The sequence below is a fragment of the Melanostigma gelatinosum genome (assembly GCF_949748355.1).
Source record: "Melanostigma gelatinosum genome assembly, chromosome: 11".
In the NCBI taxonomy this organism is placed as follows: domain Eukaryota; kingdom Metazoa; phylum Chordata; class Actinopteri; order Perciformes; family Zoarcidae; genus Melanostigma; species Melanostigma gelatinosum.
The window spans coordinates 2333992-2392677 of NC_136644.1; the positions used below are offsets into that span (position 1 = coordinate 2333992).

Consider the following 58686-nt stretch of genomic DNA (forward strand, 5'->3'; position numbering starts at 1 on the left):
GGGGTAACTGCTGCTCTTCTTCTACTTCTTGGGAGGCTGTGCACCTGTTTTCCCTGCATGGGGATCATGTCGTGACATGTTCATTTGTTTGTGTTTGTGTTTGACTCAATTTGAATGTTTCTTTTTGTTCATGTTTGCAGGTTGTTGGAAGCATTGTGCGGTGAGTCAAGCCGTCCAATCAAAATACAGCAATATCTGTTAGATGGTAAGAGGCAGAGTGGAGGTGATCTTTCATTTTTAAAGGGTTAGTTCACCCAAAAGAAGAGAAAAATGCATTTCAGCAATGCATGTATGCAAGTATAATTTTAAGACACTGAACTTGAGTTTTTCCATTTCCTTCTGCTTTGAATCTACTCCTCTATATTTCACATGTTGTACTTATTACTCCCCTATAATTATTTGACGACTGTAGTTGTGAGATACTTTGCAGATTAAGATTCTTTAAGCACAACAAATGATTCGATTATAAAATATGAACCATTTTTATAGAAGAAATAACCCAAAAATCAGTTTAAACCAGCTCTACCTCAACATTAAAACACTTCTTCTATTTGAATGCAGTACTGAGCATTTTATACTTTGAGTCACTTTGATGAATAAACGTACACTCTTTTAGTTGAGGATATTTCTAATGCAAGACTTTTTACTTTACTGAAGTAAAAAGTCTCAGACTTCTGCTTCTTACTCAATACCGTGGACGTTAAAGACGTTTTGTTGGTGGTGCTCAAAATATTATAAATAATATTATAACAGCAACCTCCAACAACAGTCCCACATCCTGATCTCACATAGAATACAATTTAGAATAAAAGGGCGGTACACTGTATTTGTACTATATAGTTCTATTTAAACTGTGCATCTATGTTCATGCTACGTGAAGCAAAGAGCTCATTTTACCTCTAATGAAGCAAGCTAAGCAGTGGCCACTGTGCCAGCAGCAATGTTGTGATAATACGTTTTAAAATGTTGGAGCACACGAAGGGAAGAGTTATGAAATCTGCACACTGACTAAATGATATCACTGTAAAGCTATCCAGCTAACGTTAGCCACTAGCTGCTGGTACCAGACCAAATGAGGTCGTAGCAGCAAAGCCCCTGAGTGTATTCAGCTGAGCAAGGTTGTATGTTATTGCTTATGAGTTCAACTTTTAATTTCTAAGATGAAAAACGTGTTCTTTCAAAAGTCACATACCGCTAGTCTCTCTGTAAAGCCTTTGTGTTGCACTTAGTTCTTGCTGGGAGCCATTATTTTGTCATCACCGTATATGTTGTGTGTTCCAAACCATGTAATTATGGCCTTGATGGTTCTGAATCTCAAGTGTGGGGCGAATATTTGGGCGCATAAAACCCAGATTGCATGGCTAGATACCACCAGAGGTAAAGAGACCCTCGTGAAAGTCACAGCAAAGAGCTCCCAACCCTGGAGAAAACACTTTGCTGAGCGGCACAGTGCAGCAGGTGTATCACGGTGATAATGGTGCCGCTTACGATCCGCTGTTCCTGCAGCACTGGCACTGCGAGGCAGGAGAAGCCGGGCCGTCAGGGATTTGTCAGAGGCCTGTTATTACATCTCTAGTCACATAAAATATGGCCGCCTCTCCAGAGATCCCACTGCTAGATAAATCCTCTCTCCTCCAACCAGACCGGCCCTCGCGATGAAACCATCCAATTGTGTACCTCATCCACTGACCTCTGGTAATGACGTGTGATTTATACAGTTCATGTTTTAAACTGAGAGACACGTTCTAATCTCTTTCCCCCTCTCGCTCTCGCTCTTTCCCTCTCTCTCTCTCTCTCTCTCTCTCTCTCTCTCTCTCTCTCTGTTTCTATATCTGGTGTCATGTGAGATAACAGACAGGCCTTTGGGAGGTGGAAGACATGACACCCATCTTTGGGGTCTCATAAAATGGCTACAATGTGGATAGTTTCCCCTGCAGCTGTCTAATCGCAGTCTAAGCCTGCAGTGAATGCTGTGTCTCCTCCTGCATGCGGTCACATATCGCAGGGTGGCACTTTAAGCTAACAGACCGCAGTGTGGAAGGCCTAAATCAACACCTGCTTGGGAATAAAAAGGGGGCTTGTGTTCTGTAAATACATTTAAGTGGCAGATTACAGGAGTGTTGGGAAAATATTCTACACTACTGGATTATGATAACTAGAGGTTTTTGAGGGGTTTATTACAAATGCATCCGTCAAAGACGTCCACCACACCGCCGAACGCAAAGAAACAACACACCGGTCGGCGTTAGTACACGAGTGAATACGAGATAGAGTCGTTTTCTAGACAGTCAGTCTCTCCTGCACAGTCTAGTAGTTTAAGAGATTAAGTTCTGTGTCTAAAGGAGAGCTGAGAGGCAGGCCGTGTCGTTGACCTTGGCAAGCCAGACACCGAGATGATGACCCAGCACAACAAATATCTGTCTTTAATAAACAGCCACCGAGCACCAGGACCCAACAGCTCTGCTGGCTGCAAACGCAGACATTTTACGTGACAATGTCTTTTAATTCGACATTGTATGCTCAGTGGATCGACCCGTGTGCCTTTCAATGCATTTATAGTTTGAATCATTAAGATGAATGGCAAAGTGTAATATGATATTATAATGTCAATAAGCCTTCATTTGTTGTTGTAATACGTATGTGTGTGTTAAACACACCGCTACAATCAAGGTTTTTTTTCCCCTATTAACTGCTACTTTATGCATTAATTAAACTCGAATTCAAACAGATCCAAGTTTTAATCTGGGTCCTTAATAAATTGGACAGCTATATGTTTTTTTATTTTTGTTATATTTTTCTATTTAAACTTGTTTTTTTTCAATGGTTTTGTGAGAATAATTGGGAACCTTTAAGAAACTCCTGAGAAATGTTCGAGAAACGTGTTCAAAGGCTGATCGTATTTAAAAACAACATTTAGAAGAACAGTTTCCTCTGAACGCAGATCGCACCAGCAGCAAATATAAACTGCCTTCATAACCTGATAAAGTGCAACTGGACACATAACTTCAGAAGCCCTTTGCAAACTGACAGCCAAAGATCTCCTTCTAAAATGAAAATTTGGTCAAAATAATGTCTGCTGTTTAAACAGAAATGTGATATGTGGGGGGAAAGTTTATGGCAGAGCAAAATAAAACGTCTAAGAAACGAAACTGTGTGTATAATGTTCGGCTACATGGCTTTAGTAGCAAGCTAAGTGACACCATTGAACAAGACTTGTCTGATTCAATATAGCCATAATGTTTTAATAAAATAATACATAATATAAACATATAAATAACCTAATAAATATTAAAATGCGACCATGCATTCATCCGGTATCATCACGATCACTCTGTTGGTATTTTATTTTTACGTGAAGCTATACATACATTGCAATGTTGACATCCTGAACAGACGTGTTCCAGGTAAATAAGTGTGATATCTTACAATGACAGCATAAACGAAAACAATGTGGAATTAATAATAACAAGAACGATAATAATAATAATAATAATAAATGAGTACAGACTTGCCTTCATTTGTTTTTCTGCAGTAAATGTTTCGGCAATTGTGTTCATTTAAAGTTGTAATTAAAACTGAAATGTCATGAGATGAAAAACTATAATTTTCTTTCTTCTGATCGGCATTTAAATGGTTTTAGCTTTGATGGGAGAAAGAAAAAACATATATTTTGTCCTGCTGCGTAAATTTGTTTTCTTATGCAAATAGTATGTCGCCCATTCTTCAGAGCAGCACCGAAATAAACTCATCATGTCAAACCTGGAAGACGCGGGGAAATTTGAGAGGAGATGAAATATTTCTCGGATGATATAAAACGAGCCCTTTCGCCTGAGTTACGGCCTGGATTTGGCGTTGCTGAGAGGGATGCATGCTGCTCCTTCTCTCCTGCCCCAGAGGAGGTATCATCAGAGCTGATATATGGCCCAGCTCTACATTACCTTTACAAAACAAAGGATCATCCACGCTTTGGGTCGAGGAAAAAAATCCTTCTGACTATCTGCGACAGCTAAGATAACGCCGGAGTCGACTTGTAGCATCAGGATGATACGAAATAAAAGCCTAGAAACTCCTGCTGAACTAAAAACAAAGTTTTACGCATAAAATCGTTTAAAAACGCTGCAGATTGTCATCTCTCCCCCTATCTTTCTCGCTCTCCCTCTCCCTCTGCTTCCTCTCATTTACCCCATAAACCTATTCTGGTATCTCGCCACACGACTAAATTAGACCAAAGATGATAAGAGCACAAAGCATTATAATAATTCCGCCGGGCTCCTCCTCCTTCCAGCCATGCGTCCTAATTAATGGGACACCCCCAGTCGCAAAAAGCCCCGCACTGGACTGCAACATAGTCAAAGAGTGAAAGGGAAGAGGGCGAAAGTGCCACTGGAGATAATTGATTACCTACCAATCAATGATAACTTGTTAGTAATCGTCAACTCTTTGGACCTCGCCATTTTCAGGGAGGCATCTCACTCCTGCGGACTTGCTGCTCCCGAGGATCGACACTCTAAAGACATCCCGTTTTGGAATAAGATTTTCTTTTCTTCATTCTCTCCTCAGTGATTTGGGGGTTTTTTTTACCTCCCAAACTGTTATGTGACTTTTTTCCTCAATACCATCGTTCGTTTTTAACCGACAAATATTTCAACGAAGTCCTTTACAAACTCTGCGCACAACCAATGATGACATCCAAAGAAGTGGCCAAATGTGATGCAGTGGAGAACAGGAGGCGAAGTCCGCTGGACCACTTGCCGCCTCCTGCCAACTCCAACAAGCCGCTGACCCCCTTCAGCATCGAGGATATCCTGAACAAACCGTCTGTGAAACGAAGTTATACAATTTGCGGAACAGCTCATCTAATTTCGTCCTCGGAGAAGCACCGTCCGTCCAGCATCCCCCTGTCCAGCCGGGCTCTCCTCAACCAAACCTCCCCGCTCTGCGCGTTAGAGGAGCTGGCCAGCAAGACCTTCAAGGGGCTGGAAGTTAGCGTTTTACAGGCTGCGGAAGGTAAATCTCCATCCAAAAAAACACAGTTCAAATTCACCGTTTTAATTGTGGGCGTTTCTCTGTTTTTTCATTCTTCAATGGCCTGCACGAGACAAAATAACCATTTGGTAACACCTTGTATTTCGAACCCTGTCGTGCAATTCATTCGTTAAATGTGCTTGTTTAATAGCCAGAGCAAATATTTTCACCAATGCATATTTTTCCTATAAAATGTCTGATCGAACAAAGGCGTGTTCATTTTATGGGCATGGCTGGACGATATAAATCGCCACCGCTTTTCTTTAATAATAAGGGTCTCGTGTGTCTAGTGCTAAACATGTCCCAGTGGTGTCTGTGTAATATTCTTGCAATAACCCGTTCCCACAAGCGCTAAAGGCTTTGCTGTTTCATATATAAGATAACATTCATTGCTATTTTTGCGTTAAGGTCACTTTTACGCGCACACTGCAGCGGTGCAGAGGAAGCCCTGCACCTGAAGGATTCAATGATTTTCACTCGGCCTCTGTCTCTCCCTCACAGGCCGGGACGGCATGACTCTGTTCGGTCAGAGAAGCACTCCGAAGAAGCGTCGGAAGTCTCGGACGGCGTTCACCAATCACCAAATCTACGAGCTAGAGAAGCGCTTCCTGTACCAGAAGTACCTGTCGCCGGCCGACCGGGACCAGATCGCGCAGCAGCTGGGCCTGACGAACGCGCAGGTCATCACGTGGTTTCAGAACCGGAGGGCCAAGCTAAAACGGGACCTGGAGGAGATGAAGGCCGACGTGGAGTCGGCCAAGGCCATCGGCCAGGTCCCCTTGGAGAAGCTCGCCAAGCTGGCAGACCTGGAGAAATGCGCCAACGGTACGCTGGGCCACCCGCGAGCTAATTCACCCGCGCGGGGCGGCAAGCAGCAGCGCGAGCTCGTTCAGAAACTGCGGAACTCGCCGCTGTCCCCATTCTCAGACCACACAACTAGTAAAGAGTGCTCAGAGGACGAGGACGTGGAGATTGATGTGGATGACTGATGGCGCAGCGTGGGGCTCGAAGGTCGAGAAACACAAAAAGACGATCGAAAAAATCCTACCGAGGACTTGTAACTTACTGCTTATATTGTATACCATATCTCAGAACATGTACCAAAATGTAATGACTTTTATATCGACACAGATAGACCTATTCATAGTGAAGCATGAACCCAGAACAAGAAATATGCAGTGGTATTTTACAATGTATTCATTAGAAAACTGTTACTTCTTGCAATCAAAGCAATATGGTATATAATGACATGAGTAAAAACTTATTATTTTTTTTACACTATAGGCCAACACACACACACGCACATACACTTGCACGCACACACGCCCGCGTACACACACACACACACACACACACACACACACACCTGTTCTATCGCTTTTGCTATAAGGCCTATACCCTCACACACCACAATGGAAGTGCTCTAGTTTGTCATATTCTTTGCATGTAAATGCATGATTTGATTTGTGGTCATTATCTATTTATTTTTACTTTATTTTTTAATTTTTTATTTAATTGTTTTTTGTTTTCTGTGAGCCACATCGCAATTGAGTCACCTTTTCACTGCCGGCTCTTCTTCTCCTCCTGCTCCTCGTCATCTCACTGGACCCGTTGACTTCACTTCTTATTTGGCGTCCCGATGCTGCAGTGCATGATGATAATGATGATAATCGGAAAGGCAAACTTGGACATTCACAGTTATACGTGTTATGGGAATGCTCACGCGACGGCGAGAAACAAAAAATAATATTGCGGTGATTTTGACAAGCTATAGGCTACTTTTTAGATTTATTGTTTGTATACAATAGATTTACAGTTATAATTTTGTTTTGTACACCTGTAAGTGCCTTTCTAAAATCAGGACATTATTTGAAAAACCAATGCACAGACTGTAATGTATATAGGCTATACTATGGGAATAAAATGGCTTTTCTGAATATATATTTTATGTTGTAATTCTTGAATTAATAATTAGTTTTTTTTTTATTATGGATATAATAGCCTGGATTTTATTTTTCTATGGCGAGGACAAAAAAAAGACATTTAAGAAACACGCTCTCGCTGCCAAATCTGGGCGTGTAAGCCCATCAAAGCGGCCTATTTAGAGTTATTATACTGAACTATTTTGTCCCTTTGTGTTCTTTTCTACTTGGATGCTCTAAACATTTTGTGGCCTGGAATCCCACATCTCCTTTCACATCCTAAATGCGTATCATGGCTTCTTGACCCTTAGACGTGTTTCCCCATTCGTTGCAAAAATTTATGTGAGAAACACAAATCTGGTGCCGGGGGAAAAAAAGACGAGGATGCCACAAAAACACAACGTTTTGGGCCAGTTTCTCCAGGCTTTTATAGACCTTTTTTGTTCTGCGGGACTGGGCCGTAATTTTGAGCGTAAAGCATGAAAAGTGGGGACAAATGAGCAGCGTCCCCTGATGGGACGAGCCACAAAGGAGCAGGGCCGGTCCCCCGCAGGCAGCAATACTGAGACAAGTGTGTCCCACCGCACAAAAAGGACGCAAACGTTTGGAGGCCATATGGTTTTGGAAATTTCCTCACAATTTCAGACAATTTGATGGATTGAGTTAACCCTCCTTTTAAACAGTTTAACTGGGTGCGAACAAAGGCCATAATGCCTACATAGAGTCCCCCTTCATGAGGGCATCTGCAGCTATTAATGTCTAGCCCTTTTCTTTGCCTGGCGTTTTGAACAAGTCAATGAATTACAATGAAACTGCCCCTTTTTGTGAGCCGCTTGTCTTTCTCCGCTTTTTAGCTCTGGAATAATATGTTTGACTTCTGTCCAAGAACGTTTTCTAAACAAGAAATGGATTTTGTTGGAAGTGTTTTTAATGTTAAGTAGGGAGCCATAAAGAGTTTAGACTGTGACATTTATGCCAAAGTCTGGTTAGGCAGTCCTTTGTTTGTTTTCTTCTCATCTCTTTTTTTTCTTTCTGCTTCTTTATTTCTTTTGTCTTTAAGGAGTTTAATGAAGCTGAAAACATGATGTGAGAAAGAGAGACTGGTCAAAGAGGAACTCAAAGGGCTACCTCCCGTTTAACTCACTTTGTTCACAGAAATGATAAGTAGGGCTGTCTTCTTGTGACTTGTTTTATAGTGTTGCCTTTTTCTTTATTTTATTTTTTTAACTTTTATTTCAGGACAACCTGAATACATGTATAGACTTGCTTACTATGGGCTGAAGCTATTGTCAATTCTCTGTAGGCAAATTAGTCCGATGAAAATGTATAAAACAGCAACACTTTAATTAATGTATTTGTCAACAACTAAGCCTCCATGTGGACTCCAATAATGAAGGATGGTGAATAAGCAGATAAATATTGACAATATAGTAAAACATAGTTGTAATAATGTAAAATCTGTTTTCAAAAGAGAAGTTAGAGTTGTTAACAAATACTGCCCATCAATAAACATCTTAGATATCTGCATACAACTGCATTACAGTGTGCTACAACCCGGTTACCAGATTAAGTTGATGCTTATTAATGCTAAATAAGGGGCAAAGTGTTGCCTTTGATTTATATTTATTCATGTTTAGTTCATCAAAGGGAAGAAAAATTAAATTAGATTATTTTGTAAATTGAACATGTCAATTTAAAACTTATTTCTAAAAACCAATCCTTTGTTTTGATGCGTATATTACAACACTGTGTGTGGTTGTATGAGTGTGTGTGTGTGTGCGTGTGGTTGTGTGCGTGTGTGTGTGTGTGTGTGTGTGTCAGCCTATTCTGAATCAAGCATATTTATGAAGGGAGAGAGTGTTAAGGCAAGCTAAGTTTATGGATTTCACTTGCTTATTTTATGAGGGCTTGTCAGGAGGCCCTGCGATAAGTAATACTACAGTCTGTGGGACCACTTCGTGGTAATTAATCTGGAGGTCTTAAGTGTATTTCAGTATTTCACTTCAAGATGGAAAAAATCACTACTTCAATCGTCCGGAAAATTGAAGTTTGATGCATGAGTCCCTACTGAAACAATAGAACAGCCCTCTCTCTTTTCATCTCTTCCCCTCCCATTTTTTAACACAACCTCTCTCTCTCTCTCTCCCTCTCTCTGTCTCTCTACTTTATTATTATTTGCACCTTGTGGAAAAGAGTCTCAGGTGCAAAGTGTGAATTAATATTTGAGACACTGATCAAGTGACAGCATTAAAGACGAGCTTTTAAATGCATTAATTACTTTGTCTTCTCAAAAATAGTAGAAAAGGATTACAAACAACCATAACCAAGTCTTATTATGATGCTGGTTATTATTATGGTTGTTATTATTATGGTTGTTATTATTATTAAATAAGTATTAAACAGAAGATCTGTAAATTACTTTATATTTGGCTGGATTGCCTGAATTGTAGAGTTGTAATCATAGCCTTCCTGTGGAGCCAGTTAATACTTCAAACTTCAATTTTACGGGCGATTGAACTAAGCATGTTCCTGACAGAATTGATGTATGTATTAATTTCCTTTAACTGTTGATTAATTAGGCTGAAGGCTCAAATGGAACAGTTTGTTTGGAAATTTGCATATTAATCAAATTCTAGTTGATCATTCAAATAATCCAGGCTATGTGATCTTTGGGGATGTAGCTTGAAAACATATACCATGAAATCAGTAAATATATACTGTACTGCTGCTGCAGCTGCATGTCCTGTTCATGCTGCAACAAATGCTCTGATAGATCATTCCAACCACAACAAACCTTTATGCTTGTTTGTCTTATAAAGAAAGAGGCCAGAGAGAGAGATGCCGATTGGCTGATGTATTTAGAACATGTTTATGTAAAAAGAAAGATAAAATGAAATAAAGAAAGCATTTCACACACTGCCACCTTGATTTGGAAGTGTATCTGCCTCACAGTCATGTAGTTTGAGGGATGATATATGGAATGATAAAAAAAGAATGGATGTATACATGTTAAAACAGACACTGTGAGTCAGGAAGAAGAGTTTACAGTAAACTGCAGTTATGAACGAAGACCATTGTGTCTCTTTTGCATTGCTGGTTGATAATAAACACATCGTCCTTTGCAAGAATATGGTCAAAATTGCATCAACATTAAGAGCTTCATATTTTTTAGCAATGATGCAAATCAAGAAAGTTGCATAAACAAAAAACATCATTAGCAGCACATGAATATAAGTTAATAGAAAATACTTTCGATAAATATGGGTGTAGATCGTAGAAAAGAAATGAAGACGGCAAATAATGTTATAAATATGAGCTCAGGTGGAAAAGTTACAAGATATAAGCGATGACGATTTCAATTTCTTATTTGAGCAAAAACACCAAAATAAACAGATAAAGTCAAACGAATCAGTGGTGTCTATGATGGTAGTCAGATCTGGATTCACCATTTAAAGTATGTGTCAAACCGCAGCATGCTGGTTATGAAAAGAAGTTCATTGTCAGACTGTAACATAAAACTCTGAACAATACAGACAAAAACAAACGGGTATAAGTGGAAAAGACAATGCAGATGATGACAAGAGTCAAACGGCCACCGAGGAGACAGAAAAGCAGAGACACCTGCTGGTGTTCACAGGACAGTGTCCACTGAGCAGTTAACCAGCCATGGTGTGTGTGTGTGTGTGTGTGTGCGTGTGTGTGTGTGTGTGTGTGAGAGTGTGTGTGTGTGTGTGTGTTAAAAGTATATCTAAATAAAATGTGTATTTACATAAAAATAAATACTGCAAGGTAATACTGATTTTCCTCTCTCTCTCTCTCTCTCTCTCTCTCTCTCTAAAAATAAAAGTTAAACCTGTTATAAATAGGTTATAGATTGTGCAAGATTTACTACATAATAATTAGAGGAAATGTAATGTATACGTGGTTAACACATTAGAATGAAAGAAAAACAAATCACTGCAATGTGATAAGATGAGATATTTTGCAATTGAATGGGAATGATGGAGATAAGAAGGCATCTAAATCAATCGAAATGGTAAAGTCTGTGTTTCCCAAAGCAAATTAAAATGAATTGAATTTTGTTTTGATCTGAAAATCTGTTACATTCTTGGTAATTGAGTTTGATTTGGGGAAGAACTTGCTTCTTGATGCAGGCTTATTATCAGTATTAATATCATATTAGACTTATTCGAGAGCCATGTACCATGTTCAGGATAATAATAGTGCTCTGTTGTCAGTTTCTGTCTTACTGTACAATACTGGGCTACTGACCAACACATTTGGACACATAGAGACACCAACTGGACCTGCACCGGACCCTGACAAGCTCCCTGTACTGAACACACACTGTTTTACAGGTTGAGTGTAATTAAATGGGGGGAAAAGCAGCATAGTTGTATTAAATTCTAGCCTGTGTAACCTAATATTAAGCAGTGGTGGAAAAGGACCGACTGAGTTTTGATATTTTAATCAGCCAGAGGTAGAAGTACAAGTCGTCTGGCATTTTAAACCTTTCTTAAGTGAACCTGCAGAAGTATTATCTTCAGAATGTAACTAAAGTATATAAAGTAAAATACTAAATGGCCCCTTTGTGTTACAATGTTGAAGTATTATTACTAATGCATCAACTAAATGAGAATACGCTTTTGTATGAAAACTAGCTGTCACATTATTGTAAAGGCAGTGTAGTAAAAAGAGCAATGTATCCTCCTCTGAAATGTCAGTTGAAGTAGAGTAGCTTTAAAAGAAAATACTCAAGTAAAGCACCAGTACCTCAAGGTTATACTTAAGTAGGTTACAGTTGGTTTGAATATTTATTTAACTTTTATTATTTAAGCCACCTAGAATTAGCCTACTTTGCTTTGGCTTTGTTTTTTCTGTCGAAGAGAGAAAACAATAAACCCCTCAGTGCTGAAGAACTGTGTTAATTGTTGCGGGGTTTCTGCGTTATGCTTCCAGCAGTCACAGATTAATCATCAGAAGCAACCGTTTTCTTCTCACTTACCCGTTTTCCCTGGAAAAAAATAGTCTAATCTGCATATCTGCGGGTCGCAGTTCTGAACATGCGCAGTCCAGCGCAGCGTCGACGCTCCTCAGCACTCCGCTCTGTCGCAGACCCTACGTCATCAGTATTGGCGGTATTTTGAAAAAGGAGCGTCTGTTGTTGTTGGTTTCCGTGTTGTGGAGAAAAAAATCGCTAATTATGGTAAGACTGGATTTCCTCTGACTAATTCGTGTAGCTGAAATATGTACACAGCGATGTAAAGCGAGACGTGTTCACATTAGTTGCCGAGAACATCGGTCCTGTTAATGTGAACGAGCACGAATCCTCACCCGTGAACTGGGGCAAATGTGTCCGTGCTGTGCTAAGTATTCATAAACATATCCAAATGCAAATCGACACTGTTTGTTGCATTTTATTATTGCCGTGTTCAGGCTGAGGTGAAGCTCGGCGGCCAGGCAGCAGCGGAGCTGTCCGAGGCCGCTCAGCGTGAGCTGATGGACCAGTGCGAGGAGCAGTTCGCTCAGCTGGAAAAGGTAAAGTGATGTTTAGCCAGGCTGGCCTCTCCAACCAGCCACTGGATGTGCAGAGAAGGTTCAAACTGTAGACTGTGTGTGTGTGTGTGTGTGTGTGTGTGTGTGTGTGTGTGTGTGTGTGTGTGTGTGTGTGTGTGTGTGTGTCCCTTTGTGTTGCAGCTTCAGAATGAGATTATTCTGTGTGAACCAGAGTCCTGTGAGAATCCTCGGGAGCAGGTGAGATTGTACATGTTTATTGCTGTACTCTGTTTATACATCATCTTTTCTCAATGTTACTGATGACAACATGGAAAACACTGACGTTGGTGTTGCTTTAAATTACTTATAACATCTTCAAAACTTCATATTCATACAGCCCTTTGTTGTACGCATAACGTACATCAAAGGTCTTCACAGAGGCGATCAAAGTAGCCTGTTGACGAATCAACAATCAATGAGGCAACGCAATGATGGAGCACAGGGAAGGGCAGACGACAGAAGTTCTTCATGTAACTTTAAACGCTCTTTGGTTTAACGGAAACTCAATTTAGACAAATGAGAGAGCTGTCAAAGAGGCTGCTTCTCAACGGTGCCCCAGATGGAAATAACAAGCCATAAGTATGTTATAAATGTTTACGAATAATTTAGCATTTTAAAGTTGGTTAAAATCCTCGTGTTTTTTTTGCATCACATATCCCTAAAGGTATGACATCATAGAAAAACAAGATGATATATCCATTCGAGAGCTTTACACTGAACCATTGTTTAGTTTGAATTTATCGTGTCATATTTTACTGAATATTGTCGGCTTATTTGTTTTACATTCATTAGGTGTGATATTGGTGAACGTAAATAACTTAAGAACTAATTAATAGCCTTCATTAATGTGTTTAATGTGTGAATATCTTTCATCAGGCAGTAAATCGACTGATGGCAACAGAAGCTGAACTGAAGCAGTGGCTGACCATGGAGCCAGAATGTACGTCCTCTATTCACACTGAAGCTGTAACAGAAATGAAATATAAGTGTTTACAACTGAAATATCTGAAATCAGCACCAAAGTCGTGTTTAAACTGGTTTGAAATCGACAAACATTTCTCTTAAAATCAAGATTTCTTCTCAGACTTTGTAACTTTATTTAAATTGTGATTCCAGGCTTTCTCATGAATTTAAATAGTTATACCTGCTGTACGTATCTAATGTTTGCAATGTTATCATTTTAGAAATGTATTCATAGTAATTGTTTATCTGTTTTTGCTCTATCCAGTGCTGATATCAAATTCAGAAGTTTTACTTCAGGCTGGAAAAGAGGAGGTATGTCTGTGTGTGAAATGTAACATTGAAGAATGTTTCTTATTTAAATTCCGTTCTAGTGATGCGATCCGTTTCCCCACCTTGTTTTCCACAGATGCTCAAGCTGTGCTCTGAACTTGAGATGGTTGTTGCTTGCCATGAAGCAAAGAGAGACAAACTAAGAGAAACTAAAGAGCTGTGCGTACATCTTTTAGTTGTAGTGCAGACTTACAGTCTTTTCTCAGAGCACAGACATGTTCCTCAGACGTGAATGGAAGATTTGTATTTGTTTTGCTCAGTGTATTGTTCTGAAAGTCGATGTATTCTAGTGAACAGAAGTGGCTGGAGGAGAAGAAACAGGTGCTGATAGCCGCCAATGACCATGCTGAACGACTTCAAACGGAGAAGGGGAAATTATCCGAGCAAAGGTGAGCGTCGTGGCGGTCACACTGAACCAGGAGTTCAAGCTCTGAGGTGTATCGCCACTGGAGGGCAGCAAAACACATTTTCTTTATTAAAGAAGGGACAATGCACATTTACTAACACACACACACACACACACACACACACACACACACACTTGAGTCCATCATGTAAATGTGCCAGATTTAAGAACACAGACTCATTGTCACAGCCTGGTATGAAACATACAAGAGCACTGAAGCACACACAAGTTTAACTTTGAGAACTGTATGTATGAACTCCAATCGGTGTGCGTGTGTTTGTGTTGACATGTGCATTCCGCAGTATACTGCAGGACACCAAGGCGAAAATCCAGAAAATGAAGGTCTACCAGGAGAGGTTGATGGAGTCTCTGGGCGACGTACTGGAGAAGCACGTTCCTCTCCCGCAGAATGAATCTGCTACCAAGAGGAAGAAGAAGGTGCAGCGGCCTGTTCTGTGTTAACACGCCAACCCCGTGCTGTTACGACACCAGATAACCATCTTTCGTTTGTATTTTCAGAACATTACCCAGGAGTTAGACGAAGACTTGATTTCACTTAATGAAATTCTTGAGGTGGGTTTTGATGCTCTACACATAATCAGCTTTGATGTCTAATTATGTTTCCTTGCTTAAAGAGAAAGGAGTCAGTTTCAAATATGATAATACAGGTTTATACAGAGGTACTTTTGTCTCGTCATCTCTTCCCTTGTGTCTCTTTCCAGTGTGTATTGTCAAATAGAGAAAGAAATCAAAAACTATTGAACTCTCTCTTTGTAAATGCCTGCTTGCATACTTTATAGGTTCGTATCACCCTTACTTAACATCGATCTCCCTCCGTACCCCCACAGCTCCTCATGAACAAGGTCCTGAATACACCACACGACCCCTACGTGACAGTGGACGGCACCTTCTGGCCCCCGTACACAGAGATGCTGCTCCGCTACGGCATTGCAGTGAGGCACCAGGAGAACAACTTCAAGATCCGCCTGGAAACCTTCTGTTAAGGCAGCGGTGCATCAGGCATCTGCAGCAGCACTTATCTGCTAGTGTTGATAATTTGAGTCTGATTGTATGGTGCCGTCATTATGTATATTTACGTGAGCTCATATGAAGACTAACTGCTGGGAAAGATATGAGGTTAGCCATATGATGAAGTTTGATTGTTAAATTAGGTTTCACGAGTATTTTTTAACCATGAGTCCTTTTAAACATCTGAGAACACCTACATTAAAGTCTCAATTTCGTGTAAACTCATATCATTAGTGTTGATATTTTCTCTTCAGTACACATTTCCTTTGATCCTAATTCATAGCTGTTTTTAATGGCACGATGTACTCATCAATGAGAAATGTAGGTGTATTTATGACAAATTTGTGTATATATTTTCATGTTCAATAAACTTGTGAACTGCAGATGTTGAGTTTTGTTAAGATCATTGATTGTCTTCTCACTGTTGATGGAGGCAACCAGTAGCCATCTTTCCAGTCCAAATTATAATGGCATTCATTCATTTTGATGAAAATGCAAAACTTATTTCGTCAGAACTGTCGTCCAATCAGATGCATCCGCCGCGTCAGCTTTAGCGCTCCTGTGGGCGGAGACGGGATTCCGGTTCCGGGTGTTTTCACATCTCGCTCTGAGGCGCTCGTCGCTCTGATTATGGTCTTTTATGAGAAACTTAACTCGATTCACGACTGATTAAAGGAGTTATTTTTTTATTAAAGGAGTCCAACTAAAGCCGTACTTATGGCGACCCGCTCGGAGAGAGAGAAGTCCCAGAAACTCAACGAGCAGCACCAGGCCATCCTGTCCAAAATGCTGAGAGAGGAAGACAACAAGTACTGCGCCGACTGCGAGGCTAAAGGTACGACAGTCACACTATCGACTTTAAAAAATTTTTTTACTTCACATAGTCAACGTTTTCACTCCGAATCCGTCGCTCGCGCGCTCTTAACTATGTAGCATCTGGGTTGGTTAGCTTAGCTGAGCTAACTCGCTAGTGGGTAACTGGCTCAAGCTAGTCAGCTGACATCCCCTGAAGCTAAACTAAGTGGCTAACTAGCAAGCTAACTTCTCTAAAGCTACATGAGCAACACCTCTCTATTAACGCCGCCTGCAGCTCTTCTGTCGGGTTTTACAAGTGTCTCCACAGGAACTTGACTCTTGTTTTCATGTTGGGTCATTGGTAAAGAATGCAGAGCTTGCTTTTGGCACTTAAAGTCACTACAAGATCTTGCATGTTTATGTTTATCTTCATATCGCTCCATAATCAAATCACAATCCTTTTTTTGTTGTTGTGTGTATCAGGTCCACGATGGGCATCCTGGAATCTGGGAGTATTCATGTGCATCCGGTGTGCTGGCATCCACAGGAACCTGGGAGTGCACATATCCAGAGTCAAATCAGTCAACCTGGACCAATGGACTTCAGAACAAATGCAGGTATTGTTTTGTTCTCTATGGACTTTGGTTCAATTACAGAAGACTATGCTTTTTATTTCCCCGACTACTAAATCAGTTTAAATCGTTTTGCGAGACATTATTGCAAAATCTTTGTTGCATGGGACTTATTATTAAGGAGATTGATTTCAGCATCCTTCTACTTGTGCATATCTGTCCTCTATTGACAACCCGCCTTTCCTCTTCCAATCCTCAGACCTGTGACAGGACTGCACATTTATTATAAAGGGGGTACTCTCAACAAATTAGCACTGCGCCTCAGTAAACTTGGTAGATGGTGAGAGATCTTAACTTTTAGTCCCTAACGTGAGTCAAGCTTCAAACATACCAGATCCTAAAACTCCCATAGTGTAAACTGATGGGGTCTGTCACTACGCTGATCAGAAGATTACCGATAGCATGAGCATACAAGTTATAAGTATGACTAGGACACACTCCAACATATTCTACTCGGCACTTTTTAATACTTTGTAATGCCTGAAAAGTTTGATAAATATGTGTCTTACATGAGTTGTGGTCTAAGGTATTTAAATCTGAGTTTTCCCACCAGCCTTCCTCTCAGCCTGCCTGGCATACGACCATCTGTCAACCTCCACGCCCCTAGTTTATATCACAAGCATCAGAGAACACATTATACTCTCCTTGATGAGCAAACTAATCATCATGCGCAAATTGAATTGTGTACCCCTGAAGTATTTAAACATGCATATATGAACAGCCTCTGATTTCTATAAACCTCTCTGTCCTTCCCGTTATTGTTTTTTAGAGTATACAGGATATGGGTAACACCAATGGCAGGCGGCTTTATGAGGCAAACCTTCCAGAAAGCTTCAGAAGACCTCAAACAGACCAGTATCCTTCACTATCCGCAGGCACACTTAAGAGAACTTCAAAGTGCCGCACTGTATCTCCTGAAGCTGTTCCTGTTTCACTCGTTTGTTGCCCCTTTTTCTCTTAACTCTGACCTAAGAGCTGTGGAATTCTTCATCAGGGATAAATATGAGAAGAAGAAATACTACAGCAAGAATGTGACCAATGGCAGCAGTGTATGTATCCAGTGTTTTTACTACTAAATATAAATATTGTACATGCTTTTAAAAGTAGTGTACACACTTTTACACTTTTATTCAGTTTCTTCAGTTTCTTTTGTTTGTTTGTCTTTTAGCCAAAAGACGGTAAGAAAGAGAGGGAGCCAGACAGAGGCAGCAAGGTGTCGTCCTACAGCAAGGTAAGTGTCTCACACAGTAGATCTGTTGTATGAACTCAGCATTAGTTTTCCTTATTTTTAAAATTTTATTTTAACTATCTTTTTCTTCTTCTTTTTTTTAGAGTGACGAGTCCAGGCCAGCTCCCAAAGTCAGCCCCGCGAAGACTTCAGAACCCTCTGTGAACCTCCTCGGCCTTGGTGAGGATCTCGGTGTCTTATGAATGTGCTGCCTGAGATATTTATGGAATCCGACTCAATAAGTTTTCAGCTTGTAATTGTTTGAGCGGATGACGATAAACTCATTGAGCCGGGAGTTTGGAGGTTTCATGGGCTAACGGTGCTGTGTAATTTCAGATTTGTATTTACTTTGACTGTATGTGTGATGAGTTGCCTGTAACTCTTTCTTGGTGTAGCATGCTGTGGCATGATATGGCTGTGATTGTATACCTTTTCAATGAAGGGGAGAACTCCACTGAGACTTGGTAGTCCTGTGAGGCGGAGGGCCAAACCATGGCTGCCTCCGTCTGTAGCTTGTGTTGTCGTCACTGTAAACTTGTCGGCTCAATGTGTAATAATCAAGCAGTGAGCTTGAGCGTGATGTCAAAAGACACCGTGTTCCCCTTTCAGTTGGTTCCCTGTGTAACACATCAGTTACTGTGACTGTACATTCCTGTTACTCTCATCTGACGAGAGGCAGACAAACCATTCTGATCCGCTATCTTGTCTTATCGGTACGAGAACTTTAATGAAGTCTGTTGTTCCTTTAAGTTGCTGTTGAGCCAGTGAACCACTGCAGGTTTGTTTTTGTGAGTTTGTCAGAGGAAGAGTTAAAGCTGCTGACTCAGTCACCGTGTATGCGACTGACTTGTAACTTCTTGTTTTTTACATTTATGTTTAGACCTTTTTTCTTTGGAGGACCAGTCTTAAACATTATATGGGATAAAATGGCGACAGTTTGCCACATCATGAATGGAGGCAACACCTTCTCTCAGTGGCTCACAGCATATTTATGACAACCGTATGGAAGCATGTTGCTCCTGGGTGGATTGCTGGCTCACTTGCAGCAGGTCTTCCAGTGTATAAGTAGCCGTTTTGTGGATATTTCTGCATTGATGTATAGAAAATGAGTTGTTCCTCGTGGTCAAATGGCGAGCTAGAACAACAGGTTATTGTTTGTCTATTGATTTGTGTACTCTGAATATGCGTGTTTCACTTCATTACAGTGATTTAATTTACAGTTTAAAGTAAGAGGACATATTTATGCTACTGAGGAGCTTTGCACTGTTTGGCTGTTTTGTCATCGATGCGCTAATGAGGGCAAATTGATAAATGTTCGACTGTAATAACCATTATGCTTCCTGTGAAAGCTGTTCTGCAGCTGTGGGAGGTGTTTGCAGTCAAACGAGTAGAAAGATGACGCGTGTTCTCACATTAGCAAACATAAGCTCTGTTTGTTTTACACACCTTTTACAGCAATTACAATTCATAAATTATTGTGAAGTGAATTCAGGTAGAATGTCAGTGGGGAGTGGTTAGTGAGTTGTGTTGTGTCAAAATAACCCAGCACCTGTTTTCTCTACCTGTAAAACCAGTTCTTTAAACCTCTCTGTCACAGATGTACCGGCAGCCGCGTCGGCTAACAATGGAAGCTCGAGCACAAACCAGAACAACAATGACCTGGATATATTCGGCCCGATGGTATCCAACCCCCTCCCTTCAGCTTCATCTGCAGCTCAGTTTTCTCAGGTAAAATCCAGCAAGAATTCCCCCGTCGATTAGATTTAGTACTAATCTCTGAATGATGCTCAGGAGGGCTTCACAGTAATGGTTGTCTAGTTGTACAACTGAAATTAAGTGTGCAGTAGAAAATAAAAAGTCAAATGATAACTACCAGCGTCAATAGCCCACAGGACAGAAACGGTGTGTGTGTGTGTGTGTGTGTGTGTGTGTGTGTGGCGATATCACTTTGTTATTGCTGTGTCACAGTACAAGTAGTACTGGTAAAGCGACTTGTTGTTGTGTCTGGGGGATTTGATTACCCTGTTGGCTGTTGAAGCTACTAACAGTCGACTAACGATATGGGGATTATCATGCAGGACGGTATATTTACTCCATTTATACATGAAGAAGAACACGGAAGCCATTCTGTCTAATAGCTGATGGCCGTATGGCAACGAGGTCGTAAACGTCAATTAAATGTAATTTGATTTAATGGTGGAACCTTTATTGGTAACTTGTTGATTCATCTGAAACATGTTCTCTCTGGACAGGTGTCCTATTGAGCCACTGATGTTTTAAACTCAAGTCACTGTTATTCGATACCGTCATCCAAAACATTTCCTCTGTCAGGTGAGCTCCAGTAACGCAGCCGGCACTCCGACACAAGCTCGAGCAGCAGGAGGCGGAGCCGGCTCGGGCTCGGTGCAGGGAGACCTGGACTTGTTCAGTGACACCAGCAGCGCCACGAAGACTGAAGACACGGCCAAGAAGCCGCTGTCCAAGGACTCCATCTTGTCCCTGTATGGAACCAACAGCATGTCCCAACAGGCCCCCGCTGGTGAGGAAATATACACAAGAAATAATGTGAACTACAACCCAAGTCATTTTCTTTTATTGTGACGTCATTGGCATTACGTTTCTTGATACCTAAAGCGTTGTATACGTTTCCTGCAAAACCCTGTAATCATTAAACGGAAGACGTTTGCCTGAAGTTGGCCTACTTTTTTTTAAATTTAAATCCGGAAATGTTTGCCTCAAATAATAAGCAAGATATTTAATTCCAGCTTTTGGTACTTTACTCTGCCAACCCCCCATAAACCTGCCAAGAAATAAAGATGTTTCCTATAACTTCAGACTTATCCTGTTGTAATAGGAAAATAAAAAGGGGATCCAGTTGTCGCTCATAGTTCCCAAACATGGGGCTGCAGGTGTCTTGATTTAGTCCTCGGGGAGGCCCACCGTGCCAGACTTTGAAAGCCCCTGGGCTAGATCAGCATTACCTTGGTTTTCCTCACCACGGTAACGGAATCCATAAGGAGCGAGTGCATGCATGCTTGTATGTCCCAACACAGTCCCACAGACCTGCCGAAGCCTCCCGTCCTGATTAACAGGCTCCTTAGACAAACACACAGCCAAATATATAACTAGTTTTGGAAAACACCCCACTTATCACAGTACAGGCTTGAAAGACGTATCTGTATGCGTAACTTCTTCCCTCTGTTTCGCATGTCTTCTTTCCTCCTCAGCTGGCATGTTCATGGGCCCCTCCCAGATGCAGTTTCCTGTCCAGGCCGCTGGTGGTTATCATACTTTCCCTGGCATGGGCACGGCCATGCCGCCTACAACCGTCATGGGTGCCATGATGGCTCAGAGCGGAGCAGCCATGATGGGGCCCAGTCCGGGCATGATGGTTGGGATGACGATGCCTAATGGCTTCATGGGGAATGCACCAGCCACCGGTGTGATGGGCATGGCACCGAGGATGATGGGACCACCGGGTGGTGCGTTGCCTGCAGGCATGGTGCCTGCTCAGGGCATGTACGCCATCCAGCCTGGCCAGCAGGCTCAGTGGAACATGGGTCAGGTATGGAGAGCCCTGAAGCTATGTTAATCATAATCACAATTGTTTTGGTGAATACTGAGATCACAATTTTTTTAAATAAATTGCAGAGCCTTATGTTCAAATGTGTCTGTCAGGTGTGGTTAGTTTTACACGTGACCACACCCAGCTGTGATGATGCATTGCACATAGTGCACAGTGCATTGTGAAGGTACTACACAGGATGTGGACAGAGCATCCAGTGGAGCAGCAATGATTGATGCCTGACCTCTAGAGGTCAGAAAGGAGACACCAAAGCAGCCAGTAAGAAGTCTAGTGAAGAGGTTGTGCAGGAGGAGCTTTGATTTAAGTTCAACTTTGACTGCTATTTTTTTTTAGAAGCATGCTTTTTCCTCATGTCTCAACCCGACAACAGAGATCAGACTAGTTTCAGGACATAGTTGGGTTCAGAATCATAATATTACAGGTTTCAATCCATGATGTTGTGCCCTAGTGTTGACATTGGTCTCTAACTCCCTCAGGTGAATCAGCAGATGTCGGGGTTGACTCTGAACGGTGCAGGTGGCCAGATGGCCTTCGGTCAGCCTCCGTCAGCTATGGGTGGATGGGCCGCCGCAGGATCTGGCCAGACTCTGAGCACACAGCTATGGAAGTGAGCCATCGAGCAGTTTGATGGTTGGGCAGAGTAAGAGTCGAGGTTGCAGAGAGTGCAAAATATATCTTGTGCTGCTTTGCGCCTCCCTATGAACTCATGCCCATTTCCATCGCGGACCAGCCTTCAGAACATAACAATTGTATCTCCTTTTTTTCCTTCTCCCTTTCTCTGTCTCTCTTTCTCTCTATTGTGTGAGTGAATTGGGAGTCGTACAGGATTACAGCCTGGCAGTTTCTGCCTGTCATATGGTTTTTGATCATAACTTTTATTTTCCTTTTTTGGAAAACAATTACAAGGAAATAACAGTCCCAACAAAAATGATATTGACATATCAGAACAGCTGCAGGACCAGTTACACGAGCTTTTATTGTACCACTATTATTATAAGAATATAGAACATTTAAATGCATAGTATTTAACGGGAGAAGATATGACTATCGAGTCTGTCAGTACTGCTCCAAAATGTACAGCGCTGTATAACCTTTTAAAGTACGTGTGGTTCCCCTATCAAATTAAAGTGTTGATAAATGGCTCCGATGTGTCTTCTATGATTCATACTGTATAGAAATATACCTGCAGGAACACGGTCACTTTTATCTGCTATACTTGCCTAAATTCTGATCCAGAATCTCACTTGGTCTCCAAAGACGCAGGTAGGACATGTGAATGGAAACATAAGGCACCTTCAACGGCATCAGCCAGATGTGCTGATCAGCGGGAAGAGGACAAAATGCACCAGAGCCGAACTCCTCGTCCCTGCTGTTGATTCTAAAATACTCGTATGTCAGAAATGTGAGGAAAGTCAGTTTAGTACGTTAAACAAAGTCTAGATGAAGTCATATAGTAAGTCAAAAAAATCATTAAAAAGTCAGTCGTGTTGTAAAGTCATGGATAAACTTATAGTATGTGAAAAAACTCATAGCATGTCGAGAAAAGTATTGTATGTCAAAAAACTTTATAGTATGACGAAAAGCCATAGTACAGTTTGACAAAAAAAAGTAATGGTATCGTATGTTGCATTTAAAAAAAATAAACAATCTATAGTATGTCGAAACAATTCATAGTATACCTTTAAAAAGGCATAGTATAGTAGCACAAAAAAAAGTAATATGATCTATCTGTCATAACGTTATATTTCGGAAAAAGTGACAGTGAAGCACATCGAACAATGATATGGTATACGATGAAAAAAGTCATAGTATAATACAATAATGATGCAGTATTTGTGCATATCGAACTTTGATGATATTTGAAGGAAACAAAACTATTTCATACCGTCAAATGTATTTAACAAATAGAAATACAAAGCATCAAATCCTAAATCATCACTTTCCTAGCTCAAGCTGTAAATTGTTGGCACACACGATTGTTTTCCTTCCACGCGCATCAGCAATCCTAAACTCGATCATTACACAACACGTGGATTGTGATAAGTACATCAGATAACAACCAACCAACAAACTGCTGTTCTGTGCTAAATAACTCGTAGACAACATTCATTAATCTGCTCAACGTCAGTTTAGCGACATATCGTGGTAATGTTTACTTCCTGTATTCCCCAAGCACCGCCCCCTTGACCTCTCACCCTCCCATCCAGGCTCAGCATGTGCAGCGCAGACACGGGGAAACCACGCCCCCTGCTGTCCAAAGTCAATCAAGGCAGGACTGCAGCTGATATGTGGGCTGGGCCTGGTTAAGCATACTTTGTTACATATTGATATGAACAAATGCATTTTACTCTTCACGTTACACAGTTGGCTTTACTGCACCACCTCAATTGTTTTTGTACAAAGTGTATTAATCAATGTGATGGCCTGAACTGTGCCAACATACCATAATATATGATCTGAAGTTTATTTTAAAAAGGTGTCAACTTTGTATTGTATTTGTATTAAAAGCTTTAGGCTCTAGTTTGATCATAGATACATATTTTGATATTCATATTGTTGAGGTGCAGGGCAGACATCAGGGCACTATTAGTGCAAATCCAAGCGATAGGTGAAACATTACATGAGATTAAGTCTAGAGTGGCTTTATTCTGCACTTTTTCCCCAATGGGGCTTGTCAATATATTGTTCATTTTCATCACTTTTTTCTGTATTTTGATGTAAAAAAGATTTTTTTGTTACGACCATCTTTAAAATTATTTTTAAAAAGCTTGTGTTTTGTTCTACCTTGGGTAGAGGTATATGAAAAAACGACAGACTATTTTTAAGGATTTGTGCACCTACCGCCTCTGGTTTCCATCAAACTGACACATTAGCAAATTCTCTACGAATTGCCAAAATATTGAGAAAGTGTAATCTGCTGAATTATGATGTTCATTTTGGAAAGCACCTGCATATATTGAGTTGATTTGAGACTTTAACAAGGTGCAGCAATTGTCTTTTTCTGTGAGTTTGATAAGAAGTGTAATCTTTCTAATACAAGTCTCTTGTTGACCATAACAAACTCATTCTTGTACGTACAGGAAAGCAGCACTTGGTGGCAGTAGCGCTTCATCTTTTAAAAGTAAAGGGAGTTGCCCAGTTCAGTCATAGCCAAAATGAACTAAAGCTCAATATGCTGACTGTTCTTTGCCAATATCTACCTATTGTATCGTCAATGTTTTGTTTCAGTATATTTTGTAGTTGCCCTTATTATGTTTATTCACGTATACATTGAGCTTGTTGTTGAGCTTTCTCCCCTTCCTAACGTTGGTTATGAAGTGCTAAATACAGAGCATCAAGTTTATAATTACTCCTGCCATTTTAAGGCACTTTAGTTATATTTCATCGTGAGGCTTTTGGGCACTTTCACACAAGCTTTCAGAGTTTGGAAAACCAGAGTCATACAGTCGGTGTTTACAGTCAGTAGCAGTCAGGAAAATGTGCCTCACTCTGCCTCTGAGCAGTTTTCATGAGTGGTTCTTTCATTGGGTATGTCTCTCTGGGCTTTACGTATCTTCATAGGGATTTCAACAGAATGCCTTTTTTTTAAAACACATATGTATGTATATACCCATTGCATGCTGGGATATGCTCCAGTGCACAGCTTTAAAAGCAAATAGTTGCTTTTAAAGTCAAACAGAAAAATGCAACAGATTTAGACTTCTTTGTAAGAAATCCCTCTTTCACGACAGCATGCATTGTATTTAGAATGCTACTGAGCCCTGCCCGAGTAAGGCCTTCCTGTCTTCAGGGTCTTGTGTATGTCGGGTGTGGTTCGTCAAACCGGCCCTGCCTGTTTAACTCCAACCTTTCACCATCCTGCATTTGCGATTCAGAGCCGCATGCTTTCTTATTAAAATAGGGGATGATACTGTGTTTTTATGGACCAAACTCACATCCATGCAAGTGGATGAAATACAATCCCATCTATCTCATGCTTGGCAGGGCCTGAAAGCCCCTGAAGTGTGTTTGGTCTCGTTCCACTCTCTACCTCTCAACTGTTCCTACGCCTCGCTGCAGCTCGGGCGCAGTTTAAAACTTTCACAGTGAGGTTTGATGCCACACTGCGCCTCAGACCTTTAGCAAAGAGGTTAGGCATTCCTCTCAGCGTGTGTCGAACCTAACACTGCTCCAGAAGAGAGCCAGTCCAGTGAAGAATGTTCCTTCTCTCTGCAGCAACATTCATGCTGATACGGGCGTCGCTATCTGGTTTAACCGTTGCAGATATGACTCATACTTAACTAAACATTTCACTGACAACTTAATGTGATTTTGGTAAAAGTCCACATTGAAATACAGCAGGCCCACATTCAGGGCATTATATCTGATTGGACTTTTGACATTCTCAATTCAATCAATCAAAACTACAACACAAAAACTGAAGCTCATAAACAAACGATGCCCCCGTTTCCAGTCTTTGTGCTAAGCTAAGCCCAAACTGGCTGCTGGTAGCTTCATATTTAGCATACAGAACTGAAATTGTTACTAATCTTCTCAAGAGAGAAAATAAGTGTTCTTCCCAAAATGTCAAACTATTCCTTTATTTATACAGTGTTGCTATTTTCTGTGCAGGAATTGTAAAGCGTACTGTATTAAATAAGCTGCTAAGAAGCTTCCTGTGACTTGCTGCTCACTGGGATTCAGTTACCGGACAAAGAAAGGTTACGCACAATGTGTGAAAGTCCCTGTTGTTTCAATAGTTCAATAGAGAGCAGAAAGAATTCAAAGTATCCTGAACTTGTCATTAGTTGAACTGAATTGAACTCTATATGTCAAGTACTTCAAGACATCTGTCTGATGTCTCCGCTCGCCTCAGGCTGGCTTTGGATGGCAGTCAGCCAGACAGGCAGAAAATACAGAAGCGACTTTTGGCAACTTGGCGCCGCTCCCTATCATATTCTTTTGTGCAGCCACGTGCAGACAGTCTGCCTGTTCATGTTGTAAATAATAACCTAACTGCTACTTTTATGTCTTCCCCTAATCTCCTTATTTATGAAATCCATCGTTAAGTCTTTATGACGCCAGCTCGTTATTACACCCAGAGGCTCCTGAACAAATTGAAGGAAATCCTCGATGTCGGAGAGGTGGTGTTTAGCAATCACTCATAAAACTGACAGTGATGAAAATCATTTCCATTAAAAAAAACGATATAAGTGAAGATGCAGACAGTGAGCTTTTGGAAATGAACCAGCTCCTTAACGTCATCAATGTTAAGCTGCATTTTTGGAGAGAATCGACTGCAATGATTAAAAGGTAATAAGTTCTATTTCCTACCCACATTTTTACAATACAGTACCTTTGGACAATATAGTCTTTGTTGACATTCTGGTTTAAAATGTATGAACATTGCTGTGCATATAAACTTCAGCATTTGTACTGTGTCTCATACAGAAAGGACTGAAACAAGTATCATCATGGCACATTTAAAACATCGCAAAAGACTTAGAAATACAGAAATGCACAACATCCACCATCTAAAATGTCAGAAAGTGTTGAAGAACTCATGAGGTTTGGCTTTAGTTTGCTCGTAAACAGATGTTTAGTTGTTGCTTTGCAGTCAAACGTTCATCTGGGGAAAATGGCCTGCTGTCACATCATTTTTATGATCTCTGCTTTGGATTTTCATGTCAACTTACAAGCATAACTGGAAGGGCTTCGTCATCAACTATCAGTTTAACGGTGTGGAGGAGAAGCCGATATGCAACAAAGCGGGTCCAAATATGGGCGAGTGAAGCTCCTCAGAGGGGGTGGGTTTTGCAATCTGATCCTCATCGCTCTCTTCTCCAAAACTAACATTACGCCATCACTTGAGAATTATGAACTCTTGACAGCATTTCACTGTCATTTTAGAAGCTGTAGCTGCTGACCTGTACAGAGTACAAAGGCTGAAAGGATACCCTGCCTCACTCTCTCTTCCCCCACACACCACACCGACAGAACAGTTCCCTGCCTCCTCTCTTTAACGTACCATAAAAACATAACACCGATGTATGAAGTCACCAGCATCCGAGGAGCCGCACCCTTCAGGGTACATTTGATCATGGCAGCTCATTGGTCATTTGCAACCAATCATCGTTGATAAAGGAGGCCAAAGTGCAGCACTGATAGCACAACGGCTCTCTTTGTTCAGTCAGAGAGTGTTTGCGTTTCCACTCAGTATTTCTATCCTGAGTGTGTGTTCTTGTTACTAGGTGACATGAGTTGCACAGACTTCATGTAACACTGTGTTGAAAGCCCCCATGGGCAAAGATTGGTCAACCATTTGGGTGTGTCGTGTTCAATAAAAAACCCTCCTGGGGCAAAGCCCGGGCTCGTTCACTTTATTTGGTCACTTTTCTTAAAGTTCAACGTCTCTGTGCAGTCGTTTCTCTAAATCCTAACGCTTTCCACACGAGGGCTCAACCATTGTTCCCCCTTTCCTGAAAGCAGCCCCCGTTACGTAACACAGATTTCCACATCCCACCTCCCCGAATGTGCTGCTGTTGCCATGATGACCGCACAAACAGAGCAATGTTGTTGAGAAACTGTTTCTGAAAGTCCAGTAAAGTCACGAAACACAATTTGTAAATGCACCAGCAGATTTATTTTTCAGACAGGTCACAAACACACAAACACACACAAAGGGGTTTCTTCTAAATTTGCATTTGTTGTAGACTTGAACACGGGCTTCACTTTCAACACATCTCAGCTGTTTTCAGGCCAGGTTCACTCATCTCGTGTAACAGATTTTATTAGTGTGTGTGTGTGTGTGTGTGTGTGTGTGTGCTTGTGATTCTGAGTACAGCTTGTCCTGCCAGTTGGACCGCTTAGCTGGAACTGCGCACAATGGTGGTTGTGACTGTCTTTGAGCCTCCTGTGAAAAAGAAGGAGAACTGATCATGATGGCAGAGCTTCAAGCTTGTATCACACTGACTTCACTGTTGTTATGTAATGTCTTGTTAAAATATACGTCGCTTACCTTGAGGTCTAGAATGGGTCGGAGGGAAGAGAGAAGCAGAGGAAAGCAATGAGTGAATTGGTGCATTGTGGTTCAAATGACCTCATACGTCCATGCTCCTGTGTTATCGTGTCTACCTGGACTCCTCTGTTTCCAGCAGGCTCCTGTAGGTGGAGATCTCCTGCTCCAGCCTGGTCTTGATGTCCAGCAGCATCTTGTAGTCCTGGCCCTGCTGCTCGATGCTGGAGCGCACGTTGCAGAGGTCGGCCTCAAGCATGTTGATTGTGTTCTGGAAGGCGGAAAGCATGGCGCCGTAACGAGCCTCCGTGTCTCCCAGCGTGTTTTCCAGAGCCCCTTTCTGTTAACAGAAGAGAAGACAACGCACGATTCAGACACGTGGTTTGATGTTCATACTTGCAAACCAGTTTACGGCAGTGACAATCTCAAGCTATAGTCTGCAACCAGCAGCCACGCCCTGGATTATATGTCTGACAGACACAAAAACATTTCTGTATTTGTAAAGCATTCTCACTTCTTTCATGAGGGAATGGTTAGCAGAGGCATGTGCCAGGTTTTGCCTGCATGTGTAGCAGTGAGCTGTTCTAGCAGGGAGTTAAATGATCTACTCCAGCTGCGCACAGATAATCCACGGAGTTCAGCATTCCTTCAGCTTTCTTCAAGCTCTTTTATGTCTCCCAGAAAGTGAGCCCTTCCCTCCCGTCTGCACAGCTCCCATCCCTCTTATCTTTCCCTCCCTTCGTTCTTTCAATGAAGCCTCTTTCTGTTCCTCTCCCTTCTGCTCTCTTACCCTCGGTCACTGTCTGTTTCTACAGACAAGACAGCCATCCGGGAATGTTGCTCATATAAGGCAAGATCAGTGAGACATGAACACATTCTTTGGGGGGGGGTTCTCACCATGCTGAGCTGAGACTGCAGCTCAATCTCCAGGCCCTGCAGTGTGCGCCGCAGGTCACCGAGCTCTGTCTTGGATATCTGGATTGTCTCCGTGCTGCTGGCGACCTCCTTGGAAATCATTGCCGACTAGAGCAAGAAAAAAAAAGGACAAAGTTGTGAAGAAGAAGTCTTGGTGATTACGCATCTTAGTTTCACGGATCATTATGTTTAATTACAGGTTAGACTTTTGAGGGAGTAAACCCAGTCATTTGCAATGTGTGGGATATGATTGTTGATGGAAAAGTCTTTTCACCTTCTCATTAAACCAGGACTCCTGGTCGCGACGGTGTTTGTCAGTGATGGCTTCGTACTGGGCGCGGACTTCGTCCATGACTTTGTTGAGGTCTACCTGCGGTGCGGCATCCACCTCCACGTTGACTATGCCAGTGAGCTGAGAGCGCATCGCTGCCAGCTCCTAAACACAAAACAGAAGGAGAAAAAGCATGAAGATCAATATGCAGCATTTGATACAGGTGTGATGAAGCGCGCTCCTGTTCTCATCGTGAGCATTGATCAGTGTAGCTCGAGGATGCGCTTAAGTCACCTCTGCGTGGTTCTTCTTGAGGTAGGCCAGCTCATCCTGCAGGCCCTCGATCTGCATCTCCAGGTCAGCCTTTGTCAGGGTGGTCTGGTCCAGCAGACGCCGCAGGTTTGCGATGTCAGCCTCAACTGACTGGCGCATTATCAGCTCATGCTCGAATCTGATTAGTTTTTGAGAGTAGATAACAAAGATAAGAGACGACTATAACCCCGAAGCCCTCTTGTTGTGACATTAACATGATTAAGATTGGGCCTCGGTCGTATGGAGACTCCTGCTTACTTGGTTCTGAAGTCATCAGCAGCCAGTTTGGAGTTGTCAATCTGGAGCAGGATGTTGGCATTGCCGATGGTGGCGTTAGCAATCTTTGGAGAAGAAGAACAATGGGAGATGTCAAAGCTCAAAAGTCTCAAATGAACAGTTCATTGTGCAGCAACATAGACTGGTTCGCTATGAATTACACACAGTTAACTTCCCATGCAGTGCCGACACACTTGACTTTACGTAACCGTTTTGAAACACTCCCTTGATAATCATTAACAGCAAACATTTGACTTGTCTAGGTTTTAAGCTCCCGAGGCAGACACACACTATACCTTGTCCTTCAGGTCATTGATGATGGCCCAGTATTTGCTGTAGTCCCTCTCTGCTAAAGGCCCCTTCTGCTCGTAGTACTCTTTGATCTGCACCTCCAGCGTGGAGTTGGCCGCCTCCAGAGAGCGGACCTTGTCCAGGTAGGTGGCCAGACGGTCATTCAGGTTCTGCATGGTGGCCTTCTCATTGGCCCCGACGTGGAGGTCCAGGCCATCGGACAGGTTGAAGCCTCCGGAGGATGATCCGTAGCTCTGCTGGCCACCCATGCCTCCCATGCCGCCACCCATGCCGCCACCCATGCCGCCACCCATGCCGCCTCCCATGCCGCCACCATACCCGGAGGAGACGGTGCGCACGCTGGAAGACGAGATCCGTGGGTTTCCTCTGAAGCTGTATCCTGACACACTGTGAGCCTTGTGGGGAGCAGCACTTGATGTGTAGCTGCGGCTCTGCCTGGTGATCATCTGGGGACCACCGCTGACGCTTTGGTTGTAAAACATGATGGCTGACTGTCTGCTGGTCAAGAGAGAACACGAGGAGAGAGGGCCGTTATACAGCTGTGGACTGTAGCAGGACGGTGGAGTTTGATAAAGGGAGGCAGGCTCTTGATATAGTGCTGGACCAGGGGGCGGGTCTGGCTGGGAGGAGGGGAGTGGAGAGGGTAGGAGGGAGTTTTCCTTTAAAGATCAGCCTGGGGCTTGGCAGGACCTCCATTTGTTTTCCTTTAAGGACCAGAGCTTGCTTTCTTTCCACTCCTGTGAGGAAACCGTTATGGAATGCGTGTGTGTCAGCGTGTGTGTTTCTGCGCTTGTGTGTGATGCTCGGCTGGTCCGTGGGGATGTCTCTGAGTGTGTTCATTGTTGTGTGATTAGTGCGACTTGCACTCGCTTTCATATGTACCTGCAGCTTAGTCTCGTCTGGATTCCAACAGTATTTGTCTCTCCATGCAAACAGAAAAGGCGTATTCTTGTTTTAGTGTTCCACCATCAGTCAACATTTATATAAGCTGTATGAAATACTATTTGTGATCAGTGACCCATGATGATAAGGCTGGCTTACAGTTGGGGTGATCCAAATGAAACATTTAAACTCACAGTCATATTTTTAACAAGTACATACTATTCGATTTCTTTTAGGAATCACTTGTTTGCAATATGATAATTTGCAGTAATTACTCATTCATAGCAACATGCTGTTACTGTGTGAACAATTAGATTGTTTAAACAGTTACTCTTTTAGATGCAAAAGAGAATTTTAAGCGATAGAATACTTTGATATTTCATTAAATGCTCATTTTATCTGAATGGCATTCGGGTCAACCAGATACAACGAGCCTGTAATTACTGAAGTTGTTCGTGATTGGCAGCAGCATGAAGATTGTGTGGCCTTGAACCACAAACCGGGTTGTTTTCCATATTTTCAGTCTAACCCATTTAAGGGAATTCGTCAGACTCCATTGTTCACCATATCAAACACAACATCCCCCCTCAGTCCTGTATCCTGTGTGTGTATATTCGTGTGTGTGTGTGTGTGTACGAAGCACATTTTGTTTGTTTTGGCCTCTGTCATGGCTGCGTGAGGGATGAGAGAGAGCGCCTCAAAGGATTCTGTGCGATTTCTGTGTTCGTGTGTGTGGGCAAACATGTGGCTGGCTGAGTGTGCATGCATGTGTGTGTGTGTGTGTGTGTGTGTGTGCGTGTGTGTGTGTGTGTCCTCAGAGTTGGGCTCTGGCTAATTTCCTTGCTCTTGTAGCGTAACATCTGGTGTCAGCTGGGGGGATGTGAGGGAGGCACATGGGGTCACCTCTCGCCCCTCAAAGGCAGGCGTGAATCATGCTTCTTATGAACTGTGTGTATACTCTACTGCATTACGTATGCCATTTTCTGACTGGATGAACTTTTTCATAGTTCTAAAAGCTTCGTTCTAAGAACCCTCCTCTTGTAACCGTCAAAGAACTGGAAACAATCAAGGTTCTCTCCCAGCACAAAGAGATCCATGAGTGTACAGAGATTGTTCTAACGCATGAGCCAAGGCAGCACCGGCAACCGCCATTTTAAAAAACATGTTTGAGCCTCTGCTGAGCTGCATGAAGGCAAAACCACTCACTGAGAACAAGAAAATAGAACCTCCCACTAGAGATCAGTGGGGATAAATACACAAAACCGTGGAAGGCGCTGCAGCTGTCTCATGGGTGGAGAAAGAGGCAAAGACTGTGGAGACACAATGTTTACGTCCAGGTGAGTTTGCAGTCGACAACATGCTTAGCAAATGAATGAACAGTTCTATGCAACCTGTTTGTGCTGAAACCTCCTTTCGGCTTAATAAGTGTCAATGGTGGCACATGTGTTGAGAAACAGGCTAATGCCTTGCTGCTTGGGTTGTCTTCTGAAATGCAGCTTAGCAGGACGAAGACAAATGAGCAAAACAGATGAGTTCATGCCCTCATGGGCTGGAGACCAACAACGTCATGATTCATGCACACGGTTGACTGAAAGCCTCTCTGCAATCTTACAAGAAACTCTACCACGTTGTCTTTTTCATGTATTTTAGTGTCAATGCAACCATTTTCGGTTATATTGTAACTACTTTGGTGAATGAGTAAGAGTGTAATGACTGTGTTCTCATGTGATCCTCAAACCCAGATTAAGCTCATTTTTAGGTTCTCGGCAGGTTAGAGAACAAAGTCTGTGATACTGAATATTGACTCAAGGCAGAGGGCCTGCACAGGCTTACAAGAAACACACATGATCTAATATCCAACTCCTGATTTAGACCGTTGAATCCTGTAATACGAGCGCTTGTCTTCTAACTTTGTGTACATCTTAGATTGTCACCACTTGTCCTTTGTGGTTTTTTATGCATTGTGAGTAATGAACTGTATGACTCAGTACAAATACTACTCCACCCACTACTCTTAAAACCCTCCTGCTTACTCAAACTGATTGAGTAAAACTGAAGATAAGATTCCTCAGTGTAATAAAACGTGAACGTTAGCGAGGGAGACGGGCGATCTATTCCCAGACACCGTTTGCATTGATTTTTCCTGTCATGGTGCAGCTTCTCCATTCTTGTGTGATGTGTATGTCGTGATGTATTGTAACAATTACAATCTACTGTATTAACGCAAGGTATGTAGCAAATGTCAAAGAGAAATTCATGCGTCTATATATTATGAATCTGTACCAAATCACCAGTTATTGTGGCACTGGCGTTTGGTGAAGTGGAGTCAGGCTGAACTGTAACAGGGAGGTTACCTTCAGACATAAAGACTTCATCCGTGATGTTCTGAACTAGTTTCCTTCTTTAAGCCGTAAAGAATAGAGACGGTTTCTATTCAATGCAAAGACAAAGAGAGTCAACTGTTTTTAACCTGAGCACATCAGCTTTAACATTTACCATCGTCTCAAAACAATGTTAAAATGATCCACTGTTTGTTTGCAGCGTAGCAACTACGCGGATGGCGGAGTGTATGTGTCACTTCTCATCTCGCCTTTTGTCTTGAAGTCCGGATGGTTTGGATTCCTGCACCTAAGCGCGGATGAGTAAAGTGTCCTCGCATCAGTTACGTCGTGCAGTGGGAATGAGAGTTGGCTGTCGTTCCCATAACTTTCACAAACAGGCCACTTCCTTTTTTGTAGCCTGGCACATCATATCATGTCAACTTGACAAACTAGTGCACCTTTGTTCTTTGTTGTAGCACAATGAGGTTGTGAGGTCCTACTCCCAACAACAACATGCAGCTGTTGATTCCACATGTTGAATTGTCACCTAAAGGACACATTCTTATCCATGTCGATAGAATGCAATGTGAGTTATGCCTGTTCATCTCTCATTACAACATATAGGAGGAAACAGGTTTGCTTCTTCTGCACTGAATCTGAGTTAGGAGCTCCACCTCGAAGAAGAACTGCAGTGTTTGTTTTCCCCTAAACATCTGCACTCAAGCAGCAGGAATTAAAAAGGTGCAATCTGTCCAATATGTTGGTTTATGACCAAACACAGCAAAACTGATGGAATCCACATCAGCCTCAGCTGTGCTATGCATTCAGGTGATGAATACGCTAAACAGTGTACTTGCATCATGTTAGCATGCTGACGCTAGCATTTAGCTCAGAGCACCACTGTACATATAGGTATAAAATCTAATGATAAAATCTAAAAGTTGAATAAAAGAAAAGAATCAATAGATCCTAATTCCCCTGGAGAGCCATGTGTTTTTTCTTCAATCTTTTTTTGTGGAAAACAAATGAACATCGCTGTATTTGTGCAGTTACTGTGCAGCCCATCGCACCACGTTATGGAAACATTGGCACAGCAGTTAACAGGACTGACCTCGTGTGACCTCTGTGTTTGCCTGAGCCAACACTCGAGGCTTTACCTCTCTGTGTTCTCTGACTCAGTTCCAAAGGTATCTGAGCTTCAGGAAGAAGCCTGTTTGAAAAGTGAATCAGTTCCTTCTTGCCTGATGTAAAAATCTATTCTGAATCTTTTGAAATGTCCTGCTTACAGAGAAACAGGCATAATGCTGATATAGATATATATGATATAGATACAGAGGCGCATGGCAGCAAGAGCAGCTCTGTGCTGAGTTAGTAACGAGTCACAGATGTGAGTCTGTGATGTACCACACCCCTCCACAGGCGTTACCAAATCCTGCTCTCTGATTCAGCATGCACTGTGCAATCCCATCCCAGCATGCAACATTTCTGACAAAGGTCCTGGACTGAATCATGGACTGAACATCCACATATGTGCTGAGGTCGACATGTAAAGCGTTTGGTGTGTTGCTCCTGTCTATGTGGGACCAGTTGCTGCAGACAAAGTTAAACATTCACCTGCAGATTGAATTATCAGCTGTGCCGAGACGCCATCATTCCACCGCTGCAGCGTGGGTAAACAGAAGTCTGTTGTGTCAACAGACCTGCCCTGAGCTCATTCCAAGAGGACAGTAACTTAGAAGAAATGTATATTCATATATTCATATATTAAGAAAAAGATTGTTCTTTCTACTTCATGCAGAAACTGCTGCTTTTACTGGAAATTGATGAATCCAGTACTGATGCAGTGATAAAAGTGTTTGAGCTAAAGAAAGGTATCATAGTATGGTGTAATACACTGCAAGATATAACAATGAAACAAAAGGGTCATCAGTCAGACAAGAGAAAAAGATAACGTAGGAACGTCTTCAGGGGTTGATGCGTCTCTGAGTTCAGTGTCTGAAACAGATTATCACGGAGCCGCACCCTTACACAACAGATGTCTGCGCTGTGGAGGTGAGGATCACAGCTGAAGTGCACCATCTAGTGAAGGTCTCTGGAGACGGAGCACATATTCTGAGCAGGAACCAGCAGTGAATCACCACGCCACACCAGATGGAGTTGTGACAAGTTTGAAAAGTGAGAGCTAAACCTGCTGCCGTACCGACGTGTTCCGATGTCATCGGATCGTCACAGTGTGCACAAGTCGAGAGTGAAGACGAATATGAGACTGAAAACACAACTCTGGTGTTTCCAGTGACTACTGTAAGAGGCATGAATGCAGTAATAGTACGGTAATGACAGAATGTGTTGAAATGTCAGTAAGAAGTTCAACTGAACATTCCCACACAAAGGCTCGTCGACGCATTCACGCATGTACGAACACACACGACAGCAAAGCGTTCCGTGTGCGTGTGAAGGAATCTGGACTGATGGGAGTGAAACAATACATTCTTGGTGTCACATGATGCCGTGTCCACTTTCATCTCTCTGTGGGTGTGGAGCGCTGAGGCAAGGCAAGGCAAGGCAAGGCAAGTTTATTTGTATAGCACATTTCAACAACAAGGTAATTCAAAGTGCTTCACATAAAACCATTAAAAGCATCAAAACACAAGGCAAAAGAAAAGGAGATTTAAAAACAATTAAGAACATTCATTAAAACATTAAAAAACAGTACAAGAAATAAAATGCAGTAGTAAAATGCAGAAATGCAGGAAATTGATTAATATATTAATTGAACGTGGTTCAATTAAGGGCAGCAGCAAACAGAAAAGTCTTCAATCTTGATTTAAAGGAGCTGAGGGTCTCAGCAGACCTGCAGCTTTCTGGGACTTTGTTCCAGATATGTGGAGCAGAAAAACTGAACACTGCTTCTCCATGTTTAGTTCTGACTCTGGGAACAGGAAGTAGACCGGTCCCAGACGACCTGAGGGGTCGGGATGGTTCATAAGGTAGCAGCAGATCAGAGATGTATTTTGGCCCTAAACCATTCAGTGCTTTGTAAACCAACAGCAGGATTTTAAAGTCAATTCTTTGTTGGACAGGAAGCCAGTGCAAAGACATCAGAACTGGAGTGATGTGATCCACCCTCCTGGTCTTAGTGAGGACTCGAGCTGCAGCGTTCTGAATCAGCTGCAGCTTTCTGACGGACTTTTTACAGAGACCTGTAAACACACCGTTACAGTAGTCCAGTCTGCTGAAGACAAATGCATGGACAAGTTTTTCCAAATCCTGTGGAGACATAAATCCTCTAATCCTTGATATATTCTTCAGGTGATAGGAGGCTGATTTTGTAATTGTCTTGATATGGCTGTTCAGGTTGAGGTCTGAATCCATAACTACACCTAGATTTCTGGCTTGGTTTGTGGGTTTTAACATCAGTGACTGAGAGGGGAGGCGGTGAGCTGCTGCTTCAGGATTGGTTCCAGTGATCAGAGCAATGTCTCTTTCCTGGGATTAATCTGAGATTATTTCATTTTAACTTCTCTCTCTCTCTCTCTATCTCTCTCTCTCTCACACACACACACACACACACACACACACACACACACACAGACACACACACTATGGTACAATGTTAAAACGAAAGAACACGAACAGCAGAGTGAAAACTGCTACTCTGTCACTTTGTGTTTCTGTCCTGAACATTTAAAGCATTTGTTATCTCAACTGACTCTTTCACTACAAGGTCACTTCTATTGAGTCAACAAAAGATGTTAGCACAAAAAAAAAAAGAAGTTTGCACAAGCATGTGCACATCATGAGTGTTGCTGCACCTAAAACTGCCTCCAACCAACGCAAACACACCATCAAGGTGGATTATCTTAAAGAAGGAAGGTGTAGTAAGACCTTCAGGTGTCGGTGGGATGCAGGACAGGCAGCCAAGGCAACATGTTTTGGTCTCCAGTGTTGGAAACAACAAAAGATATTTTCTTCAACGATTGGAGGAAAAACATTTAAAAGGATTAAGGTGACATTGAGGAACTTGAGGAGCCAATCGTGTCCACTGCAGCACTGAGAGGCTGTTCATCCTGCACGGCTGCTGAGAACGGAAAGTTGAAGCTGTAAAACATATGAAAAGTCAAAAGAATCAACATGAATCAAAAATTATTAACTGGATTATTTATGCAATAGTTGTTAATATAACATCAGATTTAGCCTTGGGTGGAAAATAACGTTTGTCGACCCGAGTCAATGCTTAGTATTACGAGATAATTGTCATTCCTCAGGAGACAGTTTGACGTGTGACAGCAGGAAAGGCAGCGGTGTGATGGTGTCATGCGCGCTGTCTAACTGGGACACGTGGTACGGAGCCATTCTCGGTTATTACACCTGCTATGACAAGTCAAAATGTCTGCTGTGAAGAACATCTGTTCGATGAGGCGTTACCGTCATGTTACGAGCATCAGACGATCACATTTGACTCTGTTAATCAAAAATAGTTGATTTTGCTCCATAAATAATGACAATTCGATATCTCGTCTTGCGATACCTGATTTGCCTTTTGTGATCTTAACTCTGTATTTCATGTTGCAACACGGTCTTGCTTTGAAACAGGCATCATCCCACATTCATCATGATACTACCCGACATGTAACTGGAGTAAAACGTGCCTCTAGTACTATTTTCAACAACGTACGATGTTTTCACACACCGACTGTCATCAGATGCAATCCAACCATCAGTCATCCCCTCGTTAGGCCTCGCCCTGCTTATCAGTGCGACTGCTGACTGAAGACGTGTGCAACAGGCATGTTGATGACAGATAACCAGAGAACACTACAATCAAGGTGATCATTTTCAACAGACATGGGGATGTGCTCCGGTTATGTGTCGGCTGCTGTGATAATTATAAACCAATACAACTAGCGGCTACATCTTTTAGGTTGGTCGTCATCAGTACAGATCGTCGTTTGTAACATTTCCACATGTTACAATAGACGAAGACGAAGTGATGAGTGATGAAGGCCATGATGGTGGCGAGCAAAGCTTCACCAGAGAAACACGTTCAGCTTTTCAACAGACCGACAGTCAAATCTTCTTCAGATCTTTTTATTAATTAAGAGTAGAAATGCTACAGTGTAAATTACTCTGTTACAAGTAAAGGTCCTGCAATCAAAACGTCACCGAAGTAAAAGTACAAAAGTATCAGCGTCAAACTACACTTAAAGTACAAAGAGTGAAAGTACTCATGATGCAGAATCATAAATATCACTGGATTGAAATTATTAATGCGTTACGGTGTACACCGCTTTAATGTTGCAGCTGGTAAAAGTGAGCTAATTCAAACAAATGTATATACTGCTGCTGGGTAGTTTAATCTATACTAATGATACTAATATATTAGTTGATTTATATTTTGTATATTGTGTAGAATCTTCATCAGCAAAGTAACTTAAATTATCAAATAAATGTATTGGAGTAAAAAATACGATATTTACCTCTGAAATGTAGTGAAGGAAGTATGAGTTGGCAGAAATAGAAATACTTGAGTAAACTACAAGTACCTCAAGAATTTTTTAATTATTATCTCTGCCAGGTGAGGACGAGATTGATCGTGTGCGCGTGTGTTCATGGGACTGTGTGTGTGTGTGTGGGTGTGTGCGTGTGTGTGTGCGTGTGTGTTCATGTGACTGTGTGTGTGTGGGTGTGTGCGTGGGTGTGTGTGTGTGTGTGTGTGTGTGTGTGTGTGTGCGAGTGTGTGTGTGTGTGTGTGTGTGTGTGTGTGTGTGTGCGTGGGTGTGTGTGTGTGTGTGTGTGCGAGTGTGTGTGTGTGTGTGTGTGCGTGGGTGTGTGTGTGTGTGTGTGTGTGTGTGTGTGTGTGTGTGGGTGTGGGTGTGTGTGTGTGTGTGTGTGTGTGCGAGTGTGTGTGTGTGTGTGTGCGAGTGTGTGTGTGTGTGTGTGTGTGCGAGTGGGTGTGTGTGTGTGTGTGTGTGTGTGCGTGTGTGTGTGTGTGTGTGTGTGTGCGAGTGGGTGTGTGTGTGTGTGTGTGTGTGCGAGTGGGTGTGTGTGTGTGTGTGTGTGTGCGAGTGGGTGTGTGTGTGTGTGTGTGTGTGTGTGTGCGTGGGTGTGTGTGTGTGTGTGTGTGCGAGTGGGTGTGTGTGTGTGTGTGTGTGTGTGTGCGAGTGGGTGTGTGTGTGTGTGTGCGTGGGTGTGTGTGTGCGTGTGTGTTCATGTGACTGTGTGTGTGTGCGTGTGTGTGTGTGTATGCGTGTGTGTTCATGTGACTGTGTGTGTGTGTGTGGGTGTGTGTGTGTGTGTGTGTGCGAGTTAGTGTGTGTGTGTGTGTGTGTGTGTGTGTGTGTGTGTGTGCGTGTGTGTTCATGTGACTGTGTGTGTGTGTGGGTGGGTGTGTGTGTGTGTGTGCGAGTTGGTGTGTGTGTGTGTGTGTGTGGGTGTGTGTGTGTGTGTGTGTGTGTGTGTGTTCATGTGACTGTGTGTGTGTGTGTGTGTGTGTGTGTGTGTGTGTGTGTGTGTGTGTGTGTGTGTGTGTGTGTGTGTGTGTGCGAGTGTTCACTGTATGATGAATATGTTTCGTCACATACATTCCTGTGGATCCTGCTACCTTTCCTTTATCTTCTCTTTCCTAACGTCAGTGGCTTCTTGTAAGTCTTGGACACAAAAATAACTTTGACTCTAGACCTGCCTGGCCCTCAACCTTTGGGTCAGAGTTTCACTGAGGTGAAATTGTCGCTGGCGTGTGTCATTTCTGTCACTGCTATGAGTGAATATTTTACATGACAGTTAATAGCTTTGTCTTCTGGAAGAATACATTATTCTAAGGTACGTCTGTGCAGCTCAACCTGCTTTCAAGCAGCCTGACAAGGAAGGCGGCCAAAGGTATGAGATTAGAAAACAAAGGAACAACGTAGAAACGATGAAATGTGGAACCACAGGTATGACCTGAAAGAAGCAGATGAACCCACCGATCACCACACCCGTGCTTATAAGGAGGAAGGAGAGAGGAGTAGGAGGATTGCCCATCAGCCACATTCTTCCTTTTCATCTCCCTCTCCTAGCCCTTCCCACTTTGCTGCGTGAGGCAGCTATATAACCAAGGAGACCAAGGTGATGCTTTCAACTGCAGATCAACTCCAGTGATCCTACCTGTTCCAGATCCAGATCCAGATCCAGATCCAGCTCTCTCCCAGCATGTCTCTCAGCAGCAGATCCTACGGCCAGAGGACCATGAGTGTCTACGGAGGAGCAGGCGGGCACGGCACCCGCATCTCCTCATCCCAGCAGAGCTACGGATCATCCTCCGGAGGCTTCAACCTGTCCGATGGCCTGGACCTCCACGTCGGGGCCAGCGAGAAGGCCACCATGCAGAACCTGAACGACCGTCTGGCCTCCTACCTGGACAAGGTGCGCACCCTGGAGAAGGAGAACGACCGCCTGGAACAGCAGATCAGAGATTGGTACCAGAGCAAAACGGTCGTCTGCCACGACTACACCAGCTACTTCGCCACCATCGAAGACCTGAAGGACAAGGTAAGGAGTAGTATGTGTGTTCTGTTTTCTTCCCCTGCTCATCTTTCTGAGGGAGTGTGTTGGTGTGTGCTGTATGTGGGGTTGAGGCAGCTGACATTTGAGTTCGAGAACCAGGAAACATATAAGAAGTGGGCCATCTTATCAGGAAGCTGTTTACACTATTATGCAACAAAACAATTACCAGTACACTGTTAATGTTCATACTTACAAAGGGATGCAGTGCAGGTTTATTGCAGAGCCCAACTGAAATATCAGATGGTTGATATTATGAGCCAATATTGTACATACATTTTGCACAGGCTTAATTTAAGCTTATAAATGGTTGTATATCTGATTTGGTTGATATTTAACTGTTGCATCATATGCACTGCTACATTACAATTCTTTAAGAACCACATTTTCAAGGGTCCTTTCCTAAAAGGTGTAAACATTGAATATCAACCAATGGATAAATTAGTATATCAGGTATACTAATTTATCCATCTTTATTAATTTATCTGTATGACGCATGAGCTCTGTTGTACCTTTTCTGACTTGTTTCCCTGTTTTTTGTTTTCCTCAGATCCGTATTGCCTCGAGGCTTAATGCCAAGACAGTGCTGGGCATCGACAATGCAAAACTGGCTGCTGATGATTTCAAAATGAAGTGAGTGTATCCCCCCCCTTCCCTTCTCTGCAATGCCACATCACAGCAAAGCGTGAACTGAAGTCTCACTGACTCACCCACCCCTCTCAGGTATGAGAACGAGCAGGCCATGAGGATGGCTGTGGAGGCGGACATCGCTGGACTGAAGAGGGTGCTGGATGAGATGAACCTGGTCAGAATGGACCTGGAGAGCCAGTACGAGGCCCTGAAGGATGAGATCATCATGCTCAAGAGGAATCACGAAGAGGTGAGAGTGCACAGGCGATGGAGTAGTGGTTGGTTTTAACCAATACAACGTTTGTTGATGACAGTTCCACATGCAGTAAAACTGATGAGTTTGCATCAGTCCACACCCCTGATACATTCCTGCACACAGGCCAACACCCACTCTGTATGTACATAACCTGAAAGTGTGCCACTACACTGGTGATTGATTAAACTCATCGTCATCCATCTCTTCAGCAGCTATTCACTGTGCAACCATTTATCACAGCCATCTGCTGTGGTCTAAGCAAAGCTCTGCACACATGGCCTCTGAGTTACCTTTGATAACACAGAGGAAATTCCATGTTTGGGTGTTGTTTTTATAAACAGGTCTGCCGCCGTCTCCCTTTTCCCAGCGCTGCCCGCTTCCCTTCACACACTTCCTTGTATTCTTCTCTGCCTCCATTAGCTCATTGCTACTGTTTGTCTCTCACACTTAGAGCAAAGAACCAAAAAACACACATGCACTACAGTTCGCAAAAGAAATTGATTGGATGCTCTTGTTGCCACAATAAAAAACGAATTCACTCATTTTAGTTCTGACACCAGCTGACTGTCCTTTGACCCCTACAGGAGCTGATTCTGATGAGGAGTCAGATGGGCGGACAGGTCAATGTGGAGGTGGACGCTTCTCCCTCTCCAGACCTGAACAATGTTATGTCAGAGATCAGGGCACACTATGAGAGCGTGATCAGCAAGAATTGCAAGGAACTCGAGGCGTGGTACCAGAACAAGGTGAAAAGGCACAACTGCTCAGAATACAGCCGCTGCAGGAACCTTTAAAGAGCTGCATTGAGGTTGTCGATCTTAATCACGTGGCAGTAATCTACTATCATTTTTGGGTAAAACAAAGAATGTTGTTTCTTTGGTGTGCCTAGATCACATCAGTGGAGCAGGACGTGATCACACACACAGAGATTCTGGTGACGTCCCGCACAGAGATTAAGGAGCTGAAGAGCACCCTCCAGAGGCTTCAGATTGAACTGCAGTCCCATTTCAGCATGGTATGTCAGAAAACACAATATTTCGTGACTTTGTGAGCTTTACCGATGCCGTTATGCAGATTTTGTTACTTTTGGACCGAGATAAGCTAGCTGTTTCACCAATTCCAGTCTTAATGCGAAGCTATAAGCTAACCGGGAGCTAGGTGATGCTCCATCTTCAGTTCACAGACGTGTGATTGGTAACTTCTCATCTTGTTCTCGGCAAGATGCTCGTTGCACACTCACGCCAACAAGCCTTGCAGCAAATTGTAACCAGCATCAAGTAGCATCTCTGAATTGCAATCACTGACTGCCTACTCACACCTAACAACTTCTTGCTGCGACCACAACAGAAAGCGTCTCTGGAAGGCACCCTGGCAGAGACCCAGACGCGCTATGGTGCACAGCTATCAGGCCTCCAGAACATGGTCACAAGCCTGGAGACTCAGCTGTCCCAGCTCCACGCCAGCATCGCCAGCAACAAGCAGGAGTACGACATGCTGCTGGACCTCAAGACTCGGCTGGAGATGGAGATCGCAGAGTACAGGAGGCTGCTGGATGGGGAGGATGAAAGGTGAGACCTGATGAAGCTATTGGATGATGAAACACTGACTCGTTTGATTGTATGACAATGCACAGTGGACATGTTCTGAACTAATGTTTTCTTCATTCTTTTTCTCTCCATTAGCAGTTCGAGACAAGGTACGCATTTCTTTCTCATGCATGTAATTTCTATTTTACCATTAAAATGCTACTTAAGTTTTAACCAGGTTGAAGGAATGTGGTGTGATTTGCTCATGATTGTTGTATCTTTTATTTTCCTCAGTTGTCACAAAAGTCATCACAGTGGTGGAAACAGTTGTGGATGGAAAGGTGGTCGGGACCACCAAGACCATTGATGTGGATGTGATCGAGTGATAAACTGAAAGGATTATCAAAAATCAATAAAGATCGCGCAGTTGAATTTAACGTCCTTGTGTTTTTTTATATCTTGTAATGAACGGGTATTCCACATTTCTATTATTGTCCCTCATAGATGAATAATTAGTGTTTTGCTAAATCAGATAAGGTTGGTAACAGCTTGATCTTACTCAAGCTATTACCAACTGTATCAGATTAAAGCAGCATTAAATTAATGTTTTGTCTGAATGCTTTCAGGTTCCATATCACAGCTCTCTACAAGCTGTAGTGATAGTAACCAAGCTCTAATAAACCCAATGTATGCTACGTGTGTCGGCAGCTAACATGTGTCCACTCCGGTAGCATGTTAGCTGCTAGCTACCGTTAGCATGTTAGCTGCTAGCTACCGTTAGCATATCCAACCGCTATAAGCATCGTGTAGAAACGTACATATAACTCTGCACACCTCATTGACCTCGTTAACCCGCTCAATTCCAGCCCTACGAGTCTTCACTTAATGTAAGCTTTATGAGCATCACTGCACAGCAACGTGACTTAAACATTATGCTCCGTTGCACCTTTGGTGGCACCTGGTAGGTGAACAGCGCAACTCCTAACAACGACCGGACCTCACTTAAACACAACACAAATAGTTCCGCTTTGGAAATGCCAGACAGATTCTTTTACACATATATTCTTACATGTTGGTTCTTAATTATATTGATCAATCAAAAAGTATTATTTTATTAAAACGTTTAGTATCCTCATATTTAACTCAAAATTAAATTAATTTAATTTATTATTTATGATGGTAGCAGCATTTTTATGGATTAAAACAACTCACGAAAGAGACTTCAACAGCGTGTGAATGCTGATATATATCTACAATATTATTAAAAGGTAAACAACACCAATATTCCACAGCATGTGCCAATTTACATGTAATTGGTGTAATTTACATGTAATAAGTGATGCAGAAATCATTACTAGGCTACATCTTGCCTGAAACGTCCAGATTTTTGCTCAGTTTTATGGTCATACTATACCCTTGTGTCCAATTAGAATAGGTACGTTCTTACGTTCTTTGTAAAATCCCAAATTGTGATTGTATTAAGGTTATACATTTCTACATTGTAGCTTTATTGTTCCTCTTAAAAAAAAGTTTTTTTGGAGCGTGCATGCTGTCTGAGCTGTATGTCTGGTACTGTACGGCTGTACATTGTGTGGCTTCTAAGGCTAAAGTCCTGAACTTAAAATTGTTGAGAGGGGGAGGGCATCAATACTCTTTGCTCAGAATTTCCAAACTAGCCTCAGAATGGCTATCAGCAACTTTATATTCACAGCCCGAATTTCTCTATCCTTTTATATCCAGGACATAATATGTCCGACACTGCTATACCTCAAGGTACTGGGATTTCATTGGACAAGTTTTTCACACATATCGGTCAAAATAATCGTATCTTAAACCTTTCAAATACCTAAAGTAACTCTTGAAGATGAAATATGTAATTTCACAAGACCTTTGCTTCATCTCAAAACCATGACACGATCGACTTTATTAAGACACAAATAAGTCAAACAAGACAAATGATAGTTAGCAAACCACAGACTTTTATTGCATTTTCATGTGTCTGTGAAGGAAGTACTTGAGTAATTAATACGTTGCTTGTGGTCGTCAGGTGACAGGAGACAAATTAGTTGGTGCTTTTAGAGGAGGACACCACCACTCCATTCCGCAGTTCCTGTGTTACAATTGTCACCATGCTAGAGGAGGTCCTTGAATTGCTTGCACTGCTGGCACTGTGGAGGGGGAGAGTTACAGTTCTTGCATTTAATATCAGTACATTGCCTCAATTTACAGAGTTAGTTATTAGCTGACAATGAAAGGAAAAAATTGTTCTTTGCAGACGAATTACCCGCCCTCTCCGTCCAGCAGCCGCCTGTATTCTGCAATCTCCATCTCCAGCCGTGTCTTGATGTCCAACAGCATTTGGTATTCTTGGCCCTGTCGTTCCATGTCACAACGCAGCTGCATCAGCTGTTCCTCCAGGCTCGTCACCTGCATCTGGAGGCTCTGGAGCATCATGGAATACCGTCCCTCTGTCTCAGCTAAAGTGCCTTCCAGGGACCGTTTCTGGAGGAGGAAGGGTAAGAGAAGAGAGATGGAGAAGTGAAGGAGTGAATAACTGAAACCTACTGTGGTTGCATTCAATTGTATGGAAGATTTGCCCCAGATCATTGTCTGTTACCATGCTAAGTTGGGACTGTAGCTCGATCTCCAGGCCTTGCACTGAACGACGGAGCTCAGAGAGTTCTGACTTGGATGTTTGGATGGTTTCTGTGTTGACTGCCACCTCCTTGCTCAGCGACTCTGACTGGAGCAGACATTGGAGAACAACAGTGGCATATATAAATACATATGTTACATATGTGTCCGTTTAAACAGTCAATGAGACGTTACTCAGGCAATTAATAGCCCCACCAGGGTTTTGGTCTTACCTTTGTTTGGAACCAGATTTCAAGCTCTTTTTGGGCCTTCCTGGCATCACCCTCATATTGTGCACGCATCTCATCCATAATGGCGCTCAGGTCTGGCTGTTGTTTTACGTCCACCTCCACATTGATCTGTCCACCTATCTGGCTTCCCATGGCTGCCAATTCCTGTTGAATAAGAGGAGTTTGTTAAAAGGTGGATGTTTGCTGAGGTTTGGTGAGCAAATTAAATGCAAACCAACTCAGTCGACTGCTGTCAAGCATTTGCTACCCACCTCCTCGTGGTTCTTTCTGAGGAAGATCAGCTCCTCCCTGAGGCCTTCGATCTGCATCTCCAGGTCTGATCTGGCCAGTGTCAGCTCATCCAACAGTCTCTTGAGACCGGCGATGTCGGCCTCTACTGATTGACGCATGGCTAGCTCATTCTCAAACCTGTGAGGCAGCAAGAGATCGGACATCTGCAATCAGTCTATACAGCTTCCATGTATTGGTTCAGAGTCATTTTCAATTTAGTTTTAGACACTTTCTGTCTCTCATATCTGATACTTACTTGGTTCTGAAGTCGTCTGCTGCCAGTTTTGCGTTGTCAATGGACAGATAGATGCCTCCATTGATACAGGTGGCATTCTGGATCTGTGTGATGACGCAAGGTTTCATTTGACATGATTAGTGCAATTCTTCCTTCAAACTGTCTCTGTGACACTCTGTAAACATTATGTATTACATAATCATACATATGCCTTACCACTCAAGGTAAGTTAAACCTCCAATGCATCATTTTCAACACCAATAGTTGCATTGCATGATACATTAGAGTGTGGCACGCTTTGGTATCTCATTCAGGATTCAGAGGTCATGTGACATACCTTTCCGTGCAGGTCAGCAATGGTGGCCTCGTAAGCAGAGTAGTCACGAGAAGCGGGGGAGCTCTTGCTCTCCAAGAACTGGCGGATCTTGATCTCCAACTCGCCGTTGGCGTTCTCAAGGCTGCGCACCTTGTCCAGGTAGTTGGACAGACGGTCGTTCAGGTTCTGCATGGTGGCCTTCTCATTGGCCCCAACATGGAGGTCCATGCCGCCACCTCCGCCGAAGCCTCCCCCTGCCCCTCCCATGCCGTAACCACCTCCACTGCCATAACTGCTTCCACCGCCAAAACTAGAGGAAACAGAGATTTTTGTCCCACCTGCACCCCCATGCATGCTCGAAGCATAAGAAGGCCGTTGTGAAGAGCTTCTACTGAAGCTTCCAGAGGTTCTAGACGATCTACTAAAGCCTCCACCGCCGCCTAAATTATAGGTGGAATAATTGGACATGTTGAAGACTGCTGAGGAGGTCTGCCTGGGAGAGAATGAGATGGACTAAGATGCACAGCTCTCCCGTCGTCCCCTTTTTATACTGTACAACGCTGCTGCTGCCTCTGGTGTGGGAGGGGGAATGCAGGACTGAAGGGAGGAGCATTACCTAACGCGGTTGCTCTGCCACACCCGTCACCCTTCTGGCTCATTTTTGTGAGACCATCAGAAGGAGAAAGAGGGATTTAACTTAATCCTTTTGTTATAAAATTGAATGAATTCAATAAAACCTCATACCTGCAAACCTTATACAATGGCTTCATTTTTCCAACCATCCTTTTTTCCCATGCACCACATTAATGCGCACGGGGACATTAAATCCTCGTGAACCTTTATCTTTTATTGCTACAAAATATACTGCAATTTGTAAAACAGCCACTCACGTAACTGTCAGCCTCCGGTTAGTGATTCAGTCAAATCTTGCAGTTTTTCAACTTCAGTTGAAGTTTACTTTGTGCCATGACTGTTGAGCAAGACTTCCGGACAAACCTGTTATGTGGTAAGAAGCACTGTGGTGGTGAAATGGATCAGTGTCGACAGTGTTTCTTGACTTTCTACCTGCACACCTCTTCTCACACACCTTTGTCTTTTCTCCCGGTGTTATGTTGCATGAAAGTCCGATTTTAAGAATTGGTTCTTTTGTTAGTCACAGTTTCAGTAAATCCTGAACTTTATAAACTATTTGATGTTCAACAATAGCCTGCAGGGTTGCCAGTTAGAAGCCGTTTTTAATGACGTCCATGGAAGTTAATACCTGACCGTATTACTTTTCATGGCATTGCACTTTGGCATGTGCATCAGGTCCAGACAAGAACAAGCTGCTCCCTGTTTGCTTCTTTCCGTTTCACCACAGTATTTCAATCAAGTCTTTACAAGCATTTGTACCTTTCCTGGCAGTTTTGGATTCTTTTCAAACATGAGAATTCTGGGTGTTTTATTTCGAACATTTTGCCTCAAGAGTTGTTTTACTTCGACACAACAAATTACTATTGCAGACTGTTCACCTCTACAGCCTGGAGTAATACAAACCAGATGCTTCTTGTCACTGCTGCTTTTCATTTTGAGGTTGCAAACTCATCTCATGCGTGTGCTAAACAGCCATAAATAATGTCCAACTTAGATAGTTTAAAACCCGAGTAATATATGAGTGAGGACAATTGAATCTCTGGAGACTGAATTTTCACACGGACACACCAACTTCTGCACTTCATGAAGGGTTTCACTGCTACATTTGCAGATGCCTGCAAGTATTATACAGCACAGAAGAATAGCAAAATAAATCTACATATAAATGTACCAGAGCAATTCAAAGTGGTGAACGTTATTTGTTCCAATCTCACTTCCTAAATATGAATCCTTTGCACTACCAGCACAAGTGATGGCTGAAATGTGCGTTCACATCATACATGGCACCGGTCTGTGCACATTGCTATATTTGTGCAATCAGACATCCTCGTGATAGAATAACATGGGGGTGTGGCAGTGGTTTAACAGTGTCGTATTACAACGTACTGGTTGACTTTGTTTCAGTGAACTTTACTGTAGATCAGTGTGACAATGAAAAGGGCTAATCTGTATTCTGTGGATTGATAAAGGTTGTGAGAATAAAGAATATTGACACACATTGCATATCTTGCAAATACATTAATCACTGAAGTAATTGAACAAATGATAAACTATGCACATACCAGACATTTAGTGACTGACAGGCATTCTTCCTCAGGCAGCAGCTGTTGCATCAGCCCACACAGCACTCGCTATCAGAGACATCTCTCACACTGCTCTGCACTTCAGTCGGATAATTAAATAAGATTGTAATGGAATTTCCGAACTTCAATTTTTCTAATTTAAAAACAAAACAAAACTATGCTTCCCAGTGCTTCCTTCTTCTGTGGACATCTCAACTTAACAAATATAATGAAATGCATTTAATGCCTGCATGATTCCTAATAATTCCTGTACTGATATGAACTGGTTGGGGAAAATCTAAACTTTGTTGATTTACTGATTTAACACGTGTCTTTAAATGCTGCGTACTTTCGTGTTTATTAAGAAGATTTGCACTTAACTGAGTGGAATTGCTTATTGCACTTTCTTACTCACTTAGGAATAAATAGTGACATTTATTCCGTTGAAAAAAAACCCCACAGTAAAATCACATTATACTCATTTTTAGGCAGCAGTGGTCTAGAGGTAGAGAAATGAGCAGAGCACTTGACTCCCAGCTGCTCCACGGAGCTGCTCAGCGGCCCTCACATGAGACTCACTGTGTTATACAGGACCGAGTCTGAAGCACGACATCTTTGGGATTTTTGTTAAAGTAAAACACAATCGTGTTCGAGCTTTACCTGTGCTTCACATGCCCTTAAATGTTGCATCTCATCTCTCAAAATGCTTCCATGGCAGTAACAACCTACACATCATATAATATATTTGATTCATCTGAAAACAAAATGAAGACATTTAATTGTAATACAACGATCCGTGAGAAACAGACTCTTCCACTCTGCCAAAGTAGTTCAGTTGTTGCATGTGGGCTGAGTGAGTAATGGTGCTGGTATGTGTGGCAAGGTGTGGCAAGGTGTGGCAAGGTGTGCCTGTCGTGTGAAGCAAAGTACAAATGAGGTGTGCATGCTTACAGTTGAGATACTCATGAAAACTGGTGTGTTGTGAATTTTTTTGATTTTCAGACGACATATTAAACTGTATTCAAACCTCACTGCAGACTCATTTGTATGCCCTGCTTCTAGTGGGGGACAATCTGCTCTGCAATGCATGTGTGGGGGGGGGTGTTGCACTTCAACCTGCAGGGCCTGCCACAAAAACACATTTATAGGTCACACACCCCATCGTCCACCTTTCATGTGAACGAGAATGACTTTTCAGAATGCAGAAGGCCCATTCAAGTCAAAGTACGAAGTCTTTCTCTGACACAAATAACTGCAGCTTGTATGTGGTGGAAACTGGAGCACTGAACTCAGAATGTGCTGGCATGAGGAATAGCCTGCAGCGCTTACCTGCAACAGATTCCTTTCTATCTCATGCTGTAGAGAGAGTGAGCGCTGCGATGACTCACCGTATGTGTATTTCAACAATGCTCCTCTGTTTGCTTTATTTCAGGTCCAGACTGGTTTCTGTTGCATCCTGCGACGACCTGCCAGTATCAACCGCACCCTTTACAGCCTTATGTCATGCAACAACCCTGATGAGAGTTCTGGAAATTTACAACAGTACTCAGAATGGCCTTAATGGCCTTGCACCTCCCCCGTTGAGCACTTTCATAACACAAAAGACCAATAGCAGACTAACCAGAGCAACAGCTCGCGGGGACCTAGTGGTCCCAGGCAGGAGAAGCAAGTTTAGCCAGCTATCATACTCTGTCACAGCTTCCGTCACCTGGAACACTCTCCCATCACACATAAGATAGAGCACCACATACAGGTTCTTCACACACAACCTCAAAGCCTGGCTCATTAACAACCAGGTGTGTCAGCACTAACAGTCTCATGCCTGCCATGTCCGTATGTAGCCTGCCTGTCTGCCTGTCCGTCTGTCTGTCTGTCTGTCTGCCTGTCTGCCTGTCTGTCTGTCTGTCTGCCTGCTTGTCTGTCATGTTTGATCCTGTGTCTGCAGGATTGTATTGCACAGCTCTGTTTGCTTGTTTTTGTGTTGTTGTCTTTTTAAACAGTTTTTAAATGTTTAAATGTTTTTAGCGGCTTCTAACACCGTGCCCAGGGACAACGGTTGAAAATTAGCTTTTTTAGCTAACACTGTCACATTTACAGTCATGTTTTTATTAATGTGTGCTGTCGATTAATGTGAACTGTCCCTGTACAAATAAAGAAAAAAATAAAAAAAATAAAAAAAGAACTAAGAAGAGTCAGTTTTTCTGTCTCTAATAGAAATAAAAGTAAGTTATACTTTGTATTGTCTCTTTGATACTGTCAGTCAACTAAACTGAATGAAGAGCCCATGTGCACAAAAAGCACTTCATTGTTTTTGATAATATTAAAGATCATTTCATTTAGCTGAGGGAAAACCTTCCTCATGTGGTGCACACACACAATCTGTAAATCGAGTTAGAAAAACAGCAAAAAGGACACAAGTGTACGACAACTTTTTACTTTGACAATTCAGCGTTTGACAACAGGAGAACAAAGTCATCGTGAGGATTTACATTTTCAACGTGACTTTCTGTACGTACGTTTGATGGGAGTTGTATCTGTCCAACACTGGTGCATAGAGGGGTTTTTAATGATTTAGTTTTGAAGTCTAGTCATGCATAATCCTTTTAAATGTCGGGTCTACAGTAAGGCAACAGAATCCAGGTTTCTTTTGCCGAAACTTGCAGCTGGAGAAACAACACGATCATACATCGGTGCCACTAATTACAGATAATACCATTGACAATAAGCAATAATGCGTTCATACTTTGCAGCACAGAAGCAGTGAAAGGGCGGAATTAGTTCATCCTGTCATTTTAACCAGGAGATTAACTCCATTGACAGGTGAACGACTGATGTTTGGAAGTCTCTGCTTGATTCAGCTCCACCCAAATGAAGAAGTCTTTGGTGACTCATGTGACTAGATGACCTCATAGAACCAAATCTACACTTTAAAAAAAAAGCTTTATTCTCTGAATGGTTCTGTTAAAATTGTATTAATACATGATCATTCTTTGCTATAATGTACAACACGACATCAGTGTTGTGCCGTGATTTCGTGCTATTTGTGGACTATTATGTATTGTCCTGTAATAATCGCGTTTCTAAATGTGTCTTGTGCAGCAACAATCTTTTTCCACTGAAGAACAACAAGATTGCGCAATCTAGTCAGGTTGAGAAAGGACTTCACTTTTAGAGAGTAAGACAACGGTGACACCTGGTGGTCGGGAGTGAAATTACACCCTAAACATTTTCCCGTATAGAATCAATGCCTGAGTTGGTTTATTTTAGTGTATTGTTGGGATTTTCGGCAGATTGTCTGCGCGGGGAAAATACAAGAGACGCCAATCCTGAGCTCGAACATTAAAACATTATTTATTTTTATAATTTTCTTTACATGGCCTAAAACTTGCTTGAATCTTTTAACCCTTTTAAAACTCCTTTGCTATTTGGATATCATACAAAAAGTAGAATTTGTGCCAGTGGAAGACCCATTATCAAACTATAATCAACGTTTCTGTGTTTAAATACATGTTTGTGATCAGGAAAATGCATCTTCATCTTTGCTTTCAGACTTTTTAATAATTTTTAGGTCTCACAACGGAGTAAGCATCCGTGAAGGAAAGATCACCACTTGCTGCAACTTTGCTCTATCATTGCAATAAAAACAAAAGGAAAGAAAGGAAAAGTAACCCCCTTAAAGCACACCTTGTATACAGTCAACTTCAAATTACAAGTCAACCACTGACTCTAGTGAATCATTCATTAATTAAGCAAGTATTGTCTGAGTCAGTAAAACGTTTTGTGGCAGCAGAAGTGAACGACGGTGTTACTGAATGTCCTCCACTTTGACGTCAACATCGGAGGAGACCACCTGTCCATCAACAATCGTTTCCACGATGGTCTTCACTCTCCTCTCGATGCGGGGTATGTGCTCTGCAGAGGTGGAGAACAGACATAATGCATCGTGAGACGACAGTCGACAACAAGCCTGAGCCGGTGACACTGTTACAAGATCAGAAAGTTGATTTCGTTCACGATTGGGATTCGTACCTTCCACTATCACTTCCACAACCTTGGTGATGACCACACTCCTGGGGAGAGACGGGAACATTATTTCAAATCATATTTGATTGATTTATCTGTTAGCCTGCTGCTTTCACTTTAAAGAACCGAAACACTCACAGATCTCCATCCAGCAGCCTCCGGTACTCAGCGATCTCCAACTCCAGCCTCATCTTGATGTCCAGCAGCAGGCTGTACTCAGTTTGCTGCTGCTCGATGGAGACTTTCAGCTGCTGCAGGTCAGTCTCCAGCGTGTTGATGACCAGCTGCAGCTGGCTGAGCTGAACGCTGTATCGACTGTTCACTTCTTCCATATTCTGCTTCAGGCACTGAAACTGCAGAACAGACGGGAATTATTACTCCATGTTCGTGATGGATCTGCACAACACTTAATTAAAGCACTTTCCAGTCAAATACATGTAAGCGCACATTCCTGGTAGAGTACCTTGATTAAGTATTGTGAAAGTGTGTTTTTGCATTCAGTCAGTTCGGCTCATTACCTCTGCGACGATGCTTTGATGACTTATCTCCAAACTCTGGTAGGTCCTCTTCAACTCTGACATCTCTGTGTAAAACGTCTTCACCTCATGTGAAGATGTCGTTATTTGCGTCTGGAGGGTCTCCACCTTTTGTTTTACACACACACACGTATAAAGATATAATAAATCCCATGACATCATGATCTTTTCATCGTCACAGTTTCTACATTGTCAGGCATGTTGCGCTGGCGTCTCACCTTAGACTGGAACCAATTGTCGAGCTCCTGCTTGTTCTTCACCATCACAGATTCATACTGCTCCCTCATCTCCTGCAGGACCACAGCCAGATCAACAGACTTTGCGCTGTCCACCTCCACATTGACCATGCCAGTGTGCTGGATCCTCATGTCACTCAGCTCCTGCAACATGGACACGTTTATGTCTTGCCCCTCTGCAGGTGTGCGAGTCGTGGCTGCCACGACCAACAGATGGCACCGTTGCACATGAAAAGTCACCATTAAAAGTCAAGTGGATCTCACCTCCTGTTGGTTTTTAGTCACGAACACCAGCTCCTCTCTCAGACCTTCTATCTGCAGCTCCAGGTCACTGAGATCAAGAGTCAGTTCGTCCCTGACCGCTCGGAAACGCAACACGTCGGCCTCCGCCATCGTACGCACGTTCAGCTCCATCTCACACCTGAAGAACGAAGCCACGTGTTGTAATTGAATCAAATGAGTTTCTAGTCTGTTCCAGTAGATGTAAATGTTATCGGGTTGGAAACAATATGGACATTATATTGATATCATGCTGTGAGATGATATATTTTGGACATCAAAACATCGTACAATGGCATAAGTGGGTTTTTTCTGGTTTTAAATGCTGCATTACAGCATTAATGCATAAGCAGAGTGTTCTTAGTCATTATGTCCACATCACTGATGAGAATCTATCAGAAATCACAGTGTAAATATTTTGTAAATAGCCAACCCTAAGATTTTAATATTGAGGTATTTGCCCAAATGAATGTGACTTTAGATTTTCTCCATGTTGCAGAGCCGATAGTGTTATTCCAACCACATAGAATAAACAAATGAATACAATTGTTTCACTTTTTTTTTAAAGCTACAGACTAAACTGACGCGTGTGGATTTTGGCATGAAGCAACAGAGGAGGGCCCACCTACTTGATTTTAAAGTCGTCAACAGCCAGTTGAGCATTGTCAAGCTGCAGGATGACACGTTTATTCTCTAAACCCCTGCGCATGATCTAAATGGGAAGAAAATGAAAATGTGAGTCCATGTCATTCATACACATCAGTACATTACGTGTCATTTTTACACGATAGACACTAAAACATAACACTGTATATTTCAGTGGTTTTGACTGAAAGCCACAATAGATGATTAAGTTACAAGTGTTTATGTGTCTCTACAGCATGTGCACATTGTCGGTTGCCTGCTTTGGTAATCCATCCTCGTTTGGACACCACACGCATGCTGTTGCTGTGTTTGTAGTTCAGTGTTGTTTGTGACATCGTTTCTGTAAAATGTAAGCGGTACCTGAGCTCGTAGTTCAGTGATGGTGGCGAAGTGGCCGGTGAAGTCTTGGGAGGCAGGAGCTCTCTTGTCATAGAACTCTTTGATCTGCAGCTCCAGCTTGCTGTTGGCTGACTCCAGCGAGCGCACCTGCACACGCAACCGGAGGGTGACACATCGTGCAAAAAACAGATGACACGTGACAGACGACGGACCAGCAAAATTCATCAGTCAAAGAACGTTCATTCAGTGTTAGAGCACACATTCAGCAAGAAGATGAATTTACATTCACATGTAAAATGTCACCATAATCAATTGAAATGTAGCTTGGACTATTTATTTTCCTGTTGTGTTGTAATAAAGTACAGTCAGTACTTGAGTTAATGTACTTTCTAATGTTCTAATGTTGCTAATGTTTCTTTCCACCACTGAACCCAAATGTCCAGAGCCCCCGACATTTATGATAATCTGCATTCGATCAATTTGAGTTGACTAAACACAAACACCGTGGACTGATAGTGATGAGAGACAATGGAAGCCAAGTCTTCATCCAGCTGAATGAATACAACAAGGACATATATATTGAGATTTGAACATTCTACAGTTTATCTGAAGCAAATGTGAGGTTCGTAAATTGTCTAAATCTGAAGATATCAACTTCAGATATGCTGCAATATGCTTATGCACAGAATAAGGACTGTGGATTTTGTCCCCCATCACTTAGCGCATTAAAGACCAGAACAGGAGGATTTATTAGAGCAATCAAAACCTGTTTCAATGTCCCTGACCGACCTGACCGTTGTTTTAAGACAGACCTGAACTGTGAACCTGTCCTTGGCACGTGTGTGTGTGTGTGTGTGTGTGTGTGTGTGTGTGTGTGTGTGTGTGTGTGTGTGTGTGTGTGTGTGTGTGTGTGTGTGTTTGGACAGATCATAATGTTGCGCATCACCAGGCAGCAGCTCCTGTCCATTAATTAAACCCCATTAAATCTATTTGCACGTGCAGGTGAAACAAAAACAACATTTTCTATAATCACCATAGATCTAAGAAAGATTCAGAGGATTGTGCAGCAATTTGTCGTAATCATCATCAAGTCTTACCTTCTCCAGGTAGGTGGCCAAGCGGTCGTTGAGGTTCTGCATGGTCGACTTCTCGTTGTTGATCACGGAAGTGTCGCTGTACGAGGTCAGCGACCCGGAGGAGAAGACTGACTCCGAGATGCGGGTCCCGGAACCTCCCGCGCCCCCGTACACGCTGGGCGCGCGGTTCCAGGAGGGTCTGGTCTGGCCTCCTCCGACGACGAGCTGCATCTCTTTGCTCATGCTGACAGCGCTGCCGCGGGAGATGCTGCGGGAGCTGAGGCTGCGGGAGCTGAGGCTGCGGGAGCTGAAGCTGCTGTTTTCGCGGGCGAAAGCGGCAGACATGATGAGAGGTGGAGGTGAGATCGCCTGGAGGTGATGAGCAGAGCTGGAGAGTGGAGTACCTCTGCCTGAGACAAGTGCACATATTTATAGGAGTCTGAGGGACAGACTGGTCCCCTGCCACAACAATATGTAGTATGCAAATCTTTAGCCTAGGTGTGTTCACTGGCATCTTTGCAATGTGGAAGACAGGTTGAAAATCAAGTTAGGCAACTTAATAGATGTATCACTGATGACCAGACTGATAAGGCATGAAGATAATGTTTATTCTTCCAGAACGTCTGCTCAGGCAGTATTAACATTATGTTTTTTGCAGTTTGTCTACTTCTTACTGCCACTGCTGTAAGAGTGTGCACAGCTGTTCTCAGACAGCCTGCAAGCTGCATCAGCAACAAGAACTGAGCACATTCATCAAGAGCACAGCGGAGCTCAACGGGTTTCATAACAGCAGCTACCTGGACCAGATCCATATTTATTGATTCTCCAAAGAAGCTTCCTAAGAAGGGACTGGAGGAACACGTTAATGGGTAGAAGATTCTTATGAACTCAACGCCCAAAATAGACAAACACAGACACGCGATACTGTCTCACCTTTTTCATGTGCCTGATCTAACACGCTATGATAATTAAAATTCTTGAAGTGATTGACATAAGAATCTGAAAACCAACTCAATCTGCTGTGGACTGCACCCTTCAGAGGAAAGAGACAGTTGACACTTTGCACGTCACTATGTGACCTTTACTCACATCCATTGTTAAGGACCAGTCCTTTGAAAAAGCACTCCATTACAGATACAACTAGACAATCCAAAACTTGTTTTAATGTGAAACTTAGATGAAGTCAATAGAATTCAGCAACTTGTTATTAATCGGGTTACTTTTAATTATTAATCTGTATGATTGACACGGTTTTTATCACAAGCTCAGCAAATGGTGTGTATTCAATCCATTTCACTTGTTTTTTACTGCAATACATTCTGTAACTGCCAATCTGTTTTGAGTGTAATATTGTGGATTTTCCAAGTGAGGATGAAGAACATGTCAGTCTAGCCTTTCTTTTTAATATGTTATGTTATTATGAACTTTATGGGACCTGATCGGGGCCGACAGCTGAAACCAGGCCAGAGAGATTAGCAGCTTAAAGCAGCATTGGGGATTAAGAAATTGTGGTGTAACTAAGTAGACTCATCGTAACCTTTCACCAGTGAAGAGCATCTGCTGCAGCCTGGCCTGATAACGTGGAGTCTGATCTTGGCAACAAGCCGTCTACAGTATGTGGCGTCTGGGACCTTTATCAGATTTCAGTGATGGGTGCGTGTCCCGCCAGTGCACTGAGAGCATAAATGCCAGATATAAGATCAGTGAATGTCTTTCCACCTCAGAATTATTAGAAATAAAGACTGAGGTCAAACAAAGCTCACAAACATTGTCCCAATAAGCGACAGGATGATGCGTCAGGTGCAGAGTTTACCGTCAGGCTGCTCAGATTTACATCCTGAGGTTTGGTCTGCAGATGAACACGTGTTTGCACATTCTCAGCTTTCGTAGCACATAATCACTCATTGCAAGCAAATCCATCTGCCAGGTGATGCTTTCACTGCCT

The 58686-nt window shown here is 42.6% G+C and overlaps 6 protein-coding genes across 7 annotated transcripts; 4 read left to right on the plus strand and 2 right to left on the minus strand.

Moving 5' to 3' along the window:
• Positions 1–4679: 4679 nt before the first annotated feature.
• On the plus strand, positions 4680–6014 carry lbx1b (ladybird homeobox 1b; the record flags this gene model as incomplete). The annotated part of the gene is made up of 2 exons (XM_079278296.1): positions 4680–5007; positions 5527–6014. 2 exons carry the CDS (start codon positions 4680–4682, stop codon positions 6012–6014), a joined length of 816 nt encoding a protein of 271 aa, XP_079134422.1.
• A 6074-nt stretch (positions 6015–12088) lies between these two features.
• Positions 12089–15614, plus strand: cenpk (centromere protein K). The gene is made up of 10 exons (XM_079278295.1): positions 12089–12153; positions 12384–12485; positions 12645–12701; positions 13380–13443; positions 13732–13778; positions 13873–13955; positions 14087–14185; positions 14505–14640; positions 14722–14775; positions 15051–15614. The coding sequence occupies exons 1-10, from the start codon at positions 12151–12153 to the stop codon at positions 15204–15206; spliced, it is 801 nt and encodes a 266-aa protein (XP_079134421.1). The 5' UTR covers positions 12089–12150; the 3' UTR covers positions 15207–15614.
• A 195-nt stretch (positions 15615–15809) lies between these two features.
• On the plus strand, positions 15810–22608 carry LOC306784353 (stromal membrane-associated protein 1-like). The gene is made up of 10 exons (XM_079278285.1): positions 15810–16066; positions 16510–16643; positions 17428–17513; positions 17632–17707; positions 17827–17889; positions 17991–18066; positions 19484–19614; positions 20218–20425; positions 21114–21451; positions 21949–22608. Exons 1-10 carry the CDS (start codon positions 15949–15951, stop codon positions 22081–22083), a joined length of 1365 nt encoding a protein of 454 aa, XP_079134411.1. The 5' UTR covers positions 15810–15948; the 3' UTR covers positions 22084–22608.
• A 5463-nt stretch (positions 22609–28071) lies between these two features.
• Positions 28072–31134, minus strand: LOC306784354 (keratin, type I cytoskeletal 15-like). The gene is made up of 7 exons (XM_079278286.1): positions 30537–31134; positions 30223–30305; positions 29947–30103; positions 29656–29817; positions 29364–29489; positions 28470–28806; positions 28072–28364 (listed from the first exon to the last, which is right to left on the minus strand). The coding sequence occupies exons 1-6, from the start codon at positions 31032–31034 to the stop codon at positions 28582–28584; spliced, it is 1251 nt and encodes a 416-aa protein (XP_079134412.1). The 5' UTR covers positions 31035–31134; the 3' UTR covers positions 28072–28364; positions 28470–28581.
• Positions 31135–32693: 1559 nt separating this feature from the next.
• Positions 32694–44138, plus strand: krt98 (keratin 98). Of its 2 annotated transcripts, XM_079278289.1 has the most exons (9): positions 32694–32771; positions 40811–41282; positions 41845–41927; positions 42018–42174; positions 42765–42926; positions 43070–43195; positions 43528–43748; positions 43863–43876; positions 44001–44138. In XM_079278289.1, the coding sequence occupies exons 2-9, from the start codon at positions 40944–40946 to the stop codon at positions 44090–44092; spliced, it is 1194 nt and encodes a 397-aa protein (XP_079134415.1). In that variant the 5' UTR covers positions 32694–32771; positions 40811–40943; the 3' UTR covers positions 44093–44138. The 2 variants fall into 2 exon arrangements, with proteins under 2 accessions (XP_079134415.1, XP_079134416.1); XM_079278290.1 differs by lacking the exon at positions 32694–32771 and having other exon boundaries at positions 40658–41282.
• Positions 44139–45665: 1527 nt separating this feature from the next.
• LOC306784543 (uncharacterized protein) lies at positions 45666–57086 on the minus strand (the record flags this gene model as incomplete). Its single annotated transcript, XM_079278577.1, has 15 exons — positions 45666–45874; positions 45991–46208; positions 46324–46449; positions 46574–46735; positions 46843–46999; positions 47118–47200; positions 47434–47925; positions 53431–53519; positions 53637–53677; positions 53769–53983; positions 54385–54546; positions 54667–54823; positions 55311–55393; positions 55687–55812; positions 56763–57086. The coding sequence occupies 15 exons, from the start codon at positions 57084–57086 to the stop codon at positions 45769–45771; spliced, it is 2541 nt and encodes an 846-aa protein (XP_079134703.1). The 3' UTR covers positions 45666–45768.
• Positions 57087–58686: the final 1600 nt, after the last annotated feature.

Coding starts and splice junctions, on each gene's coding strand:
- LOC306784353 (XM_079278285.1), top strand. CDS start 15,949: ATGGCGACCCGCTCGGAGAGAGAGAAGTCCCAGAAACTCAACGAGCAG. Junction 16,067..16,509: donor CGCCGACTGCGAGGCTAAAG/GTACGACAGTCA, acceptor TGTGTGTATCAG/GTCCACGATGGGCATCCTGG. Junction 17,708..17,826: donor ATGTGACCAATGGCAGCAGT/GTATGTATCCAG, acceptor TTTGTCTTTTAG/CCAAAAGACGGTAAGAAAGA.
- LOC306784354 (XM_079278286.1), bottom strand. CDS start 31,034: ATGTTTTACAACCAAAGCGTCAGCGGTGGTCCCCAGATGATCACCAGG. Junction 30,306..30,536: donor TCAATGACCTGAAGGACAAG/GTATAGTGTGTG, acceptor TCTTCTCCAAAG/ATTGCTAACGCCACCATCGG. Junction 29,490..29,655: donor AGTCCTGGTTTAATGAGAAG/GTGAAAAGACTT, acceptor TTCTTGCTCTAG/TCGGCAATGATTTCCAAGGA.
- cenpk (XM_079278295.1), top strand. Junction 13,779..13,872: donor TTCAGGCTGGAAAAGAGGAG/GTATGTCTGTGT, acceptor TGTTTTCCACAG/ATGCTCAAGCTGTGCTCTGA. Junction 14,186..14,504: donor GGGAAATTATCCGAGCAAAG/GTGAGCGTCGTG, acceptor TGCATTCCGCAG/TATACTGCAGGACACCAAGG.
- krt98 (XM_079278289.1), top strand. CDS start 40,944: ATGTCTCTCAGCAGCAGATCCTACGGCCAGAGGACCATGAGTGTCTAC. Junction 42,175..42,764: donor TCAAGAGGAATCACGAAGAG/GTGAGAGTGCAC, acceptor TGACCCCTACAG/GAGCTGATTCTGATGAGGAG. Junction 42,927..43,069: donor AGGCGTGGTACCAGAACAAG/GTGAAAAGGCAC, acceptor TGGTGTGCCTAG/ATCACATCAGTGGAGCAGGA.